The 55,155-nt window shown below is 40.2% G+C and overlaps 3 protein-coding genes and 1 long non-coding RNA gene across 5 annotated transcripts; 1 reads left to right on the forward strand and 3 right to left on the reverse strand.

Moving 5' to 3' along the window:
- Positions 1 to 5,325: 5,325 nt before the first annotated feature.
- Positions 5,326 to 8,470, reverse strand: LOC124202733. Its single transcript, XM_046599136.1, has 4 exons — positions 7,998 to 8,470; positions 7,497 to 7,622; positions 6,402 to 7,444; positions 5,326 to 6,314 (listed from the first exon to the last, which is right to left on the reverse strand). The coding sequence occupies exons 1-4, from the start codon at positions 8,468 to 8,470 to the stop codon at positions 5,326 to 5,328; spliced, it is 2,631 nt and encodes an 876-aa protein (XP_046455092.1).
- Positions 8,471 to 13,424: 4,954 nt separating this feature from the next.
- On the reverse strand, positions 13,425 to 16,486 carry LOC124206170 (KICSTOR complex protein SZT2-like). 2 transcript variants are annotated; one of them, XR_006879602.1, is made up of 9 exons: positions 15,617 to 16,485; positions 15,238 to 15,549; positions 15,033 to 15,168; positions 14,722 to 14,956; positions 14,469 to 14,650; positions 14,263 to 14,403; positions 13,983 to 14,197; positions 13,725 to 13,917; positions 13,425 to 13,651 (listed from the first exon to the last, which is right to left on the reverse strand). XR_006879602.1 is itself a non-coding variant. In XM_046603861.1 (8 exons), the coding sequence occupies exons 1-8, from the start codon at positions 16,405 to 16,407 to the stop codon at positions 13,800 to 13,802; spliced, it is 2,130 nt and encodes a 709-aa protein (XP_046459817.1). In that variant the 5' UTR covers positions 16,408 to 16,486; the 3' UTR covers positions 13,728 to 13,799. The 2 variants fall into 2 exon arrangements, 1 of the variants encoding a protein (XP_046459817.1); XM_046603861.1 differs by lacking the exon at positions 13,425 to 13,651 and having other exon boundaries at positions 13,728 to 13,917; positions 15,617 to 16,486.
- Positions 16,487 to 30,813: 14,327 nt separating this feature from the next.
- LOC124209676 lies at positions 30,814 to 32,421 on the reverse strand. The gene is made up of 2 exons (XM_046607777.1): positions 32,222 to 32,421; positions 30,814 to 32,099 (listed from the first exon to the last, which is right to left on the reverse strand). The coding sequence occupies exon 2, from the start codon at positions 31,637 to 31,639 to the stop codon at positions 30,953 to 30,955; it is 687 nt and encodes a 228-aa protein (XP_046463733.1). The 5' UTR covers positions 31,640 to 32,099; positions 32,222 to 32,421; the 3' UTR covers positions 30,814 to 30,952.
- A 13,834-nt stretch (positions 32,422 to 46,255) lies between these two features.
- Positions 46,256 to 48,358, forward strand: LOC124209125. The gene is made up of 4 exons (XR_006880789.1): positions 46,256 to 46,759; positions 46,818 to 46,899; positions 46,956 to 47,516; positions 47,576 to 48,358. It is a non-coding gene; the product is annotated as an uncharacterized LOC124209125 (long non-coding RNA).
- Positions 48,359 to 55,155: the final 6,797 nt, after the last annotated feature.

Genomic DNA, 55,155 nt, shown 5'->3' on the forward strand with positions numbered 1-55,155 from the left:
AACTAAAGTTTCCGCGGCGTAGGCGTTTTCGCATACGTCTTCGTAAGCACTATCAACATCCATGCGGCTCCAAACTATTTTCAATATTTTTGGCAAGAGACCCTTTAAAAGAATTTTTTGTTTGGCTTCGCCTCTCATTTGACTCAGAGATATTGCTAATGCCTTAGCTTCGTTCGTCGCTTTGTCACCTAATGTAATTTCTTTTCCGTGGATGATGTCATATAACTGATTAATTCTACTAACGAAAGTTTGTGTGCTTTGATCGGGGGTCTGCCGAAGCTCGTTTAATTGTTTTCTTAAATTTTCTAACTCTGTTTCTGTAAGAAATCTATTTATTAAAGCTTTTTCCCATGCATCGTAATCTTCCTCATCTTGTGCTCTTTCCATATAATCACTATGCCAATCCGCAGCATCTCCTCTTAGTCTATCTGAAAAATATTTTATTTTATCTTTCTTCTCCCACCCTGCGCTTTGTGCGACTCTTTCCGCATCTTTTAACCAATTATTAACTAACTGCTCTCCTCTTTTGCCTTTAAAAATCGGAATAGATTTCCGTTCGTCCTGTGAATATAATTCACGTAAATGGCTCTTAGTTATTGGTGCATCTTCATTACTATTGCCTAACGTCATGGTTATAATATTAGTTGTTTGAGTGGGCTTTGAATGGGTTTGCGTATCTGCTACTAAAGTCGATTTCAAATGTTTTTGAATGTATAAATCTTTAGCTTTAATTTCTTGTTCGAGGTCAGAGATTTTATTGGATAAGTCTCGTTTGGTTGTTTTCAAAATTTTTACGCTTGCGTCTTTGGAGTTGGCTTCAATTTGCAAGGTGTCTAGCTTCTGAGATAGTTCTTGGTTTTTATTTGTAAGTGTTGTTACGTCGTCTTCTGTTAATTTACTTGCGTTCTTCAAAGCTTCGTGTGCGTTGTCTAATAGATTGTAGCTATGGTTTAGTTGTTTTATTTTATCTTCAGTGTCTTCCTTAAGTTGTGATAGAGAATCCCTTAAATCATTTATGCAGTCGTTCTGTCCTATGATTTCGCTCTTAGCTTTTTCTAGATCGGTTTTAGCTGTCTCATATTCTGTCAAAAATGTTTTACTCTCATCGCTTGCCTGACTTTCTTTGGGTCTATTATTAAAATCTGCTATTAAAGTTGCTTGTTTAAAATTTGTTCGGGTTAATGTTTCTACTTCTGCTGTTAAACGGGTGTTTTCTAGATAAGAATCGGCTACTTTCTTTGAAAATTCTCTCCTTACTTTATCTACCTCTTTTTCAGTCTTTTTCGTTTCGTTCGCTACGTCTTGTTCAAGATTCTTTGCATACTCATCTAATGCTAATTGTTTGAAAAGAAGTTCCCTCTTAAATATTTTAAATGCTTTATTCCGAAAATCTACTTCTCGACTATGAGCTTCTCTAACATTTTGTAACAAAGGGTTAAATTTATTGGGGTCTGCTTTTAATTCTACGAAATATGTCCCTAATTTTTCTAAAACTTTTTCTTTAGCCTCACCGGTAAGATAGACTGAACTTCCAAACTCCTTCTTATGCAATTCAAATGTATACTGTTTCAAAAAATGATAAACTTGACCTGTGACTTCCTTTCTTTTTGCAATATAACTACTTCGTGTTAAGCGTTTATCTGAGGTTTCATCTATATTACTTTTACAAAGACTTATTAAATTTGACCAATGGGTAACAAAATTGTTTCTAACTTTTAGTACACTATCAGCTAAGGAATTTACGTACGCGTCTTCTTCTAGGTCTATCTCATCAATTAAAGACTCATTAATAGCTGTAAACGAAGTGTCGCTAATTGTTGTTTGAGGATTCGTCATTCACTTACAGTTTTGAGAAAATTGATGTTTCCTTCCTCGATGTAGATGATCTCGTTGTGGGTTGTCTGGTCGTCTGGTCGTCCTGTCGTCTGGTCCTAGGTGGTGGGGCAGCTGGGGGGCGATGTTCCTTCTCGTTGACTCACGGCAGGTTTTGAAGTCCAAACTGGCACGTTCACCAATTTGTGATGATGAGTCACAAGAGTCAAAACACGAGAGGTGCGGTTAAAGGTGTATTGAGAAACAACCAAGACAACTGTAACACGATTACAAGCATAAGCGAGTGACCGTACAATCGAGACCTCAAATAGATCGAATGTCCGATTTATATACGGGATGATGAGCGATGGCTTGTCTGATGGTAGCCATGCCTGTTAAAGTAATTAAGAAGGTGCGTATGGTAAACGCATCAACAAGTGTGAGAACTTGTCAATGGCTTTGCCATATGCTGTGAATTAACATTACAATTATGAAGGGATTCCTGTTCTTCCTGAGATGAAAGAGTCCAGCATGAGGATTTGATTTCAAATATTTTGTCTGTTGATTTTCGTTTGTTATTAATAATCTTCTTTTTTGTTTTGTTTGATAGGCCAAAATCGGTCAAGCATGTTGGGAGGGGGGGGGGAGAAAACCCAAAAAATATTTTAAATAAATAAAACGTCTGATTGTGATGGGAAGGTCACGAGTTTTGATGCGCTTGACCGTAATGGGAGATCAGGAAAAAATTGTAAATAATTAACGGATGAGGTGCTGAGCGAGAGGAGTATCTATAGCTTAAGAGATAAGTTGGTGTTGGTGAATGTGGAGGAAGGTGTGTGTGTGTGTGTGAAATTTCAGTTTGTTTAATGACACCAGTCGACGATGGAGTGCAATCTGAGGTATAGACGGGATCGGAGGGCGCGCACGCAAAGAGCGAGCAAACGTCATGAAATCTTTCAGATATAATGATTGAATGATTATATAATAATAATACATACCTTTGTAAATAAGCGAGTTCATAGGGATCGGAGGAGCGGTAGGAGAGGTATTTCGAGAGAGAGAGAGAGAAACGGCTGCATAACAAAGATGGAGGAAACAGGCCCTGAGAACGGCGTGTGTGTGTGTGTGTATGTGTCAGAGTTGAACCCGGTGCTGAGAAAGTGAAATCTTTTCTCCTAACTACCTTCCAAAAGATTTCCTCGTCCTCCGCAAACGCTGGTGGTGGGATTCGGATGAATAAAAAATGTCCCGGGACAGTCACGACGAACTCAACGGATCGACGTCACGTTCATGGGCGTCGGCGACGAATCCTGCTGCGGCTCCTTGTCCCCCGCCTGCATGGCCGTCTGATCGGTCGGCTGGGTAGCCGCCGCCGCAACCAACTGCTACTGCTGTTGGACGGCTCCCGAAACCTGCTGCAGCAACGTCTGGTGGTGGTCAACGCCGGAGCGCGGGCGAATCATGGGCTAACACTTGACTCCAATCGTCTGGCAACGGTTGTTACTTCGGCTCGACCGAGTCTTCCGGTTCATGACTCGCCTATACGGATCTGTCGTTCAAGAAAAAGCAATAAGTAAATGGCATCTTGTCAACCACGCTGGAAAAAAAGAAAAGAAGAGAAAAAGCAACAATAATAGACGATGACTACTCGTATTATTGACTTTCCATTTTCTCGGTTGGCCCTGTACGGTATTATTATGACTATCACGTTATTTAAGGCTATTGTAGGAGCTGGAAATGCTGGAATATAGCTTATTCTATAAGTCGTCGTCTGTAGCGTACCTGTCCTCATGTGGATGCACCAGAGAATGGCAGTCAGTGCGACTCCGATGACAAACGAGGCCAGGGCGATTCCCACCGTTATCTCGGTGGAAACGCCAACGAGAATGACTTGCTGGCTGCCAGGCTGCCCGTTGCCAGTCAAGAGGGAACCGGGTGATGTCGTCGTCTCTCCAGCCGTGTTGATTTCTGTTCAAACAATATCTCGATTATTTATCATTTTTTCTTCTTTTTCTTCAAGAAATTAAAAATAAAATGCCTTACTGTTCTTCTGTAGGGAAAAAGTGGCCTTGGCCACCAAAATTTGCTGGGCCGTCGAAACCGATTCGTCAATTAAAGGCTTGAGTACGTGCCGGCCGCTGCAGTATTGAGAGGGATCTATGCACTATTCAAGATGGCGAGAGAGAGAAACGATGAAACGAGCTGGTTAAGGATTTCCTTTGCACAACTGCCAATGTCAGGCGATAAGCGGGCCACATCAAGAGAGATTAAAAGGAAGAGTTCACTTACCATTACTTACACTTACACAGCTTACCGTTGTATGGTTTTGAAGGGCCAGCACTGTTTGGCCAAAACCAGCTAAAACATACTCCGTCGTGACTTCGTCACTGTCCGAGTTGGTCGAAGAAGCCATCCTGAAAACGTGGAACCCGTAACGGCGCTCGTGAATCAACAGTTTATTGAACAGCTGTTCACCCAGCTGATCCTTTGTTCCTACATACTGTAGATCAATTACTCCATTATTGAGTGTTTCTGTTACAAAATGATACTTTATGTCAATGGGCTTCGTTCTTTGATGGAACTCAGGATTCTTAACTAAGCGGATGGCGCTCTGGTTATCACAAAGTAGGAGAATGGGTGGATAAGATAAGATTAGATTTATTTGTAACGCGCATTTTAAGGAATTGTCAAATGACGCAGATATGTACAGTCGACGAATACAACGGAAATAAATAATGTGTCTTAGTTACAGTTTTTGGACAGAAGGTGAAGAATTACAAGAGAACGAAAAGTATTCAAGTTCGGGGCTTGTCTGACAGGGTGGGGTAGACTATTCCAGAGAAGAGGGGAGGCGCATGAGAAAGCTCGTTTGCCGAATAGAGTGAGACGAAAAGGTTTGCAAATGAGAAGATTTTTATCGCCGGAGCGGAGTTCACGACTTGGGGAATAGCAAGAGATGAGATCAGAAAGATAGGGAGGGGCTGAGCCATTGAGGCAGCGAAAAGTGAGACAGGCAACTTTGAGTTTAGCACGGTCAGCGATTTCAAGCCAGTGAAGAGATTGGCGGTGTATAGACACATGTTCGCGTTTTCGAAGATTAAAAATCGTACGAACCGCTGCATTTTGGACACGCTGAAGGCGCTTCAAGAGAGAAGATGGAAGATTAAGATAGAGAGAATTGCAGTATTCGAAGCGAGAAAGAACTAAAGCATTCACAACACATTTGACAGAGGAAAAATCGAGAAACCGAGGGATCTTGTTTATCCTGCTGAGATGAAAGTTGGCGGCTCTGCTGGTCTTCTTGACTTGGGCTTCCATTGTCAGGTGAGTATCAATGATGACACCAAGGTTACAAGCCGTTGTGGACGGCTGGACTAGTGACGATCCAATCTGGAGAGGGGTTGAATCAATGTGACGAGTTGTGGAGCCTTTACCGGGGTTGTATGTGTAGATTAGTGTGCTTTTAGGAATGTTGAGCTGGACGCGGTTGATGGTGAGCCAGGCGTCGGTTTTTTAAAACCAGAAGCCAAGGCGGGTGCGACACTGAGACTGGGAGGAGAAATCCTCCTTAAGAGCGAAACGTGAGCGTGCCTGCTTGTCATCTGAAAACTGACTAACTTTCACGCCTTCGGTTTTAGTAGCCTCAGAAAAAGGTGTGACGTACATGATGAACAGTGGGCCGCCGAGTACGGAGCCTTGTGCTACGCCAAACAAAAGATGAACGACAGCAGACGTATATGCACCAACATGGACGGACTGCGTTCTGTTGCTTAAGTATGATGAGAACCAGTTGACAGCGGTGCTAGAAAGACCGAAACAGTGGGACAGTCTCTCAAGCAGTATTTGGTGATCAATTGTGTCGAATGCCGTGGACAGGTCGAGAAGAACAAGAGCACTTGCGTCTTTTTGATCTGCTGTGGTGAGAAGGTCATCAAATAAGGAGAGTAAGGCTGTCTCAGTTGAATGGTTGGCTCCGTAGGCTGATTGGTGTACCGGAAGTAGGCAGAACTTAGACAAGTGTTCGGTCAGCAACATGAGAACAGCTCTCTCGATCAGTTTCGAAAGAAATGAAAGGTTTGATACTGGAAGAAAGTTGCCTAGTACGTTCCAGTCAAGAGTTGATTTTTTCAGGAGAGGCGTGATGATGCCATGTTTCAGACTGGAAGGAAAAGCGCCAGTAGAAAGGGAAAGGTTATTGATGATGTCGGTTATTGGTCTAACTAGGACCACGAGGCACTTCTTGAGCAGTTGAGTTGGTAGTGGGTCCAAGGAACACGACTTCGTTGGCGACGATTCGATAAGTTTGGACACCTCCGCAGTGGACACAGATTGAAACTTGAGCAGGTCATTTTCTTCATGTAGCCGAAGGAAGGACTGCTCGTGCTGAAGTGTGTGAGAAGAGGTAGACTCAGCCACACGGTCCACATTCGATCGTATTGTAGAGATTTTAGACGAGAAGAATTCGCTTAGGTCGTCGACAACTTCCTGCACGCAGGGACGATCTGGAAGAACCGGGGGTGCGGATGAGCCAGTTAAGTCGCCAACCAGTTAAAAAAGTGCGCGCATATCGCCACCACAGTCAGACACACGTTCCCGAACTGAATCGGTTCTTGCGGCGACAAGAGTAGTAGAGTAATTTAATCGGTGTTTTCTGTAGACTTTGTGGAATCGTTCACTGGCTGGGTCGCGTTTTCTCCTAGCAGCCTGCCACATTCGCTCGGCCCATCCTGCCATCGCTTTAAGGCCTCGGATTTCAAAGGATCTCCAAGGAGCAGAAGGACGAAGAACAATGGTTTTCGTCTGAAGAGGAGCATGTTGATCGATAGTGGAGCGGATGCCATCGTTGTACTGGGTGACAAGGCCATCCAGTGAGTCGGTTGGAGACTGTACCAACGGCAGAGAGTCAATGTCCAAGAGAAAAGCGTCCAAGTCAATGGACTTGAACGACCTGAAGGTGATGGTCTTAGTCGGCCAACGGGGAGGTCGGATGTTGAGCACACACTTGATAGCAGAGTGATCAGAGATATTCCAACCTAAGCTGTCATCAACGTGAGTGGATTTTACCAGGGATTCCGACTGACGGGAGAGAACCAAGTCGAGAATGTGATCATCGTTGTGTGTGTGTTGGTTCACGTGTTGCTGCAAGCCAAAAGACTCGACGAGAGTCAGAAAATGATTGGCATACGCGTCGGTATGAAGATTGAAGTCTCCAGTGATCAATAGCTTCGAGGAGACTGAAACTGTAGATTCCAGTAGAGAAGAGAATTCTTCAATGAATTGGGCACGTGATTTATCCGGTGGTCTGTAGATGACAATGAGACGGACTTTTGTAGATTTGGTCGCAACACTAAGGTCGAGGCACTCGAAAGAAAGAAAATCAGGGAACTCAGACAACACTGTCACTTTGACTGAGTTTTTGTGGAAGAGAGCCAAACCACCACAACTCTTCTTTTTCGTTAGAACCAGGTTTCTAGGCTTCTGCACTGCTGAGTAGCCGCTTGGGCAGACAGACCTGGCGTCTTGGTCACCAGCAGCATCAGTAAACCAAGTCTCAGTTACCGCAAGCAGGTCAGGACAAGACGCAGCGAGTAGACGGGTAATTTTAGTGCAGGAAGAGAAATTGAGGAGGTCCCTTGCATTTACTAAGAAAAGTTTGGCATCAGTATCACTAAGCAACTTCTCACATCGTTTCTATTTCTTTCGGCGTGATCTGCTTGTTGACATTCTCACAAGCAGACAAAGGTCTCTGAAAATTCTGTAGTTGCCAGGCATGAGCCTGGGGGTAGGCCTCAGGCTCAGAGCCAAAAGATCTGAACGAGAGTAATGGAGTGTCATGGCCGACAATAACACAGACATTGAACGAAAAACTACCAGCACGGACGAAGTAAGTACACTAAGTCCTTGCTTGGCAGATGCACGACACGCTCACGAATAATTGGGAACAAACTATCACATAAAACCAGAACTAAAACAATTAAAATAAAACCGTTGTTCGGGACTGACTTTTAGGTGCAACCTGTGAAGGCGCCACCGGGTGGTACAGTGGAGGTTCTACTCACCCAATCTCCTTCAGAAGACGACTGATCCAAACTGCTTCCTTCGAAGCAAAGCAATATATTCAGCTTCTGTTGTCAAGAGGGCCGTACAACTTTGACGTTTACTCTCCACAGTATAGGAAGATATACCCTGTAGTCGATTTTCTGTTATCCACGTCTCTCGCGAAATCAGCATCAATGTACCCGATGACATCTCTGCAGCTGCCCTCCTTGAATTGAAGTCCATGATTAGGCGTTCCTGATAGGTAAGAGATGATCCTTTTCACAGCATTCCAGTGTCCATAGCCCTGGTTCTGACAAAACTGTGACACTTGCCCTAAGGGAAAAGCTATATCCGGACGAGTAGTTGTCGCTAAGTAGAGTAAAGACCCAACAGCTTCACGGTACGGTACTTTCTTCATATCATCAATTTCTTTCTCCGTTTTTGGTGACATGTTGGCGCTGAGTTGAGTGTGCGGGTCAGCCGGTATCAGCTTCGGGCTGCAGCTCTCCATCCTAAATTTCTTTAACAGCGCTGAGATGAATTGAGGTTGCGTGACTGTTAGCTCTTTTTTCTGTCTGTCACGGTTGATTTCCAACCCTAGAAATCGGTCTGCGTCCATTGTCCGAATTTGAAACTCCTTTTCAGGTGGTCGATGATCTGCTGAAGGCTCTCTTTCTTGTTGCTGCAAGCTAATCCATCATCAACGAAGATCGCCAGAATCGTCATCTCCTCCCCTTTATGGCGATAATAAATACACGGGTTTGCTGTGCTTCTTGTAAGGCTAAAGGTGACTAGGAAGTCGTTGAATCTTGTGTTCCACACACGTGGTGCCTTTTTCAGGCCATAAATGCTCTTGATAAGCTTGCAGACTTCCATTTCTCTCCCAGATACCAAGAAACCCTCCGGCTGGGACATATATATTTCTTCGTCTAGATTTTCGTACAGGAAAGCAGTCTTTATATTCAGCAGTGTTGTCTCAAGATCAAGTGAAGCAATTAGTCCAAACACAATGCGGAGGGCAGAATGCTTTAAGACAGGAGCAAAGGTTTCCTCATAGTCGACGCCTTACTCCTGGGTGAAGCCTTTAGCTATTAACCTAGCCCTGAATCTTTATGGTGTAGTCTTGTAGCTCAGTTTGATGTCAAACACCCATTTGTTTTGAATAACTGCGCGACCCTCTGGCAATTGGACTACTTCCCAGGTTCCATTCTCCATCAATGAGGAATGTTCTTCCTCAATGGCTATCTTCCAGTTATGAGCGTCTTCTGACGAGATCGCTTCTTGATAGTCCTTCGGTACTTTGTGAGCAGTAGTAATTTCCTTCCAGCTTCCAGCTTCAGTGAGAGTTTCTTCCACGCTCCCTAATCCCACCTTCTCCATACGCTTGTGTATTCTTGCTAACCGGCGCCTTGGCTCCTCCCATCCGAAGAATGGATCTTCCTCCAAGGTTTGAGCTTCTTCTTGATTTTCAACAATGTCCAGGACTGGATTATTCTCTTGATTATCAGCAATATCCAGAGCTGGGGCTTCCTCTTGCTTGTCAACCGCATCTACGGCTGGAATTTCCTCCACTTCATTTGGTTCCATCTGGCTTTCATGATGTTCCTTGGCTCCTACATTCTGGTGTAGTAGTGTTAGAGTAGCAAAAAGGATAATTGTTTTATTGTAGTAGCGTTACCTCCATGTCTCCTCTGTCATGAGTTGATTCTCCAGTAGGGTTCTCAGGATCTCCCGGGATCTCCTTCAAGTGGAAAAAATGATTTATAGTCAGCAGCTTCTTCTGATGATACCTCCTTGTTTACTTCCTCCTCCTTGAAAATGGCATAACGACTAATGATGATCTTACGTGTTGCTGGATTCCACATTCTGTAGGACTTGGAGTTCTCACAATATCCTACAAAGATGCATTCGACTGCTTTTGGATCCAACTTCCGTCTTAGTGCATCCGGGACATGCGTAAACGCTGGGGAGCCAAAGATTCTAAAATATGAAATTTCTTCTATATATCCTCTATTATTCTAAATATCCGGCTTACATCCTTTCCAGAGCACAAAAGGGGTCACTTCATTGGTGCTGAAAATTGTTTGATTCAGGACATGAGTTGCGCACATGACCGTTTCCCCCCAGAGTTCTAGGGGTACCTTCTTCCAATGCAGCATGCTCCTAGCTGCCTCCATTATTGTCCGGTTCATTCTCTCCGCAACTCCATTTTGTTGCGGAGTATAGGGTGTGCTTCTTTCATGGTGGATACCATTATCTACCAGCCAGCCTTTTAGATGATTGTTGAGGTACTCTCCTCCATTGTCTGAGCGAATGATTTGAACTTCTTAGCCAGTTTGGTTCTTTACATGAGCTAAAAAATCTTGCAAAGCCACTGCTACATCTGACTTGTTATTCAATTCACGGGTTGCACACCAGCCGCTGTAATCGTCCTTAAGGGTGACAAAGAGTCGATTCCCAACTGGGGTTGCTACTTGAAGAGGTCCAAAAACGTCTGAATGGATCCGTTGTCCAGTAGCCGATGCCTTTTCATGTCCATGTCCAAATGGGGAGCGACTCATCTTCCCAAGAACATATCTTCACAGACTGCAGAGAAATTATCGTTGAAAAGAACTAGACCATTTGCACAGCCTAGGGACGCCATTCTCAGTATAGTCTTGTTACTTGTATATTCGAAGCGACGATGCCATGTTCACAGTGGCTGTAGTTTTATTGCTCTAAGTGCCGTCTCATTTTGGGGTGAATACTGTTTAAGATACATATAATGCATCAAGACGACTCCATTCCGAGTGAAGGAGACATTATTATTGGAGAAAAAATCAATCCCTGTATCCGTTGCTGTCCCAATCGAATAAAGATTTGCACCTAATCCACGAACCAGAAGGACTCCCCTCATCAATCCTACACGTAAAGAAAATATTAAGTAACTCCGAAACCCAACACAACCATTTCCTTTTTAAGTTACAATACCTTCAAGTAATTTTCAATTTACTATAGATGATATAGGCAGGTCTCCTTGTCCAATCACTGGTAAGCTTGTACCTCCATTACCGGATACATTCCACTGTTCCGGACCAACTAGGACAAAGTTGATGAGTAAATCCCGTTGGTCTGTCATGTGTTGGGTGGCACCCGAATCGGCAAACCAATCAACAGATCTTCTTTCCTTAAAGTCCGCAGAGGATTTGTAACTGTAGGACTGATGCTGATTTTCTCCGTGATTCCCGTTCCGTCGGTTCTCCATTTCTTTTTTCCAATCCCTACATTGGCGCTTGAAGTGTCCTTCTTATCCGCAGTGATAACAGGTGACTGGAGTCGAAGAAGACACCTTGGGCATCGTTTTCCAGCTTTCTATTCTTAGTCCTGGCTTGAGATGTTTCCTCCTTTACCAGTCGTTTTGTTAGCGACTAGAGTGTCTTGAGTTCTTGTGGTGTACTATCCCAGGCCACCAAGAAATACTGGAGACCAGATGGTTGGGACACTAGGATCTTAGCCATAATCTGCGTGTCATCCACAGCTGCCCCAATGACCTTCAACTGTGCAGCAATTTGCTCGATCCCAGCTATGAAGTTCATAATCGATTGATCTGCACAGACTTTTTTTTTTGTATCATGAAACAAAACTTTATTCCGCTGATTGTTTTTTTTTACCTGCCCGAAATCTGTAGGTGTAGAACTGGCCCCACAGAAGGGGTTCACTTTCAGCATAAGGCATATTCCGTCTGGATTCTGCTCCACATTTCGAATGCTGTTGTACAGCTTTGGAGTGTTTTTTGTTTCTCTGGCTTCAATGTCGAGGATTGTTCTGGCCTCGACGTCTTTTTGCTTCCAGTCATCAATTGCATTATTGTTCTGTACTGCCCCGGCTTCATTCCAAACCTAAGACACAAGAATAATACAGATCAGGTTATAGTACATGTCAAGTTATCTCTCTTTAAGCTTATCGGTATAACTCAAACGAGCACACCATCATTTAATCATTTCACTTCTAGACTTTACACAAAAAAGAAATTTGCCATCAGGCTGAAATCACATCACTCTGTAAGTGGTATACTCGGTAACTGCTTGCCCACCCTCAATTAAGCCACAAAGGGTAATATTCAATTTGAGTCGTATTCGTCATCACCCCATCAAGAGTGTAAATATTCTCAACATGTTTTCTCTCCTTTTTTCCATCAGCTATCACTCGTCAAAGTGATATTCAGATTCACACAGTCATAAAGCACTAAAGCAGCATCTTCATGTACCAAAAACTGTCATCAATATATATACTAAGAATCAATTTACCTGCTCGGGCAGCCTTTCACTCCCATTAACTATAGAGATCAGCCTATTCTTATCAAGGAGCATCCACACACCATATTTCCAGGACGGGAAATTCGAGCCGTCAAATTTGGCAATGTGACCAACATCCTTTGCCGTATTGTTTGCCATATGAATCTTAAATCAATTTAAATAGTATTCCATATTTAGTTCTTAGCATTATCTGGGCCCATAACCTGTTAAGAATAATTTTACTACGTACATACCAGATAGTTAATAGGGAATACACTGAACGCAAGACAAGTAGGTTTACCAGTTAGATGTATTGATTAAGAGTAACTTTACAACACCAAACATGTAGAGAGAGTGAGACAGAGATTACATGGTAATGACAGCAGGTAAAACAACAGAACTGTAGATAGGAAACTTGGCATAGGTTGATCGGCAACAGTGCCATTTGATTGAACAAAGGGGAGAAGGACTTAGTTTGAATCCACTCATGTTTATTCTCAACACTCGTGGTAAGGAATTCTTCAAATTCATTATACATCACAGGGACCACTCCGCCATCCGTTTCGACGGCTGTGATCGGCCGGGGCCATGCCAGGTTGTTGACTGGCGAACCAATTTCACACAATGAAACTGTCGCCACACACTTACCGCTTTATCGGCAAGAACGTCACAAGAGAGCATCATAGCCGTTCCTGGAAGCCTTTGGTTGAGGACGATGACGTACTGAATCTTCCCGTCGGCCGACGAATAGTGGCGGGGGTTCTCCGGGTAGCGCGAAAGTAAAAGTTTGGCAAGTCCTTGGTACCAACTCACCGGTTGGGCTAGCAAAGGAACGAGTTGCGGCTCGCCGGAGCTGATTGGTTCCCTATGCGACAAGGTGAGCAACTCGCGGAACTCAAAATAAGTGAGGTTAGTTGAAGATGAGGCTGGACTTTGCTGCAGTCGCTGCCAAAGCGTGTCTCTCCGACAGTGTACTTTGGCCTGGTTAACGATGGCACGTATAAGTTCTTCGGCCTTCCTGGCTTGCTCGCTTATCATGGATTGCATACCTTGCTCATGTTTGGTGTAATAGCCTGGCAACAGAAAACGCAATCAGTACACTAATGATAAATTAAGTAACAAATTGAAATACCCAAATAGTTGATCACTTCCTGCCGGATAAACATTGGCGACCTCATGTCCGTATGCTTCACAGCAGCAGCTGCTGCAGCTGCTGCCGCTGCTACGGCCACCGCTCCTGCGGGCAACGTCCGGTTTTCTTCCGGCACAACCGCATTAACGATGATACTCTACTTTCGTTGAGCGAAGCTCACCTCAGGATTACTGACCGACAGCAGCTCGGGAGTTGGCGTTTTCCTTTCTTTATCCGCCAACTGTAAATCTAAATTGCTCTTGGAAATCTTTGGTTGGTCGACAGAGGCTGGCTCTTTCTCGACGACTTGGGTTGAATCATCCTGGGCAGCCGAGACGGAATCCTCCGCCACACGATTGACTATTTCCAATGGGGGTGCTGAGGCCGCCTTAACCTACAAAGTAATCAATTCAAAGATGATTTGAATGAATTCAACATACCAAGCTTGTTAAAGCACTATGTCTTACCGGAGTCGCCGTAGACACGGTCCGGAATTTGCCTGGTTTCTTCTCCATCAACAATCTGGGATAGTATTCCCGCTTTTAGGTCATGATGACGTAAAATTTGATTAAAATGGTCATTGGATCTTCGCAGACCGATTCGTGGGACACCAGCAACGTCACGTCATAGTCATCCGCGTGTTTGAGATCACCATATTCCCTACGAAGGAAGTTGAAAAGTTTAGAAAATATCCAACACCAAATTGCGCCATGATTTGAGCTTACCGTTGTATGGTTTTGAAGGGCCACTGTTTCGCTAAAACATACTCCGTCGTGACTTCATCACTGTCCGAGTTGGTCGAAGAAGCCATCCTGAGGACGTGGAACCCGTAACGGCGCTCGTGACTCAACAGATAATTGAACAGCTGTTCACCCGGAGTTGCAGGATCTTTGAGTGTCAGACTGTTTCTCACAACTTGATTTCTGGCAAAGTTAGGAGCCTGTAGAAAAAATTGCGTTAGACAATAAGATTTCATCAATTCAGCTCAAATCAATGTGTATATACCTTGTTGTAATATTTGTTAAAATCGTCCAAGAAGCTGATTAAATGGAAACCGGGTTTCAATAGGTAATGACGGCCAGCGACGAATGAGTTGAGACTGCGAAGGTGGAAGTCGTACGTGAACGAGTGCAAGTGAAGTAGAACCTGAGAACAAATAAAGACACATTAGGGAATGTGAAGAAGGTGCGCCATGCGAGTGGGTTCATTACTTTGATGTGATCGCATTCATTGAGAAAGCGATCGGTGTAATGCGCTTGGGCCGATGCGATGTGCGCCACGTTAGGAAAAGATCCGCCCGTACCGACTTGCAACAGCCGGGACATTTCCAACGCGTAGACTTTGGTGTAGAAAAAAGGTTCTTGAATGGCAACTTCGCACACCAGGATTCCACCTTTTCAAATGCAAGAAATAAATTGAGTCAAACTTTGAGTTCTCGATTCAATTGCAATTCACAAAATTTACCTTGATGAGATTTGTGAAAATAAAGCGTATTGACGTCGGAATTGGAAGAAGATGATGGCGACGATGGACTAGGACCGCCATTAATTCGCGAAGGATGCGAAACATGACGAACTCTACCCGTCTCATCTCCAGCGAGTCTTTGACTTTTCATAGCGCTTTTAGGGCCCCGTTTGGTAGCCAAAGGTTTGATTTCCATCTGCAAGAAGCCCAGTGTGTGGAGATATTGCACGTATTCCTATCATTCGAAACGTAAGAGAGTAAAAATGAGTTAAAACGATTAAATCACGCAAAAAAAGGCAAGTGTGACTGACTTGTAAATAGGCAGAACACAACGACTGGTGCCAGTGATCATCTGTCGGTCTTCTAGGTTGGCAAGGAGGCGAATTTCTGGGACTGTTCCGGCCGCCACTGTTGATGGAATTTCCAGACTCGTGTCTCGGCCGATATCTATTCAACACGAAACGACAATCAGTGGCTATTTCTACTTTGAAGAATTAGAATGACCAAAATAATTACTTTAAAAATTCGTTGGTTGATGAAAGCGTAATCATGTCCATGTTAGGATCCCGAGTTCTGGCCACCTGAAGTCGCCACTTCGGCAGGAAGAGAAGCGGCGTGAAGCAGTAGTGAATGATTCTCGCTACTTGTTTGAACAGCTGGATAATATCTTCAGTAATCGAAATATTATTTCCCGAAGATCGCGCCGGAAACAGCACCAGCAGCCGTTGCATTTCTTCCCGACGTTCGGAATATCTCTTCTCGATCCATTGCTGACCCTGCCGAGTCACCAGATCTCCTTGATTCCCGTAAGGCGTATTGCTCAGCAGTCTTGATAAAGGTTCAAACGAGAATTTTAACGAAATTGATTGACAATGAAGTTAAATGATTCAATTACCTGGCTGGTTTGCTATCCCTAAAAGTCTCCAGATGAGCCAAGTGAGGCAAACTGGACTGACTGGGCTTACGGCTGGAGCCGGCGTTATAATCGCGTGAGGCGGGCGGGACGTGCAGCTTGACCAAGGCTTCCATTTCCGACAGGACCAGAAACGGATTGTTGCGCAGAGTTTGGTGGGCGTGGACTCTGCCGGAGCACTGCTGATTGTGGAAGAGACCCAATTTATGGGCAACGATGCTGGAGAGCAAAGCCCAGCGGGCGTTATGCCACTGAGCCAGACTGTTGCACTGCTTAATCAACGACTCGTAACTGTCCTTGTTGAAGTTGTACATCCACATGACCCATTCCTGGTCACGGCTGACCGTGGCCCATAGGAGGCGCTGACGCGGGATAAATGGCGAAACCAAAGGCCCGTGTTCTCCGCTCGTATTGACCTTGTCAACATCGCCACCACTGCCGAAATGGCCGCTTTGCGAGTGAATTAGCCTCACCGCTTCTGGGCAAGGATTGTTTGGAGAATCTTGAGACCAAGAGACGAAGCGCTGATGGGCTCGTTGAACTTTGAGAGCCACTTGCCCGTTGCTGTCCTGCTGGATGTGATCAGGCAAGTTGATCTCGCCACTCAACGACTCTTTCCACTGCGCCATATTGCGTCCTATCAGGATGTGCGTCTTGTCCAGCGTCGAACAATCCAGGCTGCCCTGTTTGGGACACCTGGAAATGGGCAGGCAGGCAATTATTGTCATAGTTCGAACTGCTTTTATGGCAGCAGGCAGAGCGACTAGTTTCATGGCTCAGGTGACCTGTCATCGTGAAGTCAAGACAGCTCCTCGCAGGCTGTTCCCTAATCGATTCAATCACTCTAACATCCATGAGTAAGCCTTCAATTGCACTGTCGTGCACAATCCTTGGGCATTTTATCATGTAAGTATTGTTAGGTTAAAATTTAAAAAAAAATAAAAAAAAACAACAGCAACAGCTAACCTTTACTGTTTATGCAGGTTGGAGTGATTCCTTCCCATGGATGGGGTTCCAACCGGAATCAATTGCTGTCCATTGCAGCTCCCCTGATCCAGAACATTTGTGGACGCCGCGGTCCAAGAGGGGAAGGACGTGGTACGTTGGCCGCAGGACGTGGTGCGTTGGCTGCTGGGACTTATGACATTTTTTGTAATTTTAGGTCGTGCCTATTGGCCCCCGACACGGGGGTCGTCCAACGTCGAACGTCAAAGTCAAAGCCAAGAAAAGCTATTTTTCCTTATTTTTAAGTAATAACCCTTCCCCTCTTACCTTTTTTTACAGGTCGTGGCAATCACGGAGGAGTCATTGCTCGTGGACGTGGAGCCCCTGGACGTGGAGCCCCTGGACATGTTATCTAGTCCCCTCACATCCCGCTGTTTAAAATTGGGTTCGTCTTACTTTTTTTCGTTTTCTAAGTTCAAGCATGTCCCCTCCCCCAAATTTTGAAGAAATTTTTTTATTGTGGTGTTTTGTTGCACCCTTTTGAGTTTCTTGTTTGGTTGGAGCTTGCTTTGTCCCCTTGGTTTCCCCCTTTATTGTACTCCGGCTACCATTTCCTTAATATTCCTTGCTTTGTATAATTCAATTTTTTGCACACGCACTTAGTTTGTATAATTTATTCATGTACTTTGTTAGACTTTCCATACATGCACGCAACCGAATGATCGCTAAGAAACTGAAGAAGAGGTTTGCGGAAAAGGATGCAGCAATTTCTGCAATCCAATCTGAAAAGAATGCAGCAATTTCGTACAATTACCATTACCACCAGTGTTTTCGTAGCAATTACCATACAATCTGATTTGTCAGAACTGAAAAAAAAATTGCTTGAAAATGCCAAGCCTGACTAAATAGAAATATTGCGCAGATAAACATTGCTATTATCTGAAGAGGATCAATATGAAGAGTAAAGAAAAAAAAACGTTGGTGTAAGAAGAAATAAAACACAATTTTAAAAAAGCTGTTTAAATTTGCCTTCTGGTAGACCGTCAACCGGCACAATTCTTATTAGTTGTATAAATAAGCAATTGACATAGAGTATATTTTAACTGAAATTCATTAATTCTAATGGGTAATTTAAATCCCCTCCCCCCCCCCCAAAAAAAAGCCAGGAAGATTATACAGAAACGTGTATACACTAGACATAAGAAAGACCCTCTGCCGAGCTTAACCAAAGATGTAGTGGGCAACGTTGACGAACAAAATATCTTTTTGGAAAAGATAAGATTTCTAGGAATATTCGGGGTATGTTTCTTCGCCGTTTTATCTGGCAACGCAGCTTGGTGAAGCAGAAGCAGAAAGTGGGGCGTCCAGTCGGTATTCGATCGAATTAGTTTTCGATCAGCTGATTTTGTAAGTTCTTGTACAGCTCGAATTAAATTACAGATTACAGCATTGCCACTTTCAGAATTCATCACTTTGCCATGAGTTTTTGAAATTATACTAGTTTTTATTAATGCAGTTTTACTTTAAGATTTAGAATAAAGGTTTCCTGCGGAAGGATAATGAGTTAAAACACTATCATCTATTAAATTTTTGTTTAATGGTATGTGCACAAGTACTATTTCATTTTGAAATACATGGAAAGGCTATTGGAAAGTGAAATATGAGTATAGCATCAAAATTTTGTTGTGTACTTTTTTATTTAATTTTGTAATCTTAAACTTGCTGCAACAATAATTTCTGCTTCCAGTGAATATTTTTGGTAATCTGTTTATTGTAAATTACTTGCTCCTACCAAGATTCGAACTCTCAATCTCATTTGTTCTCAAAATGCATCATTTATCAAGTGGTGCCCTTACCATCTTACCCAACTAGATACAATGCTTTGTCATAGTTGACACATATTTATCTCGTGTCCTTCCCAACAAAAGAATTAGTTCAAAGATCTCTATATAACAGTTTTGCAATGCTTATAAGTGTTTTGATCCGGAGATGGTTTCACTTTCGACCTAACTTTCAGCAACGCCATTGGTTTTCAGAGATCAAGTGACCAAAACTAATTCAATCGGATACCGTCTGGACACCCAGTGAACAAAATCATAAAGGAGTAAGCATTGTTTCCAAGGTCGTGCTTCCTACTTTATTAATGATTTGTGCCAGGGGGTGTAGGAAAGCTTTATATGCAAATAAAGAAGCAAATTTTTATGCATGATTTTAGAGAAAAAGGAAAAATTTTGAGCTGTCCAAATTGGGAACGGCGTCTTCTCTACTACGGTTGGGATTTATGTTGTCTAAATGAGAGCTCTTCACAAAAAAGTAGAACTTAGAGTTATTTTGCTGGAATTTTTAAAATTATGTCCAGCATACCCTAGTTACACATTTTTCTGTTTGAGAAAGCTTAGCCGGAAGTCTTGCCTTTGCCTCCACATACATTTTAGGTTAAAGTGTATGCAATGCTGATTTTCGGTTTCGGAACTCGATATATGGATAAATATAAATTGCCTTCACAAATTCAATAAAATGTTTTATCCTTGATATGCTCAGAAGATGCATGCCTCTGATAAACAAGAAAATAGCTTCTGCACGCAGAATTGACATTAATCATGTAATAAAAGAGTAGTAACCTACCTCTTGGTACTTTTCTAAATCATAGATGACATTGCAGAAAACGCACAATTGGACATTAGACGAAATTTCCTTTAAAACTTTTCGATCGGTTCCTTGTTGTTGAAGAGTCCAGAATTGTCATTAGTTCTATCGTCATCGGCTTGATCAAAGACGACAAGATAAAGATCAATGTGGACTTCTTGCTTGTCCTCCGAAGACATTGACGATAAATTTCCCTCTATTTCCACTTCGAAAGTATCTGCAGGGACTTTACTTTTCCAGTTTGGGAATTTCTGCAAATGTGGTACACGTTGGTAATCCAAGAAGCATGCTTTTAAAAGCCACAGTTAAAAATGTTGGTCGATACCTAATAGAATATTTTTGGATTTTCGCGAACAAATGCCACCAATAAAAGCAATTGGTACTGTTTGGAATGCGAACGTATCCAATTCAAACACCAAATTTGTGATGAAATGTGGTTGAATAAATTACACGAGAATTGTCCTGATCACCTTGTATGGGCACGTTGTGTGACGTTGTAAAGTGTTGGTAGCTAAATTGATAGATAGTCAGTCAGTGGCCGACCAATCCCCCGAAACCGCAAGTTTACCGGGGGAAGAGGCACAGAGGAGTTTGGAAGGAGATTGATATGCAACAGGTACATTTCTGAAGCGTGTTTTGACATTGAATCCAAAGAAGATACTTGTTAAGAGAGAATATACAAGGATATGAAACTATAAATAGAAGTACAAAGTATTATACAATCTAACTGAGAAAAAATTAGTTCTTCATAAAAAATCTCTAAAAAATAATTGTCATATCAGTAGGCAAGCTTACAAAATCTCAATCAGAGAATCAAAGCAAATTGAAAAACAGTAGGCTTCGGGTATGACACCGATGTAAAAAAAATATTATATGAGAAAACAGGTTGAAAGGGGAATCAACAATTTCCACGACATCCATAGCGGATTATTTCAGACCAGAGTCTAGAGAAATACTGGTTGCCACTACACTAAACAACTCTGTGAGCCTTATTGAAGGTCTTGCCACATGGGAACTGAAAAGTCGCATCATAAAATTCTTGCGCTTGATGCATAAACAAATCAAGAAAGTTTTCGCACAAATTCCTTCCTCAATTCCAACAACAATCCATTCCTTGCCTTCTTTTCCATAAATTTCAATCCCCATTAATCGGTTTTGGATACATTTGTTGATGGCATTGCCAGCATTTTTTCCTCGCCCGCCTCCAAAGACACGTTGCACTGGCGCTAATTTGAAATGACGCTGACATTGGTGGACGATTTACAGCAGGGAAAATGGAACGTTTCTTCTAACTACGTAGACTTCTGAGAGGGCACTGAAGACACAGAGTTGGATACCGTGTGAACGTTGGAATATTCTTTCAACATTTGTAGGATAGGTGATGGAACAAATTGTATCGTAACAAGGGTTTGGATGTATCGTATGATAACAAATAAAGCTGCATAGAAATAAATTTTTGTTGAGGTGTTCATTTATTGCTAAGTACGGCATTTGAAATAACATAAAATTGTCTTGTTTCCCGTTGCCTGTTTGCTGAATTTGAATAAAGCGTGGATTCGTTTGAGTTACTGGGGGAAAACTGGTTAACTAGCTGCTGATTAGTCAATGACATTTGAGGAGGAAGCATTTTGGTTTGCCTCGGTTGAGTTTCTACAACGCCGAAATGTTCAGTCCAGTATTGGACAGCGAAGTAGTGATATAATCCATTGTAGGCCACCTGCACGATAGATTTGCGTCTTTTAAGGTGCTCGATGACTGTAGTTGTGTTCTCATGCAGGCTGGCAAATCTTTACAGAAACCTGCAATTAATTTTGTAACTGTTTGTTTCGTGTTGACGTGTTTTAAGCTGAAGGGTGCAGCTTTTGTGCTTTGGGAGATTAGCTGTGTTGTATACGGTAGTATTAACATCATCATTCATGTCTTTAACAATGAGTTTATCGAGCGTGTCACTACAATTGATATGATTCCGTTATTTAAGCTATTAAAGACTAAAAGACTGGCAAACGACGCTATCGCCTCATTTCCTGCGTAAAATTCTGTCTGTCGAAGATTCCCCACTGTTTTTCAAGGGCAAAAAATCAAGACACATTTGATAACACGATAAAATACTATGAAATTTTTAAATTTCAATTACTGTGTTGATTCAAGTTTTTCTCAGTTTCGCTAAATTCACTGAAAAATTCATTGTAAAATTCTATGTCATCAGCCACCAGTCGTCTAACGGAAAAGTAATTTCCAATGTTTCAAAACTATTGATGTAACCAACAGTTTCTAAAACAACGATTTTTTAAAAATTGTCATGAATGTTATAGTCAATATTAGTTTCTTATACATCAAGTGCTATTCTTTTCTTTTTCTAGAGTATTGTTTGAGGATACTTTTCACGTTATTGACAACTGAGCAAACTGTTTCTTTATCCGAAACCTCTTTTGAAACATTTTCGTCTGATTCATCGATCTTTTCCTCTATTCTCTGCATGAATACACAGCACATAAACACACGTTTTTTGTTTCGTTTGTCTTTCATTTCCAAATTGTTTTATTACCATTTTTACATTGGATTTTTTCTTTTTCCAAGGTGCAATACTGACAAATTCACTTATTTTCCACGGCAAAGCTGATTACTACGAAAAGTATGAAAACTAAAGATTAATTGGGTGTGTACATTATCGCTCATTACGTGCACTACCCCACCAAAAAAATGCTCTTCTGGTTTTAGTTGTCGAATGGGACGTCAAACAACCTCGACTGGTACGAATTCCGTCGGCGGTCAATCTCCTTTTTCAATTTAAACTTTTCCTTAGACAGAATATCTTCCTCTTTCATTCTTGTTTTCAAGAAAGGCAACTCTGACCGAGTTTGTTTCTAATAGCACCAACGGATGAATTTCTCGGATATAATCGTCTCCACTTTAACCACTCGAACTAAGCAGTGGGATCCGGGAGAAACCTCGCTCACTCCAGATTTTTTAAAACTGTGTTCTCAGCATCTCGTAAGTCGAAAAGTCAAGCCTGCTTTCTCGGTATCTATAAAGCTAGATGCAACGCCAGTTTCACTTATTTTTACAATAACTCATGGAATTAACCAAAATGTGAGGCCTTTCGCGCTGGAAGTTCCAAAGATTGGTCTAAGACTGGACATATTCTTGAAATTTCTTATCCGTCTGTAATTCACGACCTGCTAATGATACCATTTCCTTTTCAGCACCGAGAAAATTAGTTCCATTGTACCTTAAACCTTCCGAGGATTTCGTACACTCTCAACAAAACGGTGGAAACAGTATAATAAATCAGGCATCGACAGCGAATGGGATAGATCTATATAGATGTAACAGGTGAACCAACAAGAAATAAGCAAGTCTTACCGTTTTGTAATTCTCTATCTATAAGTTGGAACCCTGACTGGTGCACCCGTTCTTTGAAAAGACCTTCCCTCTTGAGACAATTAGAGATTTTTGATGAATCAATTTTCACCGTTGACCAATCGTGGTTAAAAAGATATTTCGTCACATGTTTAGCATGCGCAGCATGCCCCGTTCAGCTGAAACCACCATCTAGGGTAGGTCCTGTAGCCATATGTCATTCGGCTGTTTCAGGAACTTGACCCGTCGATGAGAAACGAACATGTAGCAACATTCGCTGTATTCATCTTTCCTGGAACAAAATTCTATTCCCTTGATTATGTTAGGCATTGGATTTCTCCAGTTTTATAAAAAAACAAACGGCGTTTAATGAGTTCCGTTTTGTATTCGAATCAGTCAAGAACTATATGGTGAGCTCAGGAATGTTCAAAGCCTCTGGCACATACATAGAAAGTTGAGCGCCAAGAAGAGCTGCGTAAATTTACGATTTGGGAATAGAGATTGTTTTACAAGGAGTTTCTTCTTCGCCATCACTACGTAAGTATTGGTGTTCATATACACCGTAGCTGCCGTTGCTTCTTCAGAGGCATCACAAAAGGTCAGAAGTTGAATACTCTCGACTCTCTTCTTATTTTACCAGAGATTTCATGGAATTCATATACTTGTTCAACTGTTTAAGCATGCTGAATCGTTGCCAACATATTTTATCCTCTCCAGTCACAGCATCCATCTAATTTAGGCTTTTTATGCCTAATTTACGTAATTTAATCTTCACACATCGCACGCGTCCACTTAACTTCGTCCACTCCATCCATTCTGCATATCAAGTCATTCATGCTGGGTTCATAGAAAATTCCCAGCAGCGTTTCAACTTTGTCGGATGCTAAATTGCATGATGAGACCGCTGTAGATAATTTTCACTGGATTGAAAAACTGCCACCAGCCTAGATGCTGAGATAAAAATCTCTTCCTGCAAGGTCAACCTGAATATTTATTGCGTTTTCAGTAGCTTTTTCTTCACTATCGATGGATTTCAACAAAAAGTTATCCATGAATGAAACCATAGTTCAGAAAGAACATTACTGATGGAGTGTAACTTTGGCCACGGATTCTTCTCGTAGAATTGTAAGCCGACACAATCCAGTCGAGTACGAGTAAAAAGGATGCCTGGATTGGAGCAGAGATATTATCTGGCACAGAATCTAGATGTCTAAGAAGGAACTGTTGAACTGTTTATCCCAAAGTTCTTCAAGAACTGATGCTGTGTAACTTTGGCAAGATCATGTTTTTATCGTGGGACAATCAACCAACACAATAAATTTACGTACGAGTAAAAAGGCTGCCTAGATTTGGGTGGGAAATCAGAGATATTATGGCAGAGAATCTAGTTTGCTGAGAAAGAAATGTTTTTTTTTTCTATTCAACGTCTGCCTAGATAAAGCCATGACCACGCTTTTGGTGACGCTCGTCTGCTAAATGAGTATGCATTTTGAATAATTCAAAATAGATTGCAAATAGATAATAGGTGTGCATCGAGTTCCATATACATGTTAATCTCCATAACTTGCCACCAAAAATGGAGATAGACGGACGTTATTGCGTATGTGAAACCCCTAAAAAACTCACCCACCTCTTTTTGTCCTCACGAATGTGTTGACAAAAGACATCAGTTCACCTTTTTTGTGCAGAGTGCGTTTTTATATACATACAAGTGTAAGGGAAATAGATAATAGACACTTATTATTGGCTTATACATTTTTTTTAGTATCATCTGGGGAAAAAATGTCTAGTGCAAGCGACTCATTTAGGAAATTGATGACCCATCACTCTTGGTGGTAATCGATGCCCCACTCCTCCGTGATACCCAATAACCTAATTCCGTCCATATAACAAACGAGTCGGGTCACCAGCACTTTATGGCCATAAAAAAATCAAAAATGACGCGCTCTTTTCCTTATATTTTCCCATATATCTTGCCTCATTTTGAAATTTAAATATACTCACAAACGACGAAAATGTTCATATACGTGTTTATGTAATCCTGTCGCCCTGCCACAACGTTTTCCCTATAAATAGCTGCCAAGAGTAGCCAAGATTAAGTCGTCTTAAACTTTCGTAATCTAAGCTCCAAATCTGGGTTATCCGGATTATTGGTAACAAGAATAAATTAATTTATACATGGCAAAAGCGGATTATATGAATTGATCTGAACCAAAACACGGATGATCTTCCTTTAAATTCTTCTCGCCACTCTATTTCGGTGAGAATAAGAAAAGAAAATGAGAGATTAATCAACGATTTCACGTGATACTGTGGGTAGTGACAACACCTGCCAACCATGCCATCAACCATTTTTTCACTTCTGCGCTGATGTGATTGTCCTTTTAGAATTATTGAAGAGAAGAGAAGGACAATCTTTCACGTATCGCTTGTCATTTTTTCTTCTCCTTCTTCTACTAGGAAAATTGAGTGAAAGAAAGGGTGGAGGGGAGAGGTATATAGAGGAAAATTTAACTTGCCACTTGTTTGTTTCCCCTTTGGTGATTGGGTTTCACAATCAAAATGGATATCCATTTCCATTCATTTCCCTTTCGAGTGTAAAATGAAGGATCCAGGTTATTCTCTCCATATATTGATTACTAAATGATTCAATTCACATCATACGTTGGCCAGGAGTGTATAGTTTTTCTTACTATAACTGTAATTGTGATGTGTCATGAACTAGTGTTACGCGCCGGGAAGAAAGTACGATTAGAGGACACCCAAAGACATCCGGATTCTACGAATAAGGCTACGCAACTCAATCGTACAGAGGAAGACACCGAGAAGACTGGAGGAGAGTGAAGAGGAGAGTGAAGAGGAGAAGGAGTAGTTAGATTGAGACGAGGATGTAAGGCGGACGTGTATCCAGAGGGAAGACGGAGTGCAACCCGAGAATCAAGAAGAATGATCTACACGTAAATATTTAATGAAGTGTTCTGTTTATGTAACTATTCTATGTCGTGTGTGAACAATATAAAGAAGAATGACTTTCTTACTCTAACACTAGATAACATTAAACAATTTCATGGGTGAACCAATTTCATCACCCGACCTTCTCACTGAAAACGCTCCGTTTCTCCAATCTCCACAACTGTTTTATCGAGCAGATCATCTCCACTTTAGTACTATGAAGTCTAGGAGTACTAGTAATTCCACTCTAGTGGAAGGGGCACTGCACCCAATTATCTGAAACGGGAGCAAAACGTCCGCTTTCTTTAAGTGGAAAATTGACAATTTCATCGACATTTGCAAGGAAAAAATATTTTTTATGCCATGAAGAAGTAATTGTGTCCATTACACGTTGTGTAATTTTTTTCTACTCAACATTTGAAGCAGACCAGCATAAATCCATCATGCATCCACAAGAGTAAATTTAACTTGTAATTTCTTGTTCGAGTATAATTTATATTTTAAAATTAATGGCATATGTGTGAATGTGAGAAAATGTGCAACTTGGGAAAAGAAATCATTTAAAGAAATGCTCACTCACAGTCTATGTGTTGTTGGGTGGGAAAAACTCAATTGCCTTCGTCTGGTCTCCCTATATCATTACGAACAGGTTTGATTGTTTTAGATTATTTGTTTACACGGTGCAATATAGTTTAATTTGCAGTTGTATAGTTTAGTAAAGTTTTAAAAATGCAATGTTATTGTTTTCTTTGCATTTTAGTTTTATGAAAACGAGTTTTAAAAATGGGAAACTGTGACTTGTCTCGAAATTTTGATTTTATGAAAACAATAAGTTAAACTTTCACGATGTAGAAAAAAGAGCAATCAATCTTTATAGCTTTAAATTTCCAATCTAAAAATTGATAGACATATATAGACGGAGAAAAATATGTAAAATCCTTTTCATTATTTCTAATGGTCATTCGAACCGATTTCTAACCAAAGTACAAGCCGTAAAACGGTCCAAACGAACCGGTTGAAACGGACCTTTAATTACACATAACTAATTCTATTTTTTACTTTGCAGTGCCAAGAAACACCAACAAAGCCGTCCCAAGCAACTATGTAGTGCGCGATCCACCCGCCAAGTTGAGAAAAGCCATCGCAAAAGTACAAGCTTCCGCCAAAACAGTCGTGAAGAATGGAAGAGAGAAAACGGCCTGGCGCCTAATAGTGCTGCTCTTTCTATTGCAATTCTTCCAGCTGACGAAATTATCACGTCCCTTGGCTTTGACGAAATTTAGATTGATTTTAAATAATAATGCAAAGTTCGTTTTTTCCCTGTATGTTTGTAGGCAAGTGTCAGCAAGTCTTGGAATCGCCGAAGTGTTTTCCTCTTCCAGCGCGGTGCGCGTATCGCCTTACGTCACCAACAACGGTCCAGTTTGCTCACTCTGCGAGCAACGGGTGCACACATTGGAGCATTCTAATCTTGCTAACTGCGGATGGATGGGATGGGACGGATGGGCCAATCGCATCGTAACCATCTATCGTAGAATCACCGACCAATACGTGCTCAGCGATGCGGGGCGAGATGTCTCTGGAGGATGGGCAAAATCTTTTATTCTGAAAAATTAGATTTTTTTTAAAGGTCTGGTTCGCCCGAAAACTGATGTCAAAAATCAGAAAAAAACACTACAATTTTTTGGGGGGTCCCTTAGTTTTTATAAAATAACTTAAAATCTATGCTAGCTAGAACATTGCGGATTTCACCATTGGGTTTTTCGTAAAATTCTACACAAAATGGTTTATACGGGGACTGGCTACGATGCCTTCGTCACCCTTTTCCGAAAATTGTAAACCCCTAAAACCCCCAATTTTGGCCTGATTGAGTGGTGGACTCAGTGTTAAATCTAGAAACACAATTGAATTGCACTACATTCCGAGGGCTGGATCTAGCAACTGTGTTTGTCGTGTCAATAAGGACCTTGACTTTATAGGTTATTCCATAAACAACAATCCCTTTTTCTTGCAAGACCCGAAGTTCTTCGACAATGGGATCCATTAGCCTTTTGCTCGCTGACTTTTTATTACAAACGAAAGGTCAATAAGAATGACGAAACCACGTCTTTTTTTATAGCTGGCTTCGTCAATAACTGTTAAAAAAGGCCAAAATCCAAATTTGATAACGTAAAATATGGATAAGTATTTCTTTAAACCATACAAGAAATTACGTGAATGAAAACCAAAATACCTTAAAGCAGCTGGCTCCGTCTAAGTTCAGCTGGAAAGTAATTGTAAAATAATTGATTGACCCATCATTCCTCAGTAACATTTTTCCTGTGTTTACGTCTCCCCTGAAATTCGGATCTTCATCCCTCTTCTCATGGGCTATACAACGATAGCGAATATAATAATCTATTTGTTTCCTAATTGGAAGGAAATAACAGTTTTTCTTGTTATCCGAACTATAACGGTGACCACAGGGCTGCACAGCGACCGGTGTTTATTTTTTCTTTAGAATTGAAGTCAATAACAGTTGGTAATATTGGTCTTGGTTACAAACCCAAATTTTTTGGTTGCGGCCTTGTTCGCATGTTCATATTTCTGCAAAAAGGTTATGAACGCTTGTCAGCTATTTGTAAGGACAATTTGATGCAATTCGATGTGTGTGCATATAATCCCTTAAGGCAACTTTTTTCATACTCAAATAATTTGAGATACATAAAATAGGAAGAAAAATCGAATGATGAATTTCACTAACTGAATAATCCTCTGACATCTGTTTTTTAAATGTATAATACTTTGTTAATTATTTTTTATTTCATTATATAACTTCATTTTAAACTGTATTGTCAAGTGATAAAGCTTACCTCTTCAGCCACATCAGACTCCAACGAACAATTTGATGAGGTTGATGAGAGTAAATCAAAATATTTGGTATACTTTCAACACTTGCATGTTGATGGTTTCCTTCAACTGGATTTCCAGTTATTTCATTTGGATCAATAGTCACTTCATTCCTAATAGTTTATGTGAACAAATACGTAATATGAAATTTCTGCAATAATTTTAACCGTTGTTGATTCATTTTGTAAATCCTGATTTATGCGTTTCAATTGTGGGAAGACTTGGCCATATCTTCTTCTGCTTCTTTCTCGCATTTCTTTTATTTGACATTTTAAAACTTGAAAAACGATCCACGAATTCGTTCTTAGACATGACGAATAAGAAATAATCAAAACATTAAGCTCCAGCTCTCTTAAATTAGCAAAATGAACTAAAGCAAAAAGCAGCTAGATTTACCATATAAGGTAATATTAATAAAAACTAAAATAACTATTGAAAGGAATATAAATTTTTATAAGAACTTATGTCAGCAAGAACAAGTTAAGCATTTTTTTATCTCACTGAACCTTTTACTTAACTCTTCTGATTTCAGCATACCATTTCCGCTCCTTAACCCATTTAAGCTAAATTAGCTGAAATTGGTATTCTTAAGTAGCTCTCAAGTAGCGGGGAGCTTTTTTTGTACGGGTAAACCGCTTGTGGTAGAGCCAAAAAACGAACTTCGCCTCTGAATATGAATAATGCTATATGATGAACTTCCTTTCCTTTTCTTATTAGTGATGCTGCATCTCCATCATTTGTTACACTGGATTGGAGAATTCTGATGTAACACGAATGTATTTGAAACTTCTACATTCGAGGGCACACAGTAATAGAGTGACGCCGTAAGAGACACTGCATCGCCTATTTATGTGGGTGAAAAGCAAGGTCGAAAGACCAAGTGCTTTCGCTCTTGCTGATTCCTCGAAAGAAGACGATACATGCCTTACTACATGTTATGTTTCTACGAACTACGAAACATCCCTTACCACTTATTACTAAAACAGGTGAAATGTACGAGTGCATTCACCCTTGCTTGTTTCAAAGAAGGCTGCCTATTTGTTACTATGCAATGTCGAACGTACTAGTACATTCACCCTTGGTTTTTTATGAAAGGTGATAAATACAAATTGTATGAGCTCAACGTAAGTATGTCACGTGATCTCAACGTGAAAATCTTTACACAAACGAGCATAACAGGTAAAGAAAATCGCTGGACAGTTGTGCTAATCAATGATAAAACTGAGTTTACCTTATTCATTACAGGACCACTGCCTACCAAATCTGGACATAGATATAAATTGTCACTGCTGTCAATATCCCGCTGGTCCAAATGACCTTCTGATGAAAAAGTCTCTTCCCTTTTCATTATTGAAGCCAAATCTTCACACACACGTAGTGAATTAAAAGTTAATCCAACTGAAATTCTCCCTCGCAAACTCCTTATAATCATTTAACCACTTATTGATGTGTATCATTTTTCTTGAAAGAAAGCCAACGGCATTATGGTGGGAGGTATTTTATTTAATAAATATTTAATAATTTCAGAATCCCACCATATCTTTCCCATTAATTCCTCAACAATAATGATCCCATTCAGAGGCTTGGACATCAGAGAATTTGGGACGGAATTTGGAATTAATAATTTGACCAGACTTTCCTAACACCCCTATTTCAATAAATAATCTTTATTAAACAAGAACACCTTGGCAGTTGGGTGTTCACTCACTGCCGGCCGTGAATTGCTCATCATCATACCTCGATTGGGCGTGTGCTGCTGGCCGTAGCCACCGCCTCCACCCCTGCGCTCCAAACTGCGGACGCCCAACTCCATAGAAGGTGAACTGTGGCTGGCAGCTCCGCTGAGGCTCTTTACTTGTTGTGGCGGTGGTTTGTCCGCATTTTCAATAAGTGTCGACCGAGATGGAGGGGGGAGCAAAAGGAAAACGACGAGGGCGGATACCCAAGGAAAAAAAATACGATTAATAATTATAGGACGACAAAAAAAAATTCATTTAGTTTGTGAGTCACTCGGAAACATTCTCTCTCCCTCCCTCCCCCCTCCCATGACTGTTTGCGCCCCCAGCGCTCACGCACGAAGAGAAAAACAAAAAAAAGGAGGCGTTCTAATTAGCTCCGACTTGTAAGCCTCCGTGATGGACGAGACACAGCTGTTTTCCTGTTAATTGAGCGGATAGGGGTGGTGGTGGTGGTGGAAGGGAGTCGAAAGACGAAGGAGCCCTGGTAGCACACTTACATCCATCGTCTATCATATAGATGTCTTAATGTCTAAATCAAATCTGATCTATCTGCAACCTAAATTGGATATCACATAGATACTCAATTTACTACGGCCTTATGCTATCTTCGTATAGATGTCCTATAGATCTACGTTTCTCATGCGATCACGGACATCCATTTGTGTCTAGAAATTAGACGCTTAACAGACAGACGTAACATGACGTCTGTGAGATGTCCAAATTATCTGTCCACAGGATAGCTTAGGAAGACAAGGACTTTACATTTTCATAATTTTAACTGCTAGTATTAATTTAAAGCCGTTGAACAAAACACAGTTAAAAAGTAATATAGAGTGGTGTAGTGGGTAGAGCACTGGAGTACCACTCCAAAGAACGTGGTTTCGCGCCCATCGAGAAACGTTTCTTTTTTTTCTTTTTGCTTAAATTTAAGTCTTTTGAAGACGGCTGTAAGCCGTACCCATTTAGATGTCTTACAGCGCGACATTAGTATAGACATAGGCAATCCTATGGACGTCGGGTTAAGACATCTCACTCGGCTGCAAAAGATGGGCGACGTACATCCTATAGATAGAGGCGTGCTACCAGGGAGGAAGAACGGAGGATGAATGAGGCAAGCGACAACTCTCAAATGGACCCCACAGTCTATCTTACTCGACGATAGAAGGCGGAGTTGCTGCTGCTGCTGCTTCTCTCCGATGACTATCTCGATGCTGTTGGGGGCCGGCGGCACTTTGACATAGGAGACGGGCGGATTGGGATCGGCCGTCACCGACAAGATCAAAAGATCAAACTCTGACGGTAGATTCCGGTTGCTGCGCACGTCGGCCTGTTGCCGGGCTGAAAGTCCGATAATCTCCGCCTGGTGCTCTGCCAGGATCATGAGCGAGCTCGTCAGGACAGAGGTGGAAGAGACAATCCAAACGACAGGTTGGGCCGATTTGAGAACCAGGGCCACGTCGCGCGGCTGACTCATCTCCTCTTCCGCCCATCCACCGGCCGCTATGTGAATGTGGACACTGCTGCTCCTGTTGGTGGTGTTGTTCTTCTTATTATTATTATTCTTAGAGTCTTCGGCCTGGCCGTTATCCAAATCTATCACGGGAACGTCCCCGTTCCGACGGGGGTAAAAACAAAACGAAATCAGTAAAACAGCCTTCGACCGGTTGCGGCTTCATTCAGCTGGCCTGGAGGACGGAACTGGGGCTGGTCGTATCGTAGTCGCAAGGCAGAGGAGAAGCGCTGGTTCCGTGGTCGGCGATGGACAGATTCATACGAAGTCGAAGCTGGGCACCATCGGCGTCCACTTGACTGAACGTGTGAAGAGTTTTGAACCGGCGCTCGACGAAGCACAGCAGTGCATTCCGGCCTTCCTTGGGACGGTTGATGACGCCGGCCTTCAAATCTGACAGATCCAGCACGGATTTGCATGTCACCTTAAATTTAATAACAACGAAAGAAATGGGTTAACTATTATCGACAGTCAAGCCGGGAATGAATTTTCCCAGCTTACAAAATTTTAAAAAATAATCAAAGACGACAATCAAAGAATACTTACAATAATCGCGTGTTGTTGCGAACTCGGGTCCAATCCGCTTCCCAATTTAACATTGATGCCCCCTTCTCCTCTCTTTTTTCTTCCCTAGTTCTACTCGGCGATTATGGCGTCTTGCCCAAACCACATCATTACAGTAAAAGGTGACGAGAGAGAGAGTCTCAGTCTACTAGTCAGCTAGAGACTAGTCTGCTAGAGACTAGTCTGCTAGAAACTAGTCTGCTAGAGACTAGTCTGCTAGAGGTGGAGTCGCGGAGGCAGAACTCGTTGACAACAAACGTTGTCAATAAGTGGCTCCTATCTTTTGTAAATGATAAATTAAGATAAGTTAAGATAAGATATTTTTGGTATCTTTTTGGTATCTTTTATCTTATGTAAAATTCAGTTAAAATCAAGTATTATTAACTTTAGGGTCTGAAAATTCTGGTAACTTTTGCCCTTAAAGATAAGATACTTAAGATCCCATCTAGCGGTAGAAAATGATTTACTTTGAGGGATGAAATTAGAAAATTTTAAGGCCAAGGCTGTTCAGACTTCAGATTTCAGAAGACAGAGCTGACAGCTGACTCATCAGGATGTTGCAGACTTTCAGCGTTGGATTACATTTCTTTTATGGTTAACCAAGTATTTCTTTGTTTTAAAGTTTTTGTTGCACAAGTCACATGTTACTGAGTTTTCTAAGTATAAAAAACCACCGTTTAAAGTTTGATCATTAAGAAAAAAAATTATAAGATTTACCTGTGCTGTGCACATTTCTTGTATGGTGATACAAGCTTCTCTTTGATTTAAAGTTTTTGTTGCACAAGTCACATGTTACTGAGTTTTCTAAGTATAAAAAACAACCGTTTTAAGTTTGATCATTACAAAAAAAATTATAAAAGTTACCAGTGCTGTGTATAGTTTTTTTATGGACTACCAAATTTTTCTTTGTTGTATAGCTTTTGTTGCACAAGTCGTATTGCACTGTCTTTCCTATTTAAAAAAAAACGCTTTAAGCTTGATTATTACGATTCAATTTTTTAAAATTTACCAGTTTTTTGCACATTCCTTTTATGTTCATTCAAGTTTTTCAGTGACGGAAATACTTCGTCGCACGTTTCACATTTTACTGAGTTATCTAAGTATAAAAATCAATAATCTGAAGTATTACAAGGGAAATAAATAATAATGAGTTTACTGCCATGGAAACATTGCTTGTGTATTTTCAAGTAATACTTTCTTCGAAAAATTTTGTGGCACAAGTCACATTTAATAACGATTCCTAAAACGAAATGAAATCATTATTAGTTTGGTTTTAAGGAAAACAAAATTTAATTTACCATTTTCACTGTGGACTGTTTTGTTATGTAAAGCCAAGGCTCCAGTTGATTAATAGATTTTGTCACAAATTGTACATTTCCATTTTTTCCTAATGCGTATTAAAAAAATATATTATTTGTGAATTTGTTTGGTCCAATGTGAATCCATTTAGGCATTTGAATCATAACATTTTACATGGTATCAAGTTTTAATAGCTCAGCAATGTGTCCACAACACGCATGATTTGAAAGTAAACCAATCGAGAACGAAGATTTTGTTATTTTGACATTGAGAAAACAATGCCCAGCAGCCATGAATTCATTGCACTGCCGCTGCTGATGCCTAGTCGCTAGAGTTTTGGGAGGGTTTATAAAATTCTGAATTTGTCGCTGTAAAGATTTGAAATAGCTATGCTTTGCCTCGAAACCCATGCACTAAAAGTATTTTAATGGACCCAATGAACGAATGCAACGGGGGTAGTGGACAAGGTGAATCATTTTTGGAATAATAATAAAATAACTTCTTTCCGAAAGTTTTTGTGTTTTCTTTGGTAAGATTGGAAAAAATTTTCTTTGTAACTGATCAAAAATTAAATTGCTCAAGCATTACAATTCGTAAATCTGAAATTGAATCAAGGAAAATAATTCTAGTTAACTCCAGTAGCACGGTAAAACAATGCCAGGCTTCGTCGTGAGTGGGTACGTGGTGTCCTACAATCAATGGAAAATTAATTGCCAATAACCATAACTGTGATGCAGACTGATCTATTTTACCGGCATTCAATGAACTCAATGAAATATCACAAGGTTTATTAATAATTTCTCTATGTCCATATTTAAATTTTGTAATGAGGTCATTCAACTGCACCAAAGTGAAATATTTTTTCCTTAAACAGTAAAGTATTAGTTTCACTAAAACGAGTGGTAAAATTCCCTCTAATATATCATGCATTACCAGTGTTCGGAACGTCACGCAGTTTTCAGTGACGTACGAAAAATTTGCACGTCATACGTCAAATTTAAAGCTAACGTTAAAAGTAAAAAAAAGTTTACGTCAAAGACGAAAATGTAAAAGTCGACGTCATGACTTAAGTCACAAAATAAGTCATTTATTTATAATTAAAATTATTTTTCTTTATTATTTAAAAAAAAAAAAAAAACTAAAGACACCAGAATCAGTCCACGAATCTGTTTCTGTAGAATACGCCATTGGTATCAGTAGTTTTCCCCTTTTACGAAAATTTAAGAGGAAAAAAGTTATCTTTCACCGATCCACGGCCTTGTTCGACAGCATCGCTAGATGAAGTTTTATTTTGACTTTTTTGAAGACGATACATTTTTTGGTACGCCAAACGTCAACGTAAAAATCACATATAAAATTTATTTTCAGTCAAAGTCAACGTATACGTTTTGACTTAAGTCATGACTTAAGTCAAAATTAACGTAAGTCAGTCGGTGACGTTCCAAACACTGTGCATAACATCTGGCACCAGACGCCCAATAACATGAAAAAACTGTAGTTTGTTAAAAATGGAGTTACTATTTATGCCATAAACCCTTTTGAAAATGTTCCATTAACTTATCAGTTTCCAAAGAAGCGCAATGCAAATTATGTTGTTCTTTTGAACGTGACAAGAATACACAATCGAAAAACTTTGTTTGAATGTCTTCGTCGGTTGCCATACAAAATCGACATTTTCTAAATCCTTTTGAAAATCCTACTTTGAATCCTCCTATTTAATGACTAGGAAGGTTGTCAGCAATGATTGCCGAAACAGTTCCTCTAACAACAGTGGGTTCCTTAAAAAGAGACATCGAAACCATATTCTCAAGTTTTTTAAAAATCTTCTATAAGTGGACGCAATAACACAATAAATTTTCCAAATAAATTCAATCCAAAACGTGTCATGATTGTGTTGTTGAAAATACTTAAAAGAAAAATCGACTTGAGTGAGGATCGATGTTTTTGTTCTAAATTTCCAATCAAACAATACACAAAAACAAGCTTGTTCTTTTTGGATTGATTCCCTTTTGTCACTAGTGATTCCAGCTTCATCACCGATTCATGTACCGAATTTTTGGAATAAAAGGGGTTACTTTTAAACAAAGATCCACTCTCGAAATGTGAAAATATGTTACGTCGACAATCCTTCGCACGAGAAACTGCCGCAAAAACATCTGGAAAGTTAAGTTAAACCTCTAACTGTTTCAAGATAGGGATTTAAACGTAGTTTTTGCATTTGTAGTGTTGATTTTTGCCATATCTATGCCGACCAAAGTCTTCTTGGCCAAGTGGTAGATTAATTGTCTGTGGCATAATCATACCTTAGATAAAAAAAATGTGTTAATTATTTCTCAAGTATTGCAATGTAATACAAAATGTTTACCAAAGTTACTCGTGCAAAATTTGTTTTGAGAATAAGATGAGACGGGAGAATGAGATGGACCAAAGGGTCAACCCCAGATAGGACAAACAAGTTGTATCAATTCCACTTTGTTTCAGAGTAGAAATTACAGAAATCATTTGGTTGTGCATGCAGGAGTTGACAAGGTATTTTGTCACATCCATAAAATATCCAACATTTACATGATTTAGTTTTTGTTCCGACAGCATTTCAATATGAACTCAGCCCCCTTTTCTTCTACATTTTTGGGAGTTTGGTGTGGATTTGGAACTACTGGCAATTGTACCGTGCAATCTATTGTAAATGTTTGAAATTAACTATGATTTAATTTGAGTAACAGAGAAATGTAATATCATCAATAACATTGGTGTTTTCAAAAGCATTGTTTTGCTGAACATCATCTTCAAACGTCACTTGTTTATTTTCTACAGCAGGAGGTACAGCAGCTTCACAACCACTAAAAACAGTTTATGGTATGTTTTGAGATGTCTATATAAACCACTGTGTGAAGTAAAATATTTGTTTTTTGTTGGGACACTTGGAGCTGTGTAAGCATACACTTGAGAAGTTAGGGTCATTTCGATGCACTATGCAGTCTATGCTAAAGTGATTCAACAACTTTGTAACATTGTTTGAAACAAAAACACAGTTGCTAAATGTGCAGCTGTAAAATGGCTCGAATTCAATGTTATACATTTTCATTTTTTCTAAAATGCTGGTCATTTAAGAAAAATAATATTAACGAAATTGACTGGACGAAGTAGGCTGGTCTGTACTGACATGGGCAGGGGGAGAATTCTGTAATAATTTTGGAAATGTGCACAGCGGAGGTCTTTATTATATATCAATTCTATATATTTATGTGTCCATTATTATATCAATTTAAAATGGCGTCACGTCGTTCATTTACTGTAGGAAAAATTATAGAAAGTGCATTTTTGTAGAATTAATACATGAAAATGCTAATTATCCGTACGAATTATTTATCGAAAATTCACCATCGAGTGACACAAAAAATCAAGACCTGGTGATGGTATAAATGGTATACAAATATGACTCGTGGGAAGACATTTTTGCCTCACGTGGTTATCACTTTTTGATCGAAAGTGTACATAAGGCAGAAACATTTGTTTTGTATAATTACGAAGAACCACTTAAAGACCATTGTGAATTACAACTGATGTTAAAGCACCTAATCCTAGTTCGCAGATTGCTTTTTCAAAGCCGCTACTTGAGTTTAACCACGAAATAGGTATTTCTGTTTCAATTGATATTCCAGCTTCAATTGATTTTTTCAAACATTTCCATGTATTTAGTTCCTAACCTATCAAATATTTTCAACGTGCAGCAGTTACCACTAAACAAGGTTCTGTCCGTCTCAACAACAGTGGATCACATTATAATACCCATGCGTGTAGCACTGGTTCCAAAACAACTTTCTCAGTGGAACGTGATAATAGCTACTCAAGTGATATTTCTTTTTAATTGATCTATTACAGCTCAGATAGTTTAACTTTTCCACCTCAACTTCTTTTGACATTCAGCACGTGTGAGAACTGAACCAAGTTCTCTTCGTTCTAGTAAATATGGAGGCCTACCACATGAAGATGAGTGTCCATCTACCTCTCTAGACTTATAAACAGACAACCAGCTATCCATTTTCACTTCAAGTTTATCGGGTATTCTTCAATTTGATAGATACATTAAACAAATTTTTTTTTATGCTCATATAAAATTGTTTTAGATGAAACAGTTGATGAAATCAATGAGGAAGAACAAGTCCTCAAAGAATTGTGGCCTGTATCAGAGAGAACAAGATTTCAACACCAAACTCTGAATATGACAAAATTCAAACTTCCAAATTGTTATGGATTCACCATAGATAACAAATTGAAGAATATTTCAGCAAGTTTGGATAACAACGATTACAATAGCATTTGTCAAATCTTAGCCAAATCTATTGAAGAGTTCCCTCTACGGAGAGCAATGGTCACGCACGGCATCACGAAAAAGAGTTACAAACAAAACAAAAAACTGTGTGTGTGTTGCATTTCCTATACCTACTAGGCGTCGGTCAGTCACAGCAACAAACGGCGAATATTGATGGAGATGGTACAACTCACCACCAACACGACACTCATAAAATCACGCTCAGGTGCAGTCGCACATAAGCAGAGATCCCCCTCCCCCTCTTCCTTCTTCCACCTGACGATGATAGTTGCTATGATGACCACGGATGCGTGGTCTTGACGTGTGTGCCATTTCATAATTATTATTCAGCCCGTTCACGTGTTGCAATGGGAAAGTAGTTGATTTGTTTCTGTTTTTGAAAAAATTTTGAGTTGGCGCGTAATGTAGTATTTTGATGAAACATTTTTCAAAGCTCCGAGCAAAGCAACAAAGAGAGAGAGAGCGCGCTAAGGAGTCCCGCTTTTTGAGCGGTTTAAGTTCCGCCTTTACCCTGGTTAGGTTGACGAGGAAGTGGGCAGTGTGTTTAGTTCACTCCGCATCGGCGTCGAGACTGCAACTCACCTAGTGTGACTGTTCTTTTTTTGTTTTTTGTTTTTTTCAAAGATTGCTGATTTGATTGATTTGATTTGTCACTGTGTGACAAATCTCATTTGTCACAATTTGTCTCAATTTTCTTGTGTTTGTGTCTCCCGCGCAAAATAATTTTCGGATTTCGCATGACGCGAAAATGTTACTACCATCACAGTGGTCTCGTGTTGTAGCATCGAGTGCCTTCTAAATAATCTCTGTGGTGGTGTCAAGTGTCTATTAAGTTAGAGGGTTTGTTTGGGTTGTTTTTTTTCTTGTTGGTCTCCGTTGCAGTGGTTCTTCCGCCGGACATCCGGACGGATCGATTGGATTTTTTTTCTTCTTCTCTTGGAATTTTGGTACGGTATCATTCACCATCCGGGATTGACACATTAAAAATCCACCAGTCAACTGGATGTTATGGTGCAGAGTGGTAGACAGAATGTCGGTTGTGTTCTGTCGCTTCCGCCGGATGAGAACGGTAATCAGCAGCAGGAGACACAGCAACAGCAGCAACGGAACAATTCCGTCGGTAAATTTTGAATGCTCATCCGGACGCCAATGAGGCGTTTTGCCAACTGTTTGAATCAGAAAACGCTGGACGACTTGTCCGGCGGCGGCACGTCGATCATCAATTGGTTGAAGAGCAAGAGCTGGGACCACCAGTCGGCCGGAAATAATGTGGCGAACAATCCGGGCAAATTTACTTGGTCCGGCTGGCGGAGCCTGCGCGGAATCTCCGACACTGTGATCGATTACGCCCTCAACGAGCCGTACAAGGCCGACAGCTTCTTCGACGATGGACTCCTGGCCACCAGCTGCAAGGATCCCAACTCGCAGGGCAACGGGATCTATACAGGCGCCGATTGGAGCACGTCTTCGATGGCGCTCCGACATCCGTCTCGTCGTCCGTGCGCGGATTGCTGGGCAGTAAAACCGCTGGACACGACGAAGGGTGAACAACAACAACAACAACTCATACGCTGAAAAATAATGAATATAAAGAAGAAGAAGAAGAATTGTCTTGAAAACGAATACGAAATGGACGGTGACGGGGGCGGATATTGAAGAATGAAACTGACCCCTCGGTAGTGTGTCCGGCGCGAGCGAAATACACGGACCCAAATTCTTTTCATTCTTTTCTTTTTTACCCCTTAAGAAATAAAGCTCTCAATCCTCCAATATCTTGTAGGCCTACTCCGTCAGAAGAGTGTGAAGGAGGAGCAAAAAAATAAACCACCTTACGAAAAAAAGAAGAAGAAATATGGCCGGAATCGTTATTCGACGCTCATAACTTGGATAACTTGGCAGTTAGCCACCGAAAAAGCAAGGTCAACATTCAGCATTTCAGCTGCAGGTTGTAGGCTATCCTTTTCTTTTCTTCTTCTTCATTTTAAATATTTTTTTTTACGTTTAAAGAGTTGAAAGGAAAAAAACAAACAAAATAAAATGTTTCGAAATAATAAAATGGCTGAACCGTCAAAAACCAGAAAAAAACCCACATTTGATACGATTATCAGCTGGTGAAATGTGATTAACCAAAACAATCAAGAACACGCGGCAATTGCGGAAGTTGAACTCGTTCTTTTATTTTCAACGAAATTATCATTGAAAATCGCTCGGATATAATAAAAGGGACCGACAACATTCTTTTGGGTTGTTAGAAATGTTGTCATCATGGTCAGCGATCTGTCGGCTGCGATAGAATTCGATGCGGAGGAGAAGCGGAACGTTTAGCTTTTTGATTTGGTCGGTGATGGTGACTAATGATTAGCCGATCATCTATAGCTATCTTCTGGCTGCTTCCCAGTCTCGATTGTCGATTCCCTTTTTTGTGGTTATGGGCAAAAATTCTGAATGTGGAAATAACACTAAGCGAGTCCAGCAACTGGTGGTGGTGACCGGTGGTGACCACGCACACAGTCCAGTGCACTTTTCATCTTCCCGTTTTTATTGACGGCCGGAGTTTCCGGTAAACTCAGAAAAGAGGCGGGAATGGAAACCAAGCGGTTGGGAAGGGTGGCAGATGGACGCTTTTGTTGTTGTTTAAATTGTCATTGAACTTTGCTTATTCTTAGGAATCTTTCATTAATTGCCCCAAACTCAACCCACCCTCCTTCATTTTCAAAGCGCTTTTAGCTTTAAACAAAGCAAATTGTCAAAAACTAAAAATACGCCTTTGATAGCTAATTTTTTCCTCTTTTTTAAAGCCTAGCGGGGATAAAAAATATCGAGAAAAAAAGAAGTGGGGGCTCAAAAACTAAATAAGTGCCAAATAGTATACTCCTCCCATAGCTACAGAGATCAAACAGTACGACTACACAAGACAATTTTGGCAGTGTTCTCTTCCCTGCTTTGACCACCGAAATTCTATAGCTAATCATGCGATATTTATTTCTATTTATTTCCAATTTCATCTCCTTTAAAAATTACGATTAGATAGCTTACCGACCAATAAGCGAAGAAAATATCCGCGTTTTTGGGCAAGAAAAGGGAATTTTTGCATGTTGTTCTATATTTGACCGCTCGATGGCGTTGCGGCGAATTTAGTTCTTTTTATTTTTTTCCCTTTCGGCGTGCCGTACAAAAGCGTAAGGAATAAAAAATTGTCCCGCGCGCCTAGCGTCGCGAGTTTCGAGTTTCCCTCTGGGACATTTAGGGTTTAACTTTAAAAATCAGGAAGTGTGCCTAGTAAATTTTGGGGGGTTAGGGGGTAAGGTTAGGAAGGTTTGGTAGGTTAGGTGTGTTTGCGCGCAATTTAGGGTGCTTGCTCTGGCAAATTAGAGACATATTATTTTTTGGTGTAACCAGAGATAAGGAGATGCCCAACTCAATGGAAGAGCCAGCAGACGACGCCACCCCATTTATTCACCCTACCAGAACCCACCCTAAAACTATCTCCCTACCACCCTCCGCGCTACGCTAGCGCCACTGCCGACCAGCGCGACGTCAACCACATGACCTGGAATGACGAATTCTTCCGTGTCTTAGAATTAATTTTAAAGAAGAGTTTCTTTAACTTTTTTCATTGCTCCATTTAGAATTAATTTTAGTATAATCAACATAGTAATAGAAATTTTTTCCAAATGACCACGATACTTTTACTCTGCCCAGCTATTGAAATGACTACCATCTTCTCTAGGTCTTTGCCATCAATAGATGTTGTATACTTGTATGCTCCTCTTTGCTGAAGCCACCTACCACCTCGGCCATCTGGATTCAAACGGCCTGGTGGAGGCTGATGGTGCGGTGGTGGTGGATGGAATTATCCAATTCGACAACCACGAAGTGATAGCCGCTGCTGCTGCCAAAATCCAGGTAATTTGCCGAATTTTCCACCAAAATTTCCAACACTGCGTCTTCAAATGCTTTGCGATCGCCTCTGTCAATGGCGGCCACTTTCAGTTTGTACTGAGCTTTTCGGGCGCTATTGAGCGGCTGACTCCTCAAGTGGATGATTCCGGTTTGCTCCTTGACGTCAAAAACACCTTTGCCTCCTCTTTTGATACCATAAGTCACTTGAGCAATTTCATCTTCGTCCTCGTCCATAAAGTAACCGTGGCGACCTCGCAAAGCCGGGATGAGTGAGTTAAAGTAAGCTGTTGGCAAACAAGAAGTAAATGATCTCCTTCAAATAGGGGCTATAGTTGAGCCAGGCAGAATTGACTTTGTTAGCCCTATGTTTATCATTCCGAAAGCCTCATGGGGTTTTAGACCCATCATTAATCTTAAAAAGCTGAATGAGTTCTTCACCCCCATTTTAAGATAGAGAACATTAATACGCTTAGGCATCTAATTATCAAGGGGGACTGGATGTTCAAGCTGGACTTCAAAGACGCATACCTAACGGTACCAGACTAAGAGGATCAACAAAATTATTTGCAGTTCCTTTGTGAAGAGAAAATCTACCAGTATGTTTATCTGCCTTTTGGTTTGGTTTCCGCTCCATGGGCGTTCACAAAATTTCTTAATCTTTTTGGGCCGCGAATCAAATAAAGTTTTAGGACGCCACGTAAACACGGTTCCAGATAAGATTCCCTATATGGCTTTGTACCGACAGGCAATTGAAAGATCAAGCAGATCTCACCAGGGTTGTCTCGACGGTAGATAAAGGGCTAAACCAGTAGTTGCGTTTTTGCGCAGTCTGGGATGTCGACTGGTCATTTATTTGGATGACATTATTTTATTATCCCAGTGCAAAAACAGGCTCGTACAGACACTTTCATTCGTGAAAAGCCTGCTTCAAGTGTTGGGTTTCGTAATTAATGATTTCAAATCCTCCCTGTTGCCACTTCAGTTTTTAGAGTTTCTGGGTATGCTGGTAGATTCGGTAGACCTAAAAATTTTCCTCCCCGAAAATGAAATTGAATCGATCCGAATAAAAGGTTCCGATGCGCTGTCAAAATCTAATCTACCGCTTCGAGACTTAGCGAGCTTGATGCTGGGCAAATTTAATTGGGAGGAGTCAATGATTCCTTTATCTAGGGCACATTACAGGGCCGCCCAAGCCGTGTTCATCGAGCATTCCAGATTATGTGGGGAAGATTTGCAAGCTAAGATTCCTCTCTCACGGATATCCAAAATGGACCTTGTCAGGTGGATGAATAAATTCGTCTTTCTACCAAGAAGGAATATTTTTGAAGCCGAGCCAGCCTTAACTATTTACGCCGACGCATCATTAACGGGTTGGGGCTCAGTTTGCCGCGATATCAGTACTGGGATAACCTGGACGTCCAATGAGAGTTCCCACCAGCAGAATCGATTTAAACTTTAATTTCCTCCCGCCCTCCCGTTACAGTCAAACGACACTGTTGGTATATACATTTTTAGAGGTTTTCTGCCGCCAGTCACATTTAACCAACGGTTTTCCGTCCGTCAAGTTCTAACGCTATGTCCTTGTTTTCAATCTTTCCCCTTCTCGCAGGTACGCTAATGATTATTTACGCGGTAGAGGAGGAAGAGGAAGCCGTTGTCGAGGAAAACATTGAGGATGCAATGAAAAAAAAAACACCCACCCGTTGTATTCTTCTTTTAAATGGTCTGAAGAGGGGCGTGATGTCTATTTTTCTTACCCTACTCCTTTAAAGTTTTAGAAAACAATTGGTCAAAACAGGTCAAATCGATTCTCTCTATCTCATACAATCTAAATTGTATTGGCGGAATACCTGAGACAATTCTAAATTTTTCGGTTTTGAAATATAAAAAATGAATTTACCAACATTATTTGCACTTAAGCTGTCTAGGATTAAGGAAAAAATCTTGGTAACAAAGGTCGGCTTGCAATTACAAATTTTTTTTTCTTTACGAGTATTGCCAAAAGGAATTCTTAGTTCAGAAATAACTTAAAAATTGTTGAAAAAGTCATCACTGAGCCTTCCTTTTTGGTTCTTCTTAATTATTGTTCTGCTTTTATTACTTACTACCGTCCTCTCCCTCTCTCTTTCTTAGGATATCCAAAGGGATAGGAATAATAGTCCGGTATGAATAGCAATTTTACGTAAAACAAATTGCAATATTTTTCTTCGTGAGCATTTATTTTACTTATGTATACTTATTTCTTTAATCTTGTTGTTGAAGTATTCTGTCTGAAGCATTCTGCTACGCCACGTCACTCAATTTGGGTGTGGCTGAAAGTAGATTGAGAATAAATTTAAAAAATAAATAAATATGGGCTTTATCATTGGTCTTTAAATATTTTATGTTTAAAATTACCAGCCAAGTTTTGAAGATCTTGGCCACGTCCAATTATTTAAGAAAAATCTTGAATCTAAACCGATTAGATTTCATAGTAAAGAATTTCGATTTTACCGACGAAGGAATGTAATCCAACCTAAAAATATCAAAAAATGTATATGATATATGATATATGATATATCCTACTAGATGGTTATTTGCTATTCGCTGTCGCTAGTTGCTAGTTTAAAACAAAAATTGTGTTACGCAATGAAATATCTGTGGATTTCAAATAGATTTTAGGCATCCGAAGAACAACCGAGACGAACAACCTTGGTATTTCGTTCTTTAATATTGTAAGGATCAACTCGGGGTCTTACTTTACTTGAGCAAATGCAATTCTCAAGTATCATCGGATGATGATGGTTCTGTATTACTTTTATGAACACTACAGTTCAAAACAATAACATAAACTTAAAGCTAAGACCCTTAAAGCAAGTGCTTTAGGAAGAAGTTGCTGGAGTGGTCACGTTTGGCAGACTATCTTCTGAGGGGAAATTCCATACCAGGGAACGCGGTTGTCGGCGTGTTGAGAATTGAGGTCGTGATGGTGTCTCCTTTCCAGTGCAGTAGTTGAGATGCCCCACTTCCTGGGTATTACTTCTAACGCTCTCCAGTGGCTAGATCTGGTTGGCCACTACTTCATAGATAAAGGTAGCTTCTCGATCCTTGCAATATTAAACAATTTCTTTACTTTATACTTTGACTGATTTATAACATGAAGCTGTGATATAAATTTAAATCTGAAACCTTTTCCCTTCAATCCTGTGATCGACTCTCACTTTGCAGCAGGAGACGCAAGTCAATCATGGTAAATAAGCAAATGAAGGTGGTGTTCCAGCCGTCATGTCAAATTCTCTCAATACTTTTGCATGGGAAAAGTCGAAGATCCCTTGTACAGTTATATGGTAGGCAATGGGAGGTAAGCTATTGAAAGAAAAAGGAGCGAATTAAATTTCTTTTGTCAAATATCGTTGAAAAGACGAACACGAAAACTTTTCAAATTTTTTCGCTTCTCCGATCGAAATTTTTTTTTATTTTATTTAATTTTGTTTTTATTTTGTTTTGCTTCTGATCGTGAATTCGATGAACATCAGCATGCTTTTACTATGGATTTAATAGATTTAAAGGATGCATTACGAAAAAAGCGTTACATTTTTTTTCTCTTCTTCATAATCTTTGGTTTGATTTTATTGTAATTATTACCGTTTATTATGTGCAGCATAAGAAAACTGAGAAACAAGATACAAATAGAGGACAAATATGTTTTGTTATTCAGGGTTTTATTTAGCTTTAGGTTTGTATTTTTATTAAACTAATCAACGACCGGTGTGACTCACTTTCGTCAACACACCTCCCGCGTGACGGACAGCCTCGTTTTCTACTTGTGCATACAGCACCACCGGCACGAATCCTTTTCTTCTTGACGTGCCTACAACCCCCCCCCCTCGTGCTGAATAGTTGTTAGTTTCGTGATTATCCTTCTCTCAGTGGTCGTCTGAACTCCTCAACGGATATCTTACTAAATATAATGTACTCAGTACATTTCTGTCTCTTACTTGTCATATTTAATCCAAGGTAATTACATTTTGTGTTTTTTATTGGGTTAACCTCCCGTCTATCTTAGGGGGTTTAATTTACGCTAAGAACAAACATATCATAAACAACATATCATAATAACAATGATCATCTTTCAGGTTAATTCTGGCTTCCACCTGAATAAATATCAACAAACATCTGTCTGTGTCTATAGGATGGTTTTTTCTAGACATCAAATAGAAGGAGCTAGAACATGCCGTGGAAGTTCTACCCTTCATGTCACAGTACGGATACTGCTTTTATTGTAGCAGGCCGAGCTAATAATTTCAGGGTCCAGTTGAGGTGCCACAGGGAGGTGCAAACAGCTCTCCACAGGCTTTACCCACATCTATTCAACAAATCAAATATCCATAAATATGCGTTCAACTGCACAGTAATACACAATCCTTGGGCATTTGAAAACGTAAGTATTGGTAGGTCAAATTTTAAAAATAACAACTAACCTTTACTGTTTTTGCAAGTTGCAGTTATTTCTATTCATGGATGGGGTTTCGACCAGAATATGTACCACTCCTACCCACCCAAGACGGAAAAAAGAGGAGGAAAAAAGAAGAGTCGAGTCTCAAAGTCTCAAAGCCCATTATTACTGATTGATTATTGATTGGCGGGATATTAAAGGGTTCACCTCCTGTCTATTAAGGGTTCACTACCACATCACGCTAACAACAAACATATCTTAAACAAAATATAATAATAACAATATTATCTTTCATGTTTATTCTTGCATGTGTGTGTCTACAGGATGGTTATATCCAAACAACAAATACGAGCAGCCAGAACATGCCGTGGACATTCTGAACTGCATGTCACAGTTCGAACTGCTTTTATGGCAGCAGACAGAGCGACTAGTTTCATGGCTCAGGTGACCTGCGACAGAGAAGTGCAGACGGCTCTTCACAGGTTGTTCCCTCATCGCTTCAACCAATCGAACATCCATGCGTATGCATTTAATTGCACTTGTAGTATTGGTAGGTTAAAATTTAAAAAAAAAAAAAAAAAAACAGCTAACCTCTACTGTTTATGCAGGTTGCAGTAATTCCTACCCATGGATAGGGTGTCAACCGAAATCTATTACTTTCGATCGCCGCTGCGTTGATTCAGAACAACGGTACTCCATTAATTAATTGTTTTAGATTCTTTTCTTTATACCTCTTACCTTTGTAGCAGTTCGTGGAAATTGTGGACGACGTAGTCCAAGAGGGGCAGGACGTGGTGCTTTGGCCGCAGGACTTGGTGCCTTGGCCGCAGTACGTGGTGCGTTGGCTGCTTAGCCTGTTGCATTGGCTGTTTGGCCTGGTGCATTTGCCGCTGGGCATGGTGCATTGGGTGCTGGACGTTATGACTCCCTCGCATCACGCTTATTCATATTAGTTCGTTGAATTTTCTTTTACAGTTTTTTTTATAAATTTGAGCATGCAGCGTCCCCCCATTTTGAGTTTTTGAAGATAAAGAGATTTTTTTTTAGTTTGATACTGCTTGCTTTGCCCCCTTTTTTGCCCCCTCGTTTGTACCCTGGCGGCTTTTTACCCAATTTTACTCAATTAGTATTTGGCTCAAATATCCTTTGATTTGTATCCCTGTGATGCGCACTGTTTTTGGCTTCCATAAACAAATTTAAATGCACACTTACGACTTTTTCACCCAGCACGTAACCTTCCATGCATATGGAGACTGACAAACAGCGTCGTGCGATGCACGGTGGATGCACGGCAACTTGATACAGAAGTAAGTAAATCGTAGTTATAACTATGACTTACCATCTTTAATAATTTATTTTTTTGTAGTTGTACGCATCGGTATTCCAGCCTCAATGCATCGTAACATTGTTCCCAATTCTCTGGACGAACTGGTGGGTAAAAAAATACGAGATCTTGCTGCTGCAAGCCGTTCTCTGTATAGTAGCGAACTTCAAACTTTGGAACGAGAATTAATTCGTCTTCGAAAAGAAAGAAGTAATATAGTAGCTTCAATCAGGGGTGCTAATAAGTTGGTTTCTGTTTCGTTAAATTATAATGCTAGTCTAGTTCTTCACTGTGTTTTTAAATTCATTTGAATAGATGAAATTGTTGGATTTAGCCCAGATACATGGTGAAAACAAAAAAAATTGTGGTAAAAACAAAAAATTGAGGATTGAATCGAAAAAGCTGATCAGTCTTAAAAAATTTCCATGAGGCCCATGTAAAGTATTTTAACACCGATAGACAGCGTCGTTCGATGCAAATGCAATTAATTTCTCAAGAAAAAAAAATCTGCAGTACTCCAAACCCCTGTCGAACTTCATGGGGAATCGCTTTATTATGTAATATTAATGTCACTAAAATTTCGTAGAAATTGATATATTTTTATTATTTATTAGGGAAATGCAAGTTTCTTTCTCACACAATGACTCTAGAATGAAGTATATTAAGTCGGGGAATGGTAGAGCAATCGTGTGTGTTCACTAGGCCACTAGAAGAAAGAGGAAGAGAAGGTGCGATGTTGCCAAATTTTAAAATGGGAAATGAATGACGTTACCAAGTAAAAACAGACTCCTGTATGACATCGATAACATCAAAGAGATGAAAATGTATGGATTTATTTTTTTTTTTAAATACAGCAATTTAATTTACTTACTTTATTTATAATAGGCTGGTTAGATTTTTTTAGAACTAAAAATTGGGTTAATAAAGGACAACTCAGCATAGCTGAGTTGCGCTTGCGCTATCTCGCAATTCAGTCCAATCTATATGGTTTTTCGGTCCCCATCTTGGCCTCTGGTAAAACTTGTTTTTATTCATAGAATTATGACCAAAACAATTTCATAGTTATTAATAATTTTAATGTGTGGTTTAATTTTTTGTAATTTAATACGATAATTTGCAATATCCATATCTGCTTCATTTGTTCAAAATTGATTAAATAATGTTTTTTACAAGAAAAATTATAGTTAAGTTTGATGAAATTTCTTATGTTTAGTGCTTAGATGTCAACAAAAACATGGGTAATCTTAATGATGGAATTTCAATATGCCGCCGCGCCCCTTGCGGAAGCCAGCTTGGTTCCACTAAATATTAAGGCCGATATGACTTCTATTGGTCTAAAATTAAGGCCAACAGATAAAACCTTCGGTTTGCTTCCGCAAGGGGCGTGGCGGAGAGTACAAAAAAATGGCTGCCAGGCAGAGAGGGAAAAAGGAAAATTGAGCCTCTCAGTAAATTTGCCATATCTCAACCAATAAAATCCGGAAAGAAAATTCTTTTTGGATTTTGGTTGTTGAGATAGCAATAAACCTTTTTATACAATTAGTTTTTTCTATAGCTCCTTCGCTTTTCAGAAATGTGATGTCAAAGCACCCCCCATTTCTAACAAAATTAAAAAACCCAAACTTAAACGCTTAATATCTCGGAAACGGGGGGGGGGGAATTTCGTCTTTCTGCAAACGCAGGTAAATCCGGCGTGCAGAGACGAACATAATCATATTTTTTTTATATTTTTAAGGCCTTTTCCGGATTTAGATCGGAAAGCCGCTCCGGGATTTCGGTCTACTTGAGTCGTGGATCGCTTGTTCAAATTTAAAAATGAATTAAAAAATTATTATCACTTGGACTTGGATGGACCACTATTTTTTTTTTCATTTTTAAGTCAACACATGAATTCATAATTACAAACGAGGATTTTACTTCGAACACACATTTTTTCTTGTTTTTTTCAATTATATCTATGCAATGGGCAAAAATAATTATATTAATTTTAACTCACAAGTAAAAAAGTCTCTCGTGGATACAAACACATTGCAGTGATTGATGATTTGTGAACGTTGTATGCATAACAGTCAACAAATTTATCATGGCTTTTTTTAATAGTAATTTTTGTTCATAGGGTAAACATATTTCTCTTGAGAATTTAATTTAAACTTTCAATACAGGTGTTTAGTTTGTTATTTCGTCAACGTATTTTTTTCCATATTCCTCCCTGCAATCATTTCTATATCTTCTGAAATAATATCATCAAGGAAGCTGTTTCAGAAGATGTATTTAATAAATTATTTCAATACATATTTTGCTCTGAAGTTTTAAAATTCCTCATCTCAGATATGCTCGACTTCCTAGTCTTTCTAGGTCTCGCTGGGGGTTCTTAAAATTAAGAAGTAGATGGGTTTTGTGCAAAATTTTTTGCTATGTCGATTGATTAAAACCGCAATCGCCTAGATTTTTTAGTTTGGGAGATATTTAAAAAAAAACTGAGAGGGGGTAGCCAAAATCTGGACTTTTTTCGGTTTTTGTGCGGCAGTTTTCTCGTCAACAGCTGAACCTAGAAATATTCGAATTATTTCAAATGATGGGATAGCCCACCTCTTCAAATCTTTTCATGTTTTTTCGATACTCGGCTCAGAAGCCGAGATATTAAAGATTGAAATATTGAAAAAATTCCTAAAAATTTCTTCGTTTTACGGCCATAACGGGCTTCATCCTATAAGCCACCTAGCGCTCGCGAAAACAACATTTCCCCCTCTTTGACTTTCGGGTCTGTTGGGGTGGTCTCCCTCATAACCTCAGCCTACACCTATCGAGAGGGAGTGGTATCACTGTAAAAATGTAAAACTGTACACTGTACTGCACCAATCATAATAGCTGGAGATACTACTGAGTTGGCTAATTTACGAATTAATTCAAATTATTTCACCACAATACAAACCTTGAGTCCCAATTCAAGGAAAAATTGAAAAGCATACAAATAACAAATATTAAAGGGATCCACCTACGAGTGCAAAAAGCTACTTTATATTTTGGTGTGTTAACAAATCTTGTTTGTTTTTCTTGTATAAAAGCTCCATGCCATCTATAAACTTAGGGGGTTACTAAAACTCAGTGGTCGGGGCGGGGAATAGATAACCTGGTTAGTAAATTGTACCGCTAGTTGTGCGTCCTTCAGAGGAGTTGGTATACGTTGATATATGGACACTTGATGCGTGACTACGTCATGACGCAGTTCTATAAGACGAGCAGGGGAAGCGAAGTTGCGGCACAATTTTTTAAAATCAGTGCCTGGTATTTGTATTTTTTTGCTACAAATTTGGGATAATTGAATTTTTGTTAAAGACGAATATTTTTAAAGTGATTTCATTGAAAAAAAGACGTTCAATAAAGTAAGATGCATAAGATAAATAAAGAAGAGATGCCAAAAAGAAAAAAATATGAAGATAATTTTGCAAATTAAACACCTGAAATTAAAACAATAGATTAGATAAAGGATTCCTATTCCTACTCATTTATATTTTTCCTTACTTTGTGTTATGAGGTTTTCCTTACACAGGTCAGGAGTGGACTTAAACTCTATCTCCACCAACACGGCCTTTTCCTACAAGTACATTGGCAACTCGTTTTCCTAGATTTCCACGGTGACCACCTATAGTTAAATTGTTTTAAAATTACAGAACTTTATTTTTAACCCTATTTTACCTCAACCACCACCAGGAGCAGGGACCCTTCCAACAGCGGGAACTTGGTCTTCAGCAGCAGCACCAAGGCCACTTTCAGCACTCTCAACTATTTCAAGGCGGGCCTCAGCAGCCTGGTCTCCTGCAGCAGCAACAAGGTCTGGTGCACCGAAGCTACCATCAGCAGCATCACGGGGCATTTCCAGACGGGCACCAACAGCCTGTTCTTCTGAAGCAGAAATATGGTCCGGGTTACCAAGGCCAACCATCAGCAGCATCTCGGAGCATTTCAATGTGTGCAGCTGCAACTTGGGCTTGAGCAGCATTGGCTCCCACAGCAGCACCAAGACCACGAATGCCACCACCAGGATGGGCTCCAGCACGAGCAACAAGGGCTGCAGCGCCTCTACCTGAGTGGAAAATAATATAAGTATTTACAAATGATGAAATTTTTTACTTTATAAAAACCATGTTCATGAGGATCATTCAATATTATTCCAGCTGCAATTGTGAGTAATACTGCTCGCTGTGGGCCCCAGCCATGGCTGGTAAAAAATCACCCCGATCAGCAGCACCAAAAAAGGTTTGAAAATAATTTTAAGTAAACATTTTTTTATTATATCTATACGTACCCCGTTAAAAGCCCATATGTTATGAAAGACAATGCAGTTGAAAATATACTTAAAAATATACAAAAATAATATTTACAAAATATTTACAAAAATATACCTTTGATAGGCTCTTGTAAGAGTTACGGAAGATCCTGTGTAGGCCAGCCAGAACCTCACGATGACAAGCTATTTTAGTGATGAAGTTTTCGGCCGTCAAGCTTGCTGAGAATGCGACCCTGACTCTAACAGCTTGCATGGAGTCTCTCAACCATCAATCGGGCTTTTCTTATTTTGAACTTTGAAAGGACCATCTTTCTAAAACGGAATGACAACAAATCATGCACAGAGATAAAACGTTTGAAAATTTATGTTTTCAAATTCTAGGAGAAAATTTTTTTTCTGTTGTTTCCAAAGCCAACATGTTGGCCAAGATGTTTACGACTTAGCTTTAAAAAAAGCTTTAACAAAGCTTTAAAAAAAGCTTAAATTGCAGCTAATTGTTTTTCTTCTTTTGTAGACATTTCCTAACCTTTAATTAATATAAATTAATACCATATCTGAAGAAATTCAGCTAAGCAAGTTTTTGGCAACAATGGCAAGTCACATCATAGTTCAATTTAAATAATTATGAAGGGATGTGAAACCTGGGACTCTGTATCAAAACAGCAATGTATCATTCATTCAAAATACCCAGTGCTTGTTGCTTAAGAACTGCTATAATGAAAAGTGATTTACCGCTCTTGTTTTTTCTCCTTATTTATTATAGAGGCAATAAGCTTCCAGAATTTGAATTACCTATTATGTTAACTCATCCGCATCTTCACTAGATAAATCCATCGAGGTGAGCAATCATAAATATCATAAACCTGATTTGAAACCATACCTGCCTCTGAAAGAGAAAAGAACAGAACATAATTAATAACAGTTCGATTTCAATTGTTGGACGTTTTTCAACCCTTGTTGAACATATGAAATCAGCTGCCGTCAGACAGTAACCTCTTGGATGGTGTGGAGACCTCTTTAAAATTGTTGGGCAATGCATTTGCCTCCGTTTCCAAATTGAGGCGTAGTAACGCCATTGGTCACGTGAATCCAGATTTGCTCCCTCTTCTAAAGGATGACCGCAGTTTTCCACACGTGAGTACGAACGATTGTTCGGAAAAAATTCTTGAATTCGATGTCAAGTACGCTGACGACTTTGATAAAGTAAAAAAAAAATGGACGCAGTGGCGGACCGTTTTTTAAACCCACTTCTGGTGGTGGATGGAATTCCGGCTCTCGTCCTAGCCAGTTGCATGGCCGTTCTTCTGCTGGTGGCAACGGTAACGGAGAAGAGTTTTCATGGATTTCCGGAATCAAGGAACGCAAACGGTTTCGGGCAATCATCTTCTAAGCAAACTCCATCGAACAGGTGGTGAACAGGGTGGTCAACTTTTACCTATTCAAATTTTATTTGCGGCGGTTTGGCTCTCTTTTCCCATGCTTGGAGCATGTTTTGTTCTAATCCTTGGGTCCTCTTTATTGTTACGCATGGTTATGTGAGTGATTTTGCCTCACCTCCTATTCAACATTCCTTGCAGACGGGCTGTGTTTTTTCAGACGAAATGCGGTGGGTTTGATACGCCGAAGTGGAATCTTTATTGGCCAAAGGTGTTATCCGTAGGGTTTCATCAGTTATCTCTGATCTTGTCAAATATTTTTTCGATCTCTAAAATGTCTGGGGGATGGCGGTCCTTATTAATCTGATACAATTGAATTCATTTATACGATATCAACATTACAAAACGGAGGCGGGTTTGGATTCTGTAAAATTTGTATTGCAAAAGTGATATTGGCTAGTTAAGATTGACTTAAAGGACGCATACTTTTTGGTTCCCCTGTCTCCCTACTGCTAAAAATTTTTTTCGTTTTTTCTGGGATGATTCATTGTATGACTATCTTTGTTTGTCTTTTGGGCTTCGCTCAGCCCCTCGTGTGTTTACAAAATTGCTGAAACCCGTTTTTTTTCCTTTTTCCGCGAACGCGGCATCCACCTCATTTACTTGGACGATATTTTGATTTTTAATCAGTCGTCTTCAAATTTGCTGAAGGATTAAAATTAGTTCTGAAGGTTTTGGAATTTCTGGACTTTGTTATTAATTTTGAAAAATCTGCCTTAACCCTTGCCAACAATTGGAGTATCTCGGTCTCATTATCGACTGGATTCTTCTTTCACTTTCTTTGCCTTTGGGCAAAGATGACGCTATTTCCAAACTCTGTTTGGATTTCCTTGGGTCGGACAAGTCTGGGCGAGTAAGCCTTCGCGATCTCGCCAAGATCATGGGAAATTTTTCTTGGGCAATTCCCGCGGTTCCTTTTGCCCAAGGGCACTTTCGTTAGCTTCAGGCTTTCTACATTTCTCATTCCCACGGGGATTTGGACAATTTGGTGTCACTTACGACGTATGCGAGAGACGACTTACTTTGGTGAGCGTCTCATTTGAGATTTGTTAACGGCAAAATTCTTTTTCCGTCCAATCCTGATTTAGTTATTTTCTCTGATGCCTCCTTTCTTGGATGGGGAGCTTTTTGTGATGGTATACGGTCTCGGGGTCCTTGGTCTCTGGCCGATTAATTATGGTCTCTGACATTAATTAACTCGAGTTGATGGGCGCATTATTTGCGCTTCAAATTTACACCGCCTTGTCGTCGCATATTTCCTTCAACATTTTCTTGGATAATACTACTACTTCTACTACTACTACTACTACTTGGATGCTGTTGTCAGATGAATTCCGGAAATTGACAAACATTTGGCATGTTGACACCGACCTTTTTGCTTCCGCTTGGAATGCTCAACTTCCGCGTTTTTGTGTCTTGGTTGCTGCAACCTCAGGCTTTGGCAGCTAATGCCTTTGCGTTGAATTGGAGTGACTTGAAAGGCTATGCCTTTCCTCCTTTTGCCTTAATCCCTCGTTGCTTAGATAAGATTAGACGGGATCAGGCAGATGTGGTCTTAGTATGCCCGTTATGGCAGTCACAGGCTTGGTTTCCGCTTCTTCTGCAGATTTTGGCATATATCCCGCTCGTTTTTCGTTCACATCCCTTTCTAATTCATTCTCATCTCTTAGAACCGCATCCCCTGCTGCTGACGAGGAAACTCCAGTTGAGCGCCTGGAAGTTATCAGGAAACGATTCCAAAGTCGTGGCTTTTCATCAGGGGTTGTTGAACTCCTCATGGGAAGTGTTTGACGATCCGTATGGAAACGATGGGTGGATTTGTGTTCTCAACGGGGTTTGGATACTTTATCTTCTTCTTTAGTTATCGCCCTCGACTATTTATTTCATTAACAATGACA

The sequence above is a fragment of the Daphnia pulex genome, chromosome 2 (genome assembly GCF_021134715.1).
Source record: "Daphnia pulex isolate KAP4 chromosome 2, ASM2113471v1".
Lineage (NCBI taxonomy): Eukaryota > Metazoa > Arthropoda > Branchiopoda > Diplostraca > Daphniidae > Daphnia > Daphnia pulex.

Excerpts from the sequence above, each read along its gene's own strand:
- LOC124202733 (XM_046599136.1), bottom strand. The coding sequence starts at position 8,470 with ATGGACGCAGACCGATTTCTAGGGTTGGAAATCAACCGTGACAGACAG. Across the intron at positions 7,445-7,496 it reads CCGAAAGAAATAGAAACGAT|GGACCTCCTCAATTTCTCTT; the intron begins GTGAGAAGTTGC and ends AGTAAATGCAAG. Across the intron at positions 6,315-6,401 it reads AACCGATTCAGTTCGGGAAC|ATCGTCCCTGCGTGCAGGAA; the intron begins GTGTGTCTGACT and ends CGGTTCTTCCAG.
- LOC124206170 (XM_046603861.1), bottom strand. The coding sequence starts at position 16,407 with ATGAAACTAGTCGCTCTGCCTGCTGCCATAAAAGCAGTTCGAACTATG. Across the intron at positions 15,550-15,616 it reads AGGGATAGCAAACCAGCCAG|ACTGCTGAGCAATACGCCTT; the intron begins GTAATTGAATCA and ends ACCTTTATCAAG. Across the intron at positions 15,169-15,237 it reads TCAACCAACGAATTTTTAAA|ATATCGGCCGAGACACGAGT; the intron begins GTAATTATTTTG and ends CGTGTTGAATAG.
- LOC124209676 (XM_046607777.1), bottom strand. The coding sequence starts at position 31,639 with ATGAGTCAGCCGCGCGACGTGGCCCTGGTTCTCAAATCGGCCCAACCT.